The following is a 72,089-nucleotide window of genomic DNA, read 5'->3' as shown; positions in this document are numbered from 1 at the left end:
CAGACAGGTTAAAACGGATAAAAGGAAGTACTTCTTCACCCAAAGGGTGATTAACATGTGGAATTCACTGCCACAGGAGGTGGTGGCGGCCACAAGTATAGCCACCTTCAAGAGGGGTTTAGATAAAAATATGGAGCACAGGTCCATCAGTGGCTATTAGCCACAGTGTATGTGTGTATATAAATTTTTTTGCCACTGTGTGACACAGAGTGTTGGACTTGATGGGCCATTGGCCTGATCCAACATGGATTCTCTTATGTTCTTAGGGGAATTGCACTGCTGTATTTTTATTTATTTTAGGAAATGGGAAAGTCTCCTGGCTCCAACACCAAAGTCCCCAGGTATTTTCTGAGTTGGACTTGGCAAGCCTACCAGTGAAAAGCTAGAGAGCAATAGCACCAGCTTGCAATATAGCTTCCAGCACAGAAAGTACATCATAGCAATGATGCTTTATTTGTTTGTTTATTTTGTGATTTTTATCCTGTCCTACTGTCATAAAACCATAACCAATTCCATAAAAACAATAATACATTAAAACATTAATTGCAGCAGGATTAAAATTTTAAGTGAATAGACTATACCTGTAACTAATGGCAGCTTGGTGATTGTGATGTGTAATTGAGATGGTCAGCAAATTGCAAAGCTGTAAAAGGGAAGTAGACTAATTAATAGAGGAAAGGGCTATCAATAACTACTAGTCATGATGGCTACTAGCCATAATGGATATCTGCCCTCTTTAGTATCAAAGGCAGTATGCCTGTTTAGATCAGCTGGAAAGCACAGGCAGAGGATGCTGTTGCAGTTATCCTGCTCATGGGCTCCTTTGAGGCAGTTGATCAGCCACTGTGTGAACAGAATGCAGGAGTATTTATTTATTAACTACCTCTCTTCTTTTCACACCAAGAGGCAGCTTTAACATAGATAAAATATATAAAAACCAATATTTTAAAATTACAATTCAGGTCTGCTACTAAACTTTAACCAAATGCAGTCCCAAATAAAACTGTCTTCAACTGCCTCCTAAAGACTGAAAGTGAGGAGTAAGGCACATCTCCTTGGGGAGTTTATTCTATAATTATGGGGCCCTTGGTTCACACCCACCTAATGAGCTTCTTTGATTGATGGGACAGTCAGGAGAGCCTCTGCCAGTGATCTTAATTCCTGGGCAGGATCATATCAGAGAAGATGGTCCTTCAGACACCCTGTCCCAAGCCATTTTGGGCTTTAAAGGTGAATCAACACCTTGAATTTGGTTCAGGAGCGGACTGGTATTCAGTGTAATTGCTGTCATATCTGGGTGATGTACTCCCAACCACCTGCTGACCCTAACTACAGCAGTCTTGCCACAGCATTCTGCACTGACTGCAGCCTCTAATCCAGGGGTGTCCAAATCATTTGTTATGAGGGCTGGATCCAACATAAATGTGACCTTGTCAGGCCGGGCCATGAGTCTCATAAAATGTAATGCCAGGTAGCAGAGATATAAACTTTATAAAGGACATAGACAAACACAAAGATTTTAAAAACTTAAAATAAAACATGCTGAAAACATTGGTACTCATTGGTCTTAAAGGCGCTTTCTTTGTATCTCTCCCATGTAATCTAGGGAACTGGCCAAAGGAAGCTGTGGCTCTTTCCTTCCTTCCTCATGGGACCAGCGGGGGGGGGGGGGAGCCTCAGCCAATAGAAAAAAGAGAGGCTTGGTTTAGTAGCTCTGCTAAGCAACTGAGAGAACCTGGCAAAGCAAACTATCTCATCCACCCCTTGCTCCCCAAGAGCAGCCTCAGCCAATGGAGAAAATAGACTTTGCTCTGTAGCTCCTGTGCTATTGGCAAGGCAAGCTGTGATGCAGAAGAAAACAAGAAGAGAGGGAGAAGGAAGTAGAAAACAGCCAGTTGATCAGGATAGGAGCCCTCCGTGGGCTGCATGTTTGACACCCCTGCTCTAAACACTCTTCATAGGATAACCCCAAGTAGATCACATTGCTGTAGACCAGTCTAGATTTAACTAAGGCATGAATCACTGTGGCTAGATCTGACTGCACCAGAAATGGACATAGCTGACACAACAGCTGAACCTGGGCAAAGACTGTGAAAACCACCAGAACCACCAGGTAATGTTGAGTAACACTCCCAACCTGCAAAACTGGCTTTTCAATGGGATTATAACCCTATCCAAGACAGGTGAGATCTCAAGTCCCAAGTCTGCGTTTCTGCTAACCTAGAGCATCTCTGTCTTGTTAGGACTGAGTTTCAGTTTGTTCACCCTTGCCTATCCCAAACACATGTTCAGAACATCAACCTTATCCTTAGAATTAGGTAGAAAAGAAAGGCTGGCACCACAGCCCAGACTTCCTGACAACCATCTCATGAGATGGGCCTTTGGCATAATGATCCCTCATGGCTCTTCTTATATCCTTAAGTTTAATAAGGTTTTTTATGAACATGTTACCCCAAAGAGGCAGTCCCCTAATTAATTGTGGGAAGTAGCTTAAAAGAGACACAGCAAGAGGGGATAACTGGACTCTGAATATGGGGATTTTTCCCTTTAAAAAACCAGGCACATGTTCAGCCAGAAAGGTGTTTATTGAAAGAGAAATAAAAGTGCAAAACACACTTAAACACAGAAGCTAGCTAAGAGGAAATTAGGGATGAGAGGGAAGAAAGCAATTTCAGGGAAGGCTATAATTACCAATCTAGACTAAAGAGGTCCATGGAAGTAGCAGCAAAATGGCCAGCATTTCATGGAGAAAAGGAGAAGGCCCAGACACAAGTTGGGTGGTACATGGAGGATCCAAGGACACGCATACACTGCTGTGGAGCAATATATCATACTTTATAGGGCAAAACATTCCCTGGGGCAAGCTGATGTATTGGCCCCAAAAACGTGATGGTTTATCCAGAAACTTTATGGATTTACCTGAGGTGAATAATAGGCGGTGAATAGGTGGTGCTTTGATGACCCTGTAAATACTGAATGGGAAAAGCTACCAGATTTGGTGAATAGTGTTAAGTGTTGCTTAATTAAGGTAAATGGGTGAGGGAAGTGAGGCTGGGCGTTGGCAAGATCAGTCCAAGTTGAGATAGTAGGCTGTTGGGAGACTCATTGTTCTAAATTATATGTCTCTCTAGGGTGGCGAAGAGGTCATTAGCTTGCCAGTCATTCTGACTCACACTTCTGTACTACAAGTCCAGACTTATTTTCTGGGTGGCATCTATTTTGCGTCATTTAGGGCCAGACCATGTATTGCATTTATGATATTTGAGATTATATTTGAAGAAGGTTGCTTATGGTTTTGTAGCTATAAACTGTCCCTCAGCAAAAGCTCTCACAAGGCCCTGACCTGCTCAGGGACCTCATTCCACCAGTGTGGGACTACTACAGAAAAGACCCTAGCTCTGGTTGTCATGAGCCTGGCCTCTTTAGGGCCAGGGATTGAAAGCAGGTTTTTTGACCCAGACCGAAGTGCTCTCTGGGGAACATGTGGGAAAAGGCAGTCCCTAAGGTATGCAGGTCCCTGGCCATATATGGCTTAGAAGGTAAGAACCAGCACTTTGAAACGAATCCAGTATGCAATGGACAACCAGTGCAATGCTTTCAGCACAAGTTGAATGGGTTCCCGTAGGGGAAGACCCGTTAGCAACCTGGCTGCAGCATTCTGCAATAGTTGGAGCCTCCAGGTTTGAGACTGTCGGAGCGGGAGTAGCAGAGTGAGGGAGATGACTTGCCCGACACAGGGCTTCAGGAAAGAAAATCAGGCAGACACGTGCAACTAGTGCCAAAAGGTGTATTAACATATATACACAACAAGTGCTCTCTTGTGCAGTCTATACAATATCACCTCCACGGACAAAGTGCTTCGCCTAACCACCATCTCACAGGGAGAGACCTGTGTGATGCACACACAGATCATATATAGTCCAAGCAGCCAATCCTGGCCGTGCTGACTCAGCAGATTGCATCACTTGGCTTCTGCCGGCTCAAGCCGGTCTGCTGATCAGGTCACTGTGACCTAGCCTGGCAGCTAGATCACCAGCTGTCATACTGTGGCTGTCAGACTGGGTTTATGTAGATTCTTGCTCCAACACACCTCCTAATCTATTTAAACCCAGTGCACCAAAACACTTTACACAGTTTACATACATGTCCACCAGCAACATTACAGTTCATATTTACGTAGCTCGGAACCCTTTCCGGAATTCGTTCAGGAACTCATCATGATTGTAAAACACATCATCGTGTTCCTGTTCAGCCAGCTCTTTCAGACGCTTGGCTTCAGCCTCCATCTCCCTTGCCTCGCACTCTGCCACCCAGGCTTTCCATTTCTTAGCCTTTTCTTTTAACATTTCCTCTAATCCGGGTGGGTCTGGATTGACAGTCAGAGTGACATAGGGACACTTGTACCTAGCGGGACGTTGGCCTTTGGTGGACCTGGCAGACACCCGTGGCCCTGTGCTTGGACCAGCTTTGTCTTCTTCGGGTTGCTTTGTTCCCACCTCCTGGGCTGGTTGCTCTGCCCCTGTAATTGGGTGTTGAACCTCCTGACTCTCACACTTTACCTCCAGTTCCTGCATTTGAGGCTCTGCCTCCTGATTCTGCTCGTCAGGCTCTGTGCCAGCATTCGGCTCACCTTCTCCAGCCCCACTGGGTGCCACCTCCTGGGCTGGAGTTCTGGGCTGCGCTCCAACATCGTTATCGCTACTTGGCAGCAGGACAAATTGTTTCTGCAAGGAGTGCAACCTTGGCCAGCTGCTTTCTTCATTGAACTGGGCACTCTTACTAAGTGTTATCTTGCTTTTGCTATTGCAGAAACGATAACACCTGGCCCTTGGCTTGTAGCCCAGAAAAATTAGGCTCTCTGCCCGGACATCCCCCTCCCCGCTACTCGTGGAGTGGGTGCCAACCCGAGCCCGTGACCCAAAGACTTTTAAAGAACTCAAATCTGGGGTCTTGTTCAACAGTAACCTGTAAGGCACATTTTTCACAGTATTACACCAAACCCTATTTTGCAAAAAAACAGCTGCATGTATGGTTTCTGCCCAATAGGTCATTGGCAGTTGTGCATCCTCTAACATGCAATACATCACATTCTGCAATACAGCCCCATGCCCATTTTCTCGGGGCGTTGCCGGGTTCGTCAGACGGTGGGCAATGCCCTTGTTCTCCAGCCAACGTTTCATCTGGTTAGATAAGAATTCCCCCCCTCTGTCGGTTTGTACAGCTAGGAGATTAACCCCTAATTGTCTCTCCACTGCTTTGACCCACTTGGTGAATGTCTTATACACCTCAGACTTATGCACCATGGTGAAAACCCACGCGTACCTCGTGTGGTCGTCGGTGGCCACCAAGCAGTATCTCCTCCCCGACAGACTCTTTGGCCATGGGCCAATAACGTCTAAATGGACTAGTTCCAGGGCTCGTGTGCTTTCCCTTGAGCTTTCTTTAGCAACAGCACACGCCTTGCTTTTGGTCTTCTTGCAGACCTGGCAATCCAAGTAACATTTGCAAGGATTTACTTTCAAACTAGGCACAAGCTCCAGGGTTTTCTTTAACGCCCTAAATCCGCAGTGCCCGAGTCTCCTATGGAGCAAATGTATACAATTATTGTGCACAGGCTCATTCGACACCTGAGCCACCTGGGCACAATCACTCTGGACCACATACAGTTTACCTTCCCTCTTTCCTGTCACAAGCAACTTTCCCCCACCTCCCAGGATTTTGCAGCAGGTTTTCTCAAATCTCACCTGGTATCCCTGGTCAAACAGTGTGCTAACACTCAACAGGTTAGACTGCAGTGAGGGTACATACAACACATTTTGCAACATACATTTCAGTGCAGGAAATTCCACATTGCCTGAGCAAACAGAATTGGCAGTGGTCCCATCAGCCAATCTCACATACTTATGCTCAGGACTGTCAATGTTTTTCAACAACTCCTTCTCGCAGCAGAGATGGCTCGTTGCCCCGGAGTCTAAAATCCAAGCAGACCCTGTGCTCTCTACTGCAGACGTGACCAGCCGGGTTGCTTCCTCACACGGGCTGGCGGTCCTCCGCTCTCGCCGCACACGCCCCCGCCTCTTCTCCCTCTCAGGGCAAGCTCGGAGCAGGTGCTGCGACGACCCGCATCCATAGCAGCGACGGACTGCAAACGCAGTCGGCTCCACTTCCTCCACCTTCGGACGCCTGCCAGCAGCAAAAGCTGGCTCATTCTTGGCTGTCTTCCCGGACACACCGATAACAGCACGCTGCCCGGCCGACACCCCCGGACAGCTCACGGCCGCAATTCTCTCTTGGAAGTCAAGCAGGTGGGCACAGACGTATTCCATGGTCAGGGTCGCTACGTCCACCGTCTCCAGAGAAGTTATCAGGGGAGTGTACTCAGGTGGCAACGACGACAGCAAAATGTACACTCTGTCGTCTGGAGCTACAGTCTTGCCTCTTGCCTCCAGCTCAACGAAACAGTCCGTTAGCCGTTTGATGTGATCTTTCACACACCCTCCAGCCGGCATAACGGTGCGGAACATCCTCCTTGTCAAGGCCATGAGGGAACCAGCAGTGGTGCTAACATGCACCGCACTCAACGCGTCCCAGGCAGCCTTGGGAGTGTCCTTCCCTCGCACATAAACCAGCTGGTCATCTCCTATAGATAGCACTATGTTGGCCAGTGCCTTATCCGATAACACAGTCTCGGCAGGAGATAAGTCAGCAGGGGGGTTACTCACGAACAGCCATTGCCCTTCACGCTTGAGGTAGTGTTGCATTCTCAGGCTCCACACCGCGTGGTTGGCTGAGGTGAGCTTCTCAACGGCTATTCCAAGCTGTTGCTGAGCCATCGTGCCGACTCCTCCTCACGGCTGGCTGCCGACGTCCCTCTGGCTCTCAAACAGAGAACGGTGGTGCTTCTGTGTCCTTCACCGGCGTTACTCGCCTCCGGCTCTTTCCAAACTCACAGTCAGCTCAACTCTCAACTCTCTCCTCCGCGCAGCGGAACCGCCCTGGGCCCATAACCCTGTCGGAGCGGGAGTAGCAGAGTGAGGGAGATGACTTGCCCGACACAGGGCTTCAGGAAAGAAAATCAGGCAGACACGTGCAACTAGTGCCAAAAGGTGTATTAACATATATACACAACAAGTGCTCTCTTGTGCAGTCTATACAATATCACCTCCACGGACAAAGTGCTTCGCCTAACCACCATCTCACAGGGAGAGACCTGTGTGATGCGCACACAGATCATATATAGTCCAAGCAGCCAATCCTGGCCGTGCTGACTCAGCAGATTGCATCACTTGGCTTCTGCCGGCTCAAGCCGGTCTGCTGATCAGGTCACTGTGACCTAGCCTGGCAGCTAGATCACCAGCTGTCATACTGTGGCTGTCAGACTGGGTTTATGTAGATTCTTGCTCCAACAGAGACAAGGGCAGCCCCATGTAGAGGGCATTGCAGTAATCCAGTCTTGAGGTGACTGGGGACCAACTCCCTTACTAGCTGAAGATGATAAAAGGCTGAACTGGCAGTGGCTGCCACCTGGGCCTCCATAGTTAAAGAGGGATCCAGGAGTACCCCTAAGCTTTTAACCTTGGGTGCCGGTTAAATCCTAAAGCACCCCATCAAAGGTCGGTAATAGGACCTCAGATCCTGGACCGCCATGACTTAGGTACAGGACCTCCGTCTGTCGGATTCAATTTCAGTTGACTCTGCCTGAGCCACCCTGCCACAGCTTGAAGTGCCATGGACAGATCTTCCAGGGAGGAGCTGGACTGACCACCCATCAACAGATAAAGCTGGGTGTCATCTGCATACTGATAACATCCCAGCCCAAACCTCTAGGCAAGAGGGCGCATGTAGATGTTAAACAACATCGGGGAGAGAACTGCCCCTTGCGGCACACCACATACAAGTGGGTGCCATAGGGATTATCCCTCCCCTACTGCCACCCTTTGTCCCCAACCTTACAGGAAAGAGGAGAGCCACTGTAAGGCCAACCCCTGTATCCCAGCATTGGCAAGGCAGCTGGTCAGCAACTGATGATCAACCGTGTCAAATGCAGCCAATAGGTCTAGAAGCATCAGTACCGCCAAGCCCACCTCTATCCAGATGCCTCTGGAGGTCATCTATGAGGGCGACCAGAACTGCCTCCACCCCATGACCCGGACAAAAACTAGATTGAAAGGGGTTAAGCAAGGAAGCGTCATCCAGAAAGCTCTGCAACTGCACCGCAACCACACTCTCAATAATCTTGCCCTCAAAAAAGGCAAGTTTGACACCAGCTGATAATTCGCCAATATGGCCGGGGCCAAAGATGGTTTCTTAAGAAGGGGGCGGACCACTGCCTCTTTAAGAGACTGAGGGAAGGTCCCTTCTGATAGGGACCTGTTGACAGTTTCCCTCAAGAAAACCCGTAGTTCTCCCCCGTCAGCTTTTATAAGCCAGGATGGACCTGGGTCCAGACTACAAGTGGTTGAGCATACAGTACAGAGCATTCTGTCAACTTCCACCAGGCTGAGTGGAGTGAAATAATCCAAAAGCTGACTAGAAGACGTGGATGGAGCCTCGAGCTCCTTTATTGTCTCAAGTGTGGCTGGGAGGTCTCGGTGGAGTGACTTGCAAAAGCCTTGCTGTCGATATCCAGTTCGCTAGCATTTAGTTTACCCTGTGGTAGGGTAATTAGTGACCGAATTGTTCTAAACAATTGAGCTGGGTGTGAGTTCGCAGATGCAACTGTGACCGTAAGATAAGGTCTCTTAGCAACCTTGACTGCCTTCTCATAGGTTCTCATAAACGACCTATAGGATGTCCTTGTCACTTCATCGCGGGCACGCTGCTACTGCCTCTCTAGCCGTCTCAGCCCCTGTTTCATCAGCCATAGCTCTGGGGTATACCACAGGCCCGACTTTGAACAGGGGCAGAGAGGGTGCCTGGAAATGATCTCATCAATGGCCGTGGACAGCATGTTATGCCAGGTCTTCCACTATAAAATTTTGCCATGTTTGTTGAAAGAAGGGCTTGCTCATTTAGGATTTGAGACAGGCTGTCTAGGGTTGCCAATCCCCAGGTGGAAGTGGGGGATCCCCCAGTTTGGAGGCCCTCCCCCTGCTTCAGGGTCATCAGAAAGCAGGGGAGGGGATGTCTGTTGGGCACTCCATTATATCTTATGGAGACCGATTCCCACAGGGTGTAATGAAGAATTGATCTGTGGGTATCTTGGGCTCTGGAGGGGCCTGTTTTTTGAAGTTTGTTGTTGTTCAGTCGCACAGTCGAGTCCAACTCTTTGCAACCCAATAGGCAAAGATATGCCAGGCCGTCCTGTCTTCAACCATCCTCCGAAGTCTGCTCAAATCCGTGTTAGTTACATCAGTAACACTGTCCAGTCATCTCATCTTTTGCTGTCCCTTTCTTCTTTTGCCTTCTGTCTTTCCCAGCATCAGGGTCTTCTCCAGCAAATGCTCCCTTCACATTTGGTGGCCAAAGTATCTGAACTTCAGATTCAGCATCTGACCTTCCAGGGAACAGTCTGGGTTGATTTCCCTTAGGACTGACTGATTTGATCTTCTTGCAGTCTAAGGGACTCTCAAGATTCTTCTCCAACACCACATCTCAAAAGCATCTATTCTTCTGCGCTCGGCCTTCCTTATAGTCCAGCTCTCATAGCCACACACACATACAGTTTTTGAGGTCGAGGCACCATAATTGCAGCAAAGCATCCAGTGTCTCTCCTCAAAACACTCCCCAAATCTCAAAAAAATTGGATCAGGGAGTCCAATTCTGTGAGCCCCAAAAGAAGGCTCCTCTATCCATTATTTCTAAATGGAGGGAAGGCAGTTAAAAGATGTATGGCACCTTTAAATGTGATTGCCAGAACTCCCTTAGGAGTTCAATTGTTCTTGTCACACTCTTGCTCCTGGCTCTACTCCCAAAGTCTCCTGGCTCCACCCCAAAGCCCCCAGATATTTCTTGAGTCGGACTTGGCAACCATAAGGCTGTCTCTCACACCACATCGACCCTATCTAAATGTGTCTGTTTGCCTGTATGGAAATGCTACATTAGGAAGCAAACTAATGCAGCAGAGGAAAGGAAAGGAAAGGCAGAGTTTATTCTGGCTGAAGGTAGAACTACATAGTGACAAAAGTGCCTCATGCTAGCAACAGTACCAGCACTTTCACCAGCTGTCCCACTACTCAGGCTGTCCAACAATTGCCACCCTTGGCCTGACCCAACTTGGCTTGACCTAACACGCCCTGCTTTCTGCAAATCAAGCTCAACCAGGTTTTCCTGGAAGTGGAGGTGGCACTGGTAACACAAGAGGAACCAGTTGATTGAGCCATTCTGTTTCCCCAGGGCTCTCCAGGTGGGAAGGAAATTAACTCCAGCTGCACTGCCAGTAGGTACTGGTGTTCCTAAGGCTGTGCAGTGCATTGGCCAGAATTCTGCAAGAATTCTCTTCTGTACCTTAGGGACTACAGTTGGTAGTTTCCCCATGGCACGTCTTGGAGATTAAACCTAAAGTTATCAAAATCTTGATGGCCCCAAATCAGTCTCTTAATTAATCTGTTGGTATTCGGGCAATTGCAGGGGTCATTTTGTAGAAAAAGACATGTCGGAGTTCATTAACACATTTGCAGAACTGATTTCCATATGCCACATACTCCAGACATCACCCGAAAGTGTACAAAATTCTATCAGCTCAGCATCTACCTTAAAATGCTTCTTGAAGAATGTTCCCTTGAAGCTACAGAGTCTCGTGAGCAAAAATTCTACTTTGTGAGCTACTAGTATTAAAGTTGCGAGCTACTGGCCTTAAAGTTGCGAGCTACAGCATAAATTAGTTTGTTCTAGGGCCATTTTTCCTGAGCTAAGACAAAAATGTGTGAGCTGGAGGCTAAAAATCTGTGAGCTAGCTCATGTTAATTCAGCTTAGAGGGAACACTGTTCTTGAATTATAATTATCGCAATAAAACATTACTCCCATCATAATTTTTAGAGTACTTTCTCCTATATAGCCACAGTGGTATGAGGACTTCCATCTGTCTGCTTCATATGTTTTGATTATTTCCTCATTTTTGTGAGGGAAAGTATTAGAAAGTTTGTCAAACGTAGAGCTCAGCAAAATTCTCACAGGGGGTTTGAACAATGGAGCCCAGAAGCAAGTATTAGGGGTGGGGGGAGAGAATCAGCACAATAAAATTTAGATGTTCCAGAGCTCCACTCCTGTGAGCTCCCACCCAAAATGAGGCCTGGGCAAGTGTAAGGAACAGCTGAATCTCTACCTTCTTTATATTACACTGTAGTGTTATATACATATACACCAATATACACTGTAGTGTAATATAAATGTTCCACTGTAGTGTAATATAAATGCTCCACAAAATGCCTTGAAAAAAAATGAATAATATTCCTTCTGCTTGTCCCCCCCCCCCCGCCAAACAAAATAGAAAATTCATTTGTAACTGCTTGTGTTGAAACAACAAGCTAGGCACATTTATATCATGTATTTAAGATAAAGGTAAAAGGTAAAGGTAGTCCCCTGTGCAAGCACCAGTCATTTTCAACTCTGGGGTGACGTTACTTTCACAACATTTTCATGGCAGACTTTTTACGGGGTGGTTTGCCATTGCCTTCCCCAGTCATCTACACTTTCCCCCCAGCAAGCTGGGTACTCATTTTACTGACCTCGGAAGGATGGAAGGCTGAGTCAACCTGGAGCCGGCTACCTGGACCAGCTTCTGCTGGGATCAAACTCAGGTCGTGAGGAGAGGGCTCCGAACGCAGCTTTACCACTCTGCGCCATGGGGCTCTTTGTATTTAAGATTAAAAAAACTAAATTAAATTGTGCGAAGTTTTGGTGTGTGGATTCTACAAGAATAAACTTGCAAGGCATATTAACTGAAATAGAATTGTTCAGATCAAAACCCTTGGTCATGTAGAACAACAAAGCAAAGTTTTATATAGGGGTATTATAGCAATCAAAAACATGCAATGGATTGTCTCTCTGAGTTCAGTTAACCAAACCCTGCCTAGTATGACTGATGGAGAAGCTACTTGATTCTTTTCTAAAGAGAACTTTCTTCCATCTTCACATTGCCTGGAGGATGGATTCCTACCTTGACTTGACCATATGGATCCATACCACAGTAACCTTGAGACTAGAATGTTGTAATGGGTCTGCCTCTGAAGACAACTCAGAAATTCCACCAGATACAGAGATGAAATTCTGGGGGATCCCCAAATCCCATTTGGAGGCTGGCATCCCTACTGTCAGGTAAAGAAGGGCAGTCTTAGAGATTCTGTTGTCCCAGGCAAAATGCAAAGATGGGCCCCAAAAGCAAGTGGGGAGGGAGGAGGCAAGTAGAACAATATAGAAACAATAACCACCCATTAGCTGGTTGCCCTTCCCCTCCAGTTCTCTCTGAGCCTCAAGGACTCTGGAGAAATCAGTAAAGGTAGGGGCGGGTTGTATCATGGATTTTGGATTAAGGTCTCTGGGTCCAGAAAGGCTGCTCTGCAACTGAAATGACAGCCCCTGGAAGTAGCAGTACTCTGGGGGTGGAATGACAGCCACCACAGTGGAATAACAGCTCCTAGGGCAGGGGTGTCAACCTCATTTGTTATTAGGGCCAGATCTGACATAAATGAGACTTTTTTGGACTGGGCCATATGTGTCATAAAATGTAACACCAGGTATAAACTTTATAAAGGACACAAACACAATTAAAAATTCTTTAAAACATTTAAAATAAAACATGCTTAAAAGACTAGCACCTTTGCAATATTTTATTTAACAGTTTCTGATAACTGACACCTCATTCTCTGAATTATTGCATTAAACTCTGCAGACAATGTCTGTGCTGTAGCAATCCTGAGTATGCTGTTCAGGTGTTGTTCAGGTGTGTGTCAGTAAGTTGCAAACCTACTTTTGATTTATTTACATTCGTTACAGAAATCTCATGGTCAATGCTTTGAGCCTAAGACCCAGGGGAAAACATAAAATGGCTGGGTATTGAGAGCTTTTGTTCTTAAGTTGCTTCATGTGCTGGTCAGCCAATGAAAAAAATAGAGGCTTTCCTCTGTAGCTCCTGTGCAACTGAACTGTGATGCAGAAGGAAAGAAGAAGAGAGAAGAAAGCAGATGACAGTGAATTGTTTATGAGCCTGATAGTAGCCCTCCAGGGGCCTGATCCAGCCCTCAGGCTGCATGTTTGACATCCCTAGTTTAGTTCATCTTGTTCCATTACATATTTTGCCAGATCCTGTTCTGCACGTTGGCTGAATTTAGCTTCCCTAAGAGGTTATCTGGCCTAAGCTGCTCAAAGCAATAAAAAGACATTGCTTCAATCTTGCCTATCAGTGTGAACATATGCAATCACATTCTTTTCCATTTCATAACAAAACACTATCTGCCTTTGCACTGGTTTACATGGCATGCACCTTATTGGAATAGAAAAATGATTAGTGAGAACCACTTGATGACAATGTTAGAAATGGACTTCTGACCACTCTTCTAGCCAGGATTTTTTTCACACAGCAAACTTTCATCATCTCAGCGTATGTAGGATTTAATTTTCTAAGCTATCAAAACCACCATCAGATGTTGCCCAATTTCACACAATACAGTTATTCTGCATCTCATATCCTGAATTGATGTGAAGGTAGAGTACTTCTGGTTCCTCAGTTGTTTATGATGTATTTGAATGTAATTCATCTTCATAAGTACATGCCCTCTGAGGGTGGCAGTAGAACAGGGGTGGCCAATGGTAGCTCTCCAGATGTTTTTTGCCTACAACTTCCATCAGTCCCAGCCAGCATGGCTGATGGGAGTTGTAGGCAAAAAAACATCTGGAGAGCTACCGTTGGCCACTCCTGCAGTAGAAGATATTAAAACAGAAGCTGGAATCAAAGCATGTACAGTTGCTGTCACAGGAAAGAGGTAGTAACGGGGATATGGGAATAGATTGGCAGTTGTATTTTTATTGGGACTGGAAATAATTCTTTGGTTAGGATAATAAGATCATTAATTCTGTAGATGTTTCTAATAAAAGAAAAGATAGTTACAAAACAGTAGAGGTTGAATATTGTGACTATGTATAAATAGTTGTATTTGTTTCTCTAAATGTGCACCCATATCTACATTTGTGTGTTCTCTGTTATATGTCTACTATAGGTGACTGTAAATGGCTGACCAAATAGTGGCTTTAAACAGGTTACATTTGAGTTCCAAAGATAATTTCAGATTCCATAATTATTTAGGGAGAGATGTAATGGCAAATCTCTTCTGAACCCACTGAGTTCGATAAATTTGTGTGTGTGTGAGTTAAGTCTCTCAAGTTACTTCTTCTGACTTATGACAACCCAATTAATGCCCTTCAAAACATCCTGTTGTTAACAGCCTTGTTAAGGTCTTGCAAACTGAGGGTCATGACTTCCTTGATTGAGTCAATCCATTTCTTGTTGGGCCTTCCTCTTTTCCTACTGCCTTCAACTTTTCCTAGTACGATTGTCTTTTCCAGTGACTCTTGTGTTCTCATAATGTGACCAGAGTACATTAGCCTCAGTTTAGCCATTTTAGCTTCTAGAGAGTTCAGTCTTGATTTGATCTAGAACCCACTTATTTATCTTTTGGGGGGGCCTACTGTAAAACTCTCCTCCAACACCATATTTCAGATTAATCACATTTCTTCATGTTAGTTTTCTTCATTGACTAGTTTTCACATCCATACATAGCAATAGAGAATACTATGGCATGAAATAACATATTGGTTGCCAGCAACACATCCCTATGCTTTTCTAGCTCCTTCATGTGGCTGCCCTTTCCAGTCTTAATCTCTTTCTGATTTCTTGGTTGCAGTTTTGGTTGATGATGGAGCCAAGGAATAGAAAATCTTCAACAATTTCCATGTGGTCATTGTCAAAACTGTGTAATTTCCCCATAAGCTTCTTTATGTTCAGCTATAATCCTGCTTTAGCATTTTCTGCTATTATCTTCACAGTAGTGATTACAAGTATTCACTATTTTCTGCCAGAAATGTGGTATCATCTGCATATCTCAAATTGTCCATGTTCCTTTCATCAATTTTCAGTCCACCTTCATCTAAATCTATCTGATCTTTTTTTATGATATGTTTTCCATACTATCCGGGCACACCTGTACCCAAAATTGACACATACAGATAGAAGAGGTCAAATACATCCTTGTCTGACATCTTTACCAATTGGAAACCATTCTCTTTTTCCATATTCTGTCCTAACAGTAGCCACTCCTCCAGAGTACAGATTGCTCAGTCAAAACAATCAGATGCTGTGGCACAGCCTTTTTTTTTTTTAATTCTCTCACATGCTTCAGTAACCAGTGAAAACTTGCAATATGATCTCTAGTGTCTCTTCCTTTTATGAACTCTGAACCTAGCTTGAACAACTAGCATTTCTTTTTCCATATATGGTAGCAGTCTTTGTTATAAGATTTGAGCATCACTTTGCTCTCGTGAGAAATTAACGCAATAGTCCAATAGTTGCTGTAGACTTTGATGTCTCCTTTTTTTGCAATTGGAATGTAAATTTAGCATTTTCAATTTGTTGTTCACTGCTGTATACTGAAGGCACACTGGATCTGATAAACAATGTTCCCTCTAAGCTGAGTTAGTGTGAGCTAGCTCACAATTTTTTAGCCTCCAGTTTACACATTTTTGTTTCAGCTCAGGAAAAATGGCCCTAGAGCAAACTAATTCATGCAGTAGCTTACAACTTTAATGCCAGTAGCTGACAAAGTAGAATTTTTGCTCACAAGACTCCACAGCTTAGAGGGAACATTGCTGATAAGGTGTTTCACATCTAGACTTTTTGGACCAAAATTGGAAAGCACACAATAGCAAAATTATTCAACTTGTGCGCATCTTCATTTGACACAAGGCTAGATCAAGGAGACCTCATATGAAATATTTTTCTTGTGTCTTTGATTTTTTTTTTTTAACACTCCTGTTTTGGTCCTATATCTACTTGTGTATTATCTTTTTCACCTTCCATTGTTTAATCTCTGAAGAATAGGAGCCAATTGGGTCAAAGCACTTTAGATCACTGTTGTTCTCTCTCAGATATATGTTTATTTTTACTGTATTATAAGGCTTGCGTTGGGCCCTGACATGCTTTAAAATGTTTTTTATAATAAATAGATGTATTTTTATGTACCATTGGTTCATAATTCATTGTAGCTTTTTGCCCTGCTTTTGCTTCCTAACTTAGCTTTCAGCTACTTGATTTCACTGTTTTGTTTTCCATATTAGTTGGCACAATCTTGCTAATGGGGGGGGGGGTTGAGCAGGAACGCACAAGAACAAAATTCCAGCTGGCTTGCCATAAGGGGGTGTGGCTTAATATGCAAATGAGTTCCTGCTGGGATTTTTCTACAAAAAAGTCCTGTGTGAAACAATATTGATGTTGGGGGTGTGCCCTTATATGCAAATAAGTTCCTGCTTTTTAAGATTTTAATGGGCTCTGTTCTGTGGTTTGAAAAAGCTTTATTGATACCCCCATCTACTCCTGGTGATTTGTTTTTCCCAACTGCTCTCAGTGCAGCTTTCACTTCACTTTCTAAAACTCTATGTTCTTCTTCAAAAGATTCTTATTGGAAGGAATCTATCATCCTTTCATCTGTGTTGTATAGTTCTTCAGTATATTGTTCCCATATTTTCTTTATTTTATCCTGTTAAGTTACTCTGTTTCCATGCTGATCTTTCAGCATGCGTAACTGTGCTTTAAATTTCCCTTTGATTTTTTGAATCTCTTGTTCTTCCTTTTATTCTCTTCAATTTCTTTGCACTGGTTATTATAACTGTTATCTTTGTCTCTACATGCCAGTTGCTGGAATGCTGTATTTAGACTTCTGTTTCTGTCACCTTTTGCTTCTAATCTATCTTTAGTATTTTAATAATTTCATCAGTCATCCATTGAGGCTTTTCATTTCTTTTGGATACAGAAATAGTCTTTGCAAATTCTTTCCTGATAGTATCTCTGGTTTCAACCCATAATTCTTCAGGTTCATATTCACTTGAATTTAGCAATCCAAATCTATTATTTACATAGTCTTTGCAGTCCTCAATAATTTTTTTAAACTAAATTTTATTTTGAATTTTAATGGAATACAGAATGGGGAAAAATGCATAAGAAATATATTTAGCAGAAACACAACATAAAGTGCAATTTTACAGATATTAAGGAGATTCCTTAGTCAAAATATATATCGGTATAAAAAAAAGTATGTGGCATTATAGCTTTAAAAATATGTGACACGATATACATGGCATACAAATATATATTCGGAAATGATAGAAAAGATACTCTCCATGTTACAAAACAATATTAAAATATAATTACAATACTTTCCATTCACAACATAGTATTACAATGTAAATTTCAGTAACAAATTCAGTGACAAATACAATCCAAAGCACACAACTTCACTACTGTCCATAAGATGATATCAAGTTCTTTCCAAACAATACAGTCTGATGATGCAAAACCAGTCCGTTCTCATTTCGAATCCTTATGATCCTCATTTCATTGCTGAAAGATGGAGAAAGAACAGTAGCGTTCTAGTAATGAAATAAATTAGAGAAAGCCTGGAAAACAGTGTACAGTGAAGAAATAAGGCACCATCAGACTACTGCATTCAAAATTAATAAGACAGTTCCAGAGGAAGGATCATAAGGATCCAAAACGAGAACAGACCGGTTTTGCATCGTTGGACTGTATTGTTTGGAAAGAACCTGATATCATCTTATGGACAGTAGTGAAGCTGTGAGCTTTGGATAGTATTTGTTGCTGAATTTGTTACTGAAATTTACATTGTTATACTACGTTGTAAATGGAAAGTATTGTAATTATATTTTCATATTGTTTTGTACCATGGAGAGTATCTTTTCTGTCATTTCCTGATTGTTAACCTCCATGGTCCCGGCATTGTTTGACATACAAATATATATGGCATCATAGCTTAAAGATATATGTGACATAGCAGCTTAAAAATCAATGTAATTACCTACTCAATATATTCTACCATTTTCTCATATATTATCACTTTTATCCTGTTTTATTAATCTTATCTATTATATCAGAGGTCCCCAACCACCAGTCTGTGGACCAGTCCCGGTCCGCAGCCTGCTAGCAACCGGGCCGTGGAGTGAGGCACAGGCGCTGCACTGCCCCCACCTGTCCAGGACCTGGGGAGACAAAAGAGGCAACACAACCTTGCTCCAAGGCAGGGAGGCAGCCTCAGAATGAGGCAGAGCAGACCTGGCGCCCCTTCAGCTTGCCTGGGACATGGGCAGATGAAAGAGGCAGTTCAGGCCTCGCTCCTGAGAGGGGAGGCAGCCTTGGATTGAGGCCACACTGCCTCTTTCATCCACCTAGGTCCTTGGCCAGCAGAAGGGGTAGTGCTGCTGCAACCTTAGCCTACCCCTCATTTATAGACCCTCGCCATCAGCTGATCGGCAGGAGTCTTTAAATGGAAGGCAGATTGCCCTTCTGCTGCCTGGCCACCTAGGGAGGAAGACTGCTTTTTAAAGACCACCATGGGAGACAGAAATGGGGGGGCAGGCAGGGGCGCAGCCTGAAGCAGCAAAAAACCCAGCACCATACCTCCCCCCACTGGTCCATGAGAAAACTGCCTTCCACGAAACCGGTCCCTGGTTCCAAAAAGGAAAAGAGTAGCAAATATTCCTATTTTATCACTAATTAAAATTCTAATTTCTATTGTGAACAAAAATAGTGAATAGGTATGTGAGTTCCCAGAATCCCAGTTAGGAGTAAAAAGCTGAATAAGGAGACATAAGCCCTACACAGTTGCATGGTTTATATCACTGTACACTGTAGGGAGGGATGGTGGCTCAGTGGTAGAGCATCTGCTTGGTAAGCAGAAGGTCCCAGGTTCAATCCCCGGCATCTCCAACAAAAAAGGGTCCAGGCAAGTAGGTGTGAAAAACCTCATCTTGAGACCCTGGAGAGTCGCTGCCAGTCTGAGTAGACAATACTGACTTTGATGGCTCAAAGGTATCATTCAGTATAAGGCAGCTTCATATGTTCATATGTACTTTCGTGCCTTAAGCATTTTTTATTGTTACAAAAAATAAGCCCCACACCATGAAATATCACTCTAGAAAGTATGAAAAATCACTTCTGAATACATAGAATTATAGAGTTGGAAGGTACCTCCAGGGTCATCTAGTCCAACCCCCTGTACATGCAGGAAACTCACAAATACCTCCCCCTAAATTCACAGGATCCTCATTGCTGTCAGATGGCCATGTAGCCTCTGTTTAAAAACCTCCAAGGAAGCAGAGCCCACCACCTCCTGAGGAAGCCTGTTCCACTGAGGAACTGCTCTAGTGGTCAGGGAATTCTTCCTAATGTTGAGCCAGAAACTCTTTTGATTTAATTTCAACCCATTGGTTCTGGTCCTACCTTCTGTGGCCACAGGAAACAATTCCACAATAAGTCCAAGTGAGATTAATAAAAGGGAACACAGGCTGTGACAAATCAAATGCAAGACTGTGATCAGGCAGGCAAAAAGGGACTATGAGGAGCATATTGCAAAAAACATAAAGACCAACAATAAAAATTTCTTCAAATATATTAGAAGCAGGAAACCAGCCAGGGAGGCAGTGGGGCCCTTGGATGACCAAGGGGTCAAAGGATTACTGAAGGAGGATAGGGAAATGGCTGAGAAGCTGAATACATTTTTTGTCTCCATCTTCACTGTGGAAGACGAGAAGTGTTGGCTCGCTCCAGAACCACTAATTTTGGAAGGGGTGTTGAAAGACCTGAGTCAGATTGAGGTGACAAGAGAGGAGGTCCTACAACTGATAGACAAATAAAAAACTAATAAGTCACCAGGTCCAGATGGCATACATCCAAGAGTTCTGAAAGAACTCAAATTTGAACTTGTGGATCTTCGGACAAAAATATGTAAACTTTCATTGAAATCTGCCTCCGTTCCTGAGGACTGGAAGGTAGCAAATGTCACCCCCATCTTTAAAAAGGGTTCCAGAGGAGATCCAGGAAATTACAGGCCAGTCAGTCTGATTTCAATACCGGGAAAGTTGGTAGAAACCATTATCAAGGACAGAATGAGTAGGCACATTGATGAACACAGGTTATTGAGGAAGACTCAGCTTTGGTTCTGTAAGGGAAGATCTTGCCTCACTAGCCTGTTACAGTTCTTTGAGGGGGTGAACAAACATGTGGACAAAGGAGACCCAATAGATGTTGTTTACCTTGATTTTCAGAAAGTTTTTGATAAAGTTCCTCATCAAAGGCTCCTTAGAAAGCTCGAGAGTCATGGAGTCATGGAATAAAAGGACAGGTCCTCTTGTGGATCAAAAACTGGCTAATTAATAGGAAGCAGAGAGTGAGTATAAATGGGCAGTCTTCGCAGTGAAGGACAGGAAGCAGTGGTGTGCCGCAGGGCTCGGTACTGGGTCCCATGCTCTTTAACTTGTTCATAAATGATTTGGAGTTGGGAGTGAGCAGTGAAGTGGCCAAATTTGCAGATGACACTAAATTGTTCAGGGTGGTGAGAACCAGAGAGGATTGTGAGGAACTCCAAAGGGATCTGTTGAGGCTGGGTGAGTGGGTGTCAATGTGGCAGATGAGGTTCAATGTGGCCAAGTGTAAAGTATTGCACGTTGGGGCCAAGAATCCCAGCTACAAATACAAGTTGATGGGTTGTGAACTGGCAGAGACTGATCAAGAGAGAGATCTTGGAGTCATGGTAGATAACTCACTGAAAATGTCGAGACAGTGTGCGATTGCAATAAAAAAGGCCAACGCTATGCTGGGAATTATTAGGAAGAAAATTGAAAACAAATCAGCCACTATCATAATGCCCCTGTATAAATCGATGGTGCGGTCTCATTTGGAATACTGTGTGCAATTCTGGTCACCACACCTCAAAAAAGGATATTTTAGCATTGGAAAAAGTCCAGAAAAGGGAAACTAGAATGATTAAATGGTTGGAACACTTTCCCTATGAAGAAAGGTTAAAACGCTTGGGGCTCTTTAGCTTGGAGAAACATCAACTGCGGGGTGACATGATAGATGTTTACAAGATAATGCATGGAATGGAGAAAGTAGAGAAAGAAGTACTTTTCTCCCTTTCTCACAATACAAGAACTCGTGGGCATTCAATGAAATTGCTGAGCAGTCAGGTTAAAACAGATAAAAGGAAGTACTTCTTCACCCAAAGGGTGATTAACATGTGGAATTCACTGCCACAAGATGTGGTGGCGGCTACAAGCATAGACAGCTTCAAGAGGGGGTTAGATAAAAATATGGAGAAGAGGTCCATCAGTTGCTATTAGCGACAGTGTGTGTGTGTGTGTGTGTATATATATATATACACACACATATATATATATATATATGATGTGTATATATATGTGTGTGTGTATAATGCAAATATTTCAGTTACATTTCTACCTCCAAATAAAATACCCAATTATCTTATGTTCTTACCATCCTCTATATGACAGTCCCTCAAATACTTGAAGATGGTGATCATATCACTTCTCATACATAATTAATTCCATTTAATATCTAATAGATATCTACACCATTCTAACTATATTTATTAATATTGACATAAAATAACTTTTTCACCTCATTAAGAACAATGTTTGCAAGTATACAAAATCTTATAAATACTTCATATATATCATTTAAGGTTTCACATTCAGCCATGAGGCTATATATGACCCAGTGTCCAATAAATTCACTATATAAGCCAATTTTTCAATATGATCCAACGGATAGCCGGTTTTTGTCTTGTCTGTTTTGGATAATATCCTTTCTCAAGGATCTTTGATAATTCCCACCGCTGGTCAACATGACTTCAAGGCATTCATTAGCTCTTTTCCCAGTCTGGAATGCTCCTATTGTTAATAAAATGTTATCATCACCATCTGCTTAGTAATTTCAAAATTTTGTAAAATTGTAACACCAATGTTAATGTTGATGTCGTATGGCAAAAGTTTAGCATGTTAAAAATTGTTTAAGCATTTCTTCCAAGCTTTAGCATCTTTGATAAATTCTATATCTGTAGGCCCCATGCAGTAGGCAAAAGGCCACAAACTCCCTTTACCATTCAGGAAATTTTTGTGTCTGTGGACTACTCCCCTTTCCCCCCCCCCCATAGGTCAGAAAGGAGCAGCGAGAGAAAGTTTGTTTCCCTGACAGAAAAGTTCTTTTCCAACTGACAGTTGCCTAGTTAATGCTGTACCAAGGGAAAAGTCTATTAATGGTGTATTCTCTTTTTTTTCAGGACAAAAGTGACGTGACTTTATGAACAAAATTGCACTTCATTCATACGATTTACCCCAAAGATGATGGAAATCACAAACTGTACTTTTCTGCAGGAATTTACAACTTTCCTGATTGATACTTTGAAAGGTTGTCAGAACTGCGGGACATATGCCTTGGTGGTATTAGTGACTATGTTCATATTATATCACTCCTATTTGTTTGGATTGTTTCTATTTTATATACATTTCATTTTCTTAGTCATTTATAAAAAAATATATAATCTGCCAGAAGATACTTCTAGAAAAGAATGGAAGAGGCCAAGATATTTGGCTGCGTCTGCTGTTACTTTGCTAGCAAAAGTGCTTCATGGTAAGCATGGCTTTCTTTATCCTGGAATCTTATCTAGTTTAACCGTTAAAGATCTTTATTAAAAGATCTGAGCATGTTTTTAATTCTCAAAATATTAACTGCCTGGTTTGCCAACTCCTGCTTGAGGAATTTGCACATACTTTGTGTTGGAACCTGAGGAGGGCAGGGCTTGAGGAGGGGAAGGATCTCATCGAGGCATAATGCCATACACATCCAAAACAGCCATTTTCTCTGAGGAAGCTGATTTCAATTGGAAATCAGTTATCTCCAGGCCCCACCTGAAGGCTGGCAATTAAGAGTCAGTTTGATGTAGTGGTTAAGAGCACAGACTCTAATCTGGGAGAACTGCGTTTGATTCTCTACTCCTCCACATGTAACTGCTGGTGTGACCTTGGTTCAGTCACAAATGCTCTCAGAGATGTTCTCTCAAGAGCAGTTCTCGAAAGAGCTCTCTCAGCCCCACCTACTTCATAGGCAGTGTTCCCTCTAAACTGAGTTAGTGTGAGCTAGCTCACAGTTTTTTAGCCTCTAGCTCACACATTTTTGTCTTGGTTTGGGAAAAATGGCCCAGAGCAAACTAATTTATGCAGTAGCTCATAACTTTAATGCCAGTAGCTCACAAAGTAGAATCTTTGCTCACAAAACTCCACAGCTTAGAGGGAGTATTGCTTGCAGCGTGTCTGTTGTGGAGAGGGGAAGGGAAAGGAGATTGTAAGTCACTCTGAGACCCTGAGTGAAGGGTGGGGTGTAAATCCAATCTCTTTTTTTTTTGTCTGAGCTAAGCCTAAAGTCCCTGTGCTATTGCCACAAGGAACCCTACTACTGGCAGATTGAGTTGGGGCTGAGACATGGAGGGAAAGGATGCTTTACCATGTGTATATTCTGTTTCCCACATTGCGGTACACATTGGAATTGGATCTAGACAAAATTTTCCATTAATGGAAGTCATTAGGAAATTTCCACCAATTCCTTCTTCCTGAAGCACCATTTGGGGGAGACTGGTTGCAGCAGGGCGGGGGTGGGTGGGGTGGTGATGCAGGAAGAATGTTATTTTCCTCTGACAAAAGTGCATTGTGTGAGCAGAAAATTTAGTCTGGACCCAGTCCATCATCTTCAGAAAAACACTTAAGGTTTGAAAAACAGGAAAGAGAAAAAGAATTAAACCTCCTTCCTTTTCTACTGATCTTACTCTCTTATCCTGTTAATCCCCCACTCCTATTACAGACTGATCACCATCTCAACTGGTTTGACCTTCAAGTATTCTGAAATAGCTTATGTGGTACAATACCACTTCTCTTTAGAAAGAGATTGAGACATTACTAGGGATGAGCATGAATCAGCTCATGAAGTAAAGTTCATCACAAATTTTGGCTGGTTTGTGGTTTGCAAAGTGAAATTCATTGAAAGGCACCTGGCATGAACATTCCACAAACTTTGGTGCTGTTTGTGACAGTTTGTGAATGGAAAAATTTCCAGACAGTCTCTGCTCAATTAAACAGTTTATAAAACTCCAAGACATCGGGAAGGGGGAATTCTACAGCCTTGGAAACACTAATAGGAGCACTCCAAAGCTTAAGTGGCACTGCTGGCTACGAGTAACAGAGCTTCCATTCTGATTTATGGGATTAGAAAGTGAAGTATGGGGATAGAACTGAGCCAGATAATGGTAGATGCATGATCCAAGGACTCCATGCCTAGACACTGGAAAAGATTCTAAAATACAAGTCTAGTAGCTTCAGGCAAAGGAAAATTTGGCCGTAATAGAAACCAGATGTCCTGAGGAATTTAAACATCTAGAGTAAACAGCTCTTTCTTCAAGTAATTAACGATATAACATAACAGAGCAAATAAATCCTCTATAGCAAAGGCGAGCCGATAATATGGCTACTGAACTCACAGAAAAAGAAAACATGGAGAATGAGACTACAAGTTATCTTAAAAGCAGGGCTTTTTTTTTTTAGCAGGAATGCACAGGAACACATTTCCGGCTGGTTTGGTGTGAGGGGTGTGGCCTAATATGCAAATGAGTTCCTGATGGAGCTTTTCTTAAAAAAAGTCCTGTGTGAAAAAATGGTGATGACAAGGGGTGTGGCCTAATATGAAAATGATTCCTGCTGGGGTTTTTTTTACAACAAAAGCCCTGCTATGGAAAGCCATTTACTGCAATTAAAACATAATATGAAGCAAGAACTATTGGATGGAGAGAGAGAATTGTTAAAACCAATAAACAACCAATTAAAGGAACTAATGTAAAAAATGGAGCAGAGACTGCTGAAGAAGCATATGATATAAACAAACTGCATCATGAGAAAATGATAAAACTGGAGAACCAAAACAGAACTATGAGATTAAAAATAGCAGATCTGGATAACAGAGATCACCATACAAACATTCACGTTTGTGAGGTGGAGGAGCATGCGAAGAGAGAGGATAAGGTGGGATTTCTTATTGACTGGTTTAATTCCCTGATCCAAGACACCACCTAAACAGAACAGATTTTGAAAGTTTGTAGACTTGTGACTTCAAGAGTAACAGATTCTTCAAAACACAGAAATACTGTTTTATGTTTCACATGATGTGCAGTAAAGGACCACTTCCTTAAGAAAATCCAGAAACTTCCATCCTTAAGCTATAAAGAAAACAAAGTGATGTTTGTGCATTTCAGACCTAAGCTCTGAAATGCTTAGTAGACATGCTCTATTGGTCCATTTCCTCTCTGGAGCAGAAGAATTCAAAGTGGCTTGTCTCAGCCCTTGAACGGGTGGCTGAGAGTTTGGGCACTGGATTTGCTTTCCTTACTTGTCTGGGATGCCCACCAAACTGTTGTCATGGGGTAACTTTGGGGAGCTGCTGTCTGTCAGAAGTCACTTGTCATGTCTGCCTTTCTGTCATTGCATCACTAATCACTTTAAATGGGAAATTCTTATTTCCACTGGTCTGGTGGGGCTGGGGTGCACACCAAGCTGTTGTGGAGTAAATTTGGGGAGCCCCTATCAAAACTCTGGGGATGTCTACCTTTCTGACCTTTAAAACCTGTCTTTAGAGACTTTGCGGGGGGGGGCATAGTGGGGATGCTTTGCTTTGCTTCCAGTGTTTGGCTGGTGGAGTTTGCCCAGCTGAAGTTTACCTGTGAGTTTGGTGTCACCAGTTTTTCCTTAGCCAGTCCATAAACTCCTGGCTGTAACTGCCGCTGTCTTTTCCAGAGACAGCACTGGGGAGACCTTTGGGAGGGAGCCCATATCTGGGACCCCAGAAATGTAATCCACCCCCATCTTGGAGAGATTGTAAAGAAGAGGGTGGCAGGCGGGGTGACCTGAGGGCAAATGATGCCTTAGGCAAACTTCTGGTCCTCCCTCCACAGTGCCCCCCCTCTATGGGGCCACTGTGCCCCGCCTCCCCCTGGCTTTCCCCCCCTGCGGCCACGCCTCCTCCTCCCTCCCTTCCCTTCCTGGTCAATTTCAGTGCTGGGGAACTGGCGCTCAAGCATCACACTCTCCGGTGGGACATCTAAAGCCTCCCCCCTGCTGTTGAACACCTGATAAAGACTCACTCAAAGTCAGTGCTGTAGGGCCGGCCGCCTGGTTGGCTGCAGCAGGAAGGAAAGGGCGCGTGCCGCCGCCTCCCACTTCCTGGATGGAAAGGAAGTGGGAGGAGGGAGCAGCAACGCACGCTCTTTCCTTCCCGCTGCAGCCAGCCAGCCAGCTGCCCCCACAGCACTGACTTTGAGTAAGTCTTTGAGTCTTTATCAGGTGTTCGGCGGGTGGGGGGGGCGGCTTTAGATGACCTGCCAGGGAGTGCAGCGCTTGAGCACCAGTTCCCTGGCACTGAAATTGACAAGGGAGGGAGGAGGCAAACTAGGTGTTTGCCGAGGGAAGGAGGGGGAGCCCAATTCAACACATCCTATCTCCTGGTGCTTTAGGCAACTGCCTAGTTTGCCTAGTGACAGGGCCAGCCCTGGTGGCAGAGTGAAGTTCCCTCTGTGTTTGGTGTGTGTAGCTTGTAGGGGTTTCTTTCTATACACTTTTGAACCTGTGCCTAACATTTTCCACAAAAACACTTTCCTGACTTGACCTTAGTCCTGTTGGGTTTGCACTGCCACAGTGGCACTAGATCTGTTGGGCAAATTGCCACAGTGGCACTAGATCTGTTGGTGCTCAAGCGCTGCACTCCCTGGCAGGTTACTCGGTCTTCCACCAGTCGCGGATTAGCGGGCGGGGGGGCGGGGGGGCGATTTTCATACGGGAGGCTTACTCCTTCCGGGCCCTCCCGGCCCCAAAGATTGACGGTATTGAGTGTGTCGGCCTTGCGTGGGAAGTCGGGGAGAGGTTGGCGATCTGGCTGGTGTACCATCCGCCTAACGCACCGGCCAGCGCCTTACCATCCCTGATGGAGGCGGTGTCCGGCTGGGCGTTGGAGTACCCGGGGCTCGTAGTCCTGGGCGACTTCAATGTCCATGCCGATGACGCGGCTTCCATTCGGGCGATGGACCTAGTGTCTTCCATGGCGACACTGGGACTCTCCCAATTTGTCACGACTCCCACGCACCAGGCTGGGCACACATTAGATCTGATCTTTGCGGCCGGGATTAAAGTGAACGAAATCGCAACGGAGGCGATACCATGGTCGGATCACTTGGCCCTCAAGGCCCGTATGGAGACGCTACCTCAACCCTGTAAGGGCGGAGAGCCTATTTTGGCTCGCCCGCGGAGCCTGATGGACCCGGAACGGTTCCAAATGGCTCTTCGGGATCCTTGGCCCCATTGCGATTCCCTTGATGCCCTGGTTGATGCCTGGCAAGACCGGCTATCTGGGGCAATCAACGAGATCGCACCCCGACGTCCTCTGCGCCCTCGTTCAAGGCTGGCTCCCTGGTATACCTCGGAGCTACGCCGGTTGAAACAAGGACTCCGACGACTAGAGAGGCAGTGGCGGCGCACTCGTGGCGAAGCGGCGAGAACATCCTACAGAACGTTTATGAGGTCGTATGAGATGGCAGTCAAGGCCGCGAAGAAGAAGTACTTCGCGGCCAAGATTGCGTCTGCAAACTCGCGCCCGGCGCAATTGTTTAAAATAATTGGACATTTAACTACGCTGCCCCAGGGCAGACCAAACGCTAGTGAATCAGAAATAGGCTGTGAGGCTTTTGCGAGATTTTTTGCAGACAAAATCACGTCACTCCGCCAAGACCTGCCCATCACCTTAGACACAGTACATGAGCCCGAGGCCCCACGCCTGTCTTCTGATTTAACTCTGGATCATTTCGACCCGCTCAGCCTGGAGGAAGTTGACGGAATCCTCTCCTCTGCGCGCCCTACAACTTGTGATCTGGACCCATGCCCCTCCTGGCTAATTAAATCCTGCCTGAGGGAGCTAGATTGTCCTCTACGGGACATCATAAATAGATCCCTCTCAGAGGGGCGTTTTCCATCATCTCTGAAAGAGGCTTTGGTCCGACCCCTCTTGAAAAAAAGTACAGCAGACCCGGCCGAATTGGCAAACTACCGACCGGTCTCCAATTTACCATTTTTAGGTAAAATAATAGAGAGGGCAGTGGCGTTGCAGTTGCAGAGCTTTCTGGATGACGCTTCCATCCTAGACCCTTGCCAGTCCGGCTTTCGCCCGGGCTATGGGACGGAGACAGTACTGGTCGCCCTGGTAGATGATCTCCAACGGCATCTGGATCGGGGTGGTGTGGCGGTGCTGATGCTGCTAGATCTGTCGGCCGCGTTCGACACGGTCGACCATCGGCTACTGACCTGCCGCCTCGCCGACATAGGGGTGAGGGGGTCTGCCTTACAGTGGCTCTCCTCCTTCCTCGAGGATCGGGGACAAAGGGTGGCTATTGGGGGCGAGCGGTCCCGGAGGCACACACTGGACTGTGGAGTGCCCCAGGGGGCAGTTCTCTCACCAATGTTATTCAATATCTACATGCGCCCTCTTGCCCAGATTGCCAGGGGATACGGACTTGGGTGCCATCAATACGCAGATGACACCCAACTCTATCTGCTGATGGACGGCCGGCCTGACTGCGTCCCTGAGAATTTAGACCGGGCCTTGCAGGATATGGCAACTTGGTTGAGGAGGAGCGGGCTGAAATTGAATCCAGCAAAGACAGAAGTCCTTTGTCTGGGTCGGGGCGCTCGGGAAGGGGAAATACCTCTTCCGGTCTTCGACGGGGTGCCGCTGAAAGCGGCGCACCGGGTTAGGAGTCTGGGAGTTTTACTGGAGCCTTCATTATCAATGGAGGCCCAGATTGCAGCCACCGCCAAGTCAGCCTTTTTCCATCTAAGGCGGGCAAGGCAGTTGGCTCCCTTCCTAGAGCGCCAAGATCTGGCAACGGTACTTCATGCAACGGTCACCTCGAGACTGGATTACTGTAATGCCCTCTACATGGGGCTGCCTCTGTACCGAACCCGGAAGCTGCAGCTGGTGCAGAATGCGGCGGCTAGACTGTTGCTGGGGCTTCCTAAATGGGAGCACATACAGCCTGGACTGCGCGAGCTGCACTGGCTGCCAGTTACATACCGGGTTCGTTACAAAGTGCTGGTCATTACCTTTAAAGCCCTATATGGTCGAGGACCTGTCTACCTTAGGGACCGTCTCTCCCCATATGAACCCCAGAGAGCACTGAGGTCAGCCGGAAAAAACTTGTTGACTACTCCCGGACCGAGAGAGGTGAAGCTGCAATGTACCCGTAACCGGGCCTTCTCCTCTGTAGCCCCGAGCCTATGGAACCAACTTCCAGAGGAAATGCGGGCCCTGCGGGACCTTGAACAATTCCGCAGGGCCTGCAAGACCTTCCTCTTCCGACTAGCTTTCGCTGACGAAGGAAGAAATTGTTAATGATAACCGCCATCCTAAAGAACAGTATTAGCACTTTTATTAACTTAATTAACTAATTTTAAACCTAATCAGAATTTTAATGCTTAAATGTAATTTTGTGTTTTTTGCTTTTTGTATAATTGAAATTTGTATGATGTTGTTAGCCGCCCTGAGCCTGCCTCGGCGGGGAGGGCGGGATACAAATAAAATTATCTATCTATCTATCTATCTATCTATCTATCTATCTATCTATCTATCTATCTATCTATCTATCTATCTATCTATCTATCTATCAAATTGTACTGGTTCTGCTGGACTTGCAAAAATGCCCCCCCTTTAGTTTCTACTGCAGAGATTCTCAGGGACTTTGATTCTGTTCTGTGGGACTTCTATTGCTCTTGCCTTTTTTGCTGCTTTTTTCCTCCATTGGAAACAATGAAGGATGGGGGCACCTTCTTTGGGGGCCATAACTTGAAACCTGTAAATCCAATTGCCACCTGGAGAGCAGGTAGAGGAGAGTCAGCCAGAGATCCATGGCAAGTTTGGTATCTCTAGCATGCCGGGGGGGGGGGCATTCTACCACATCATGAACTTTCATACCTTGAGCCAATCTACCACACTTTAATCAAAGGGGGAAACTTTAAGGCCCATAGAGAGGTTTGGCAAAAGTTAATTGTAGCACTGAAACTGAATGACTCAGTTTCATTTTGAAGATCTAGCTTGCTGTAGTGGTTAAGAGAGTGGACTCTGATCTAGGAGAACCAGGTTTGATCCCTCACTGCTCCACATACAGCTGCTGGTATGACCTTGGGTTCTCTCAGAATTGTTCTCTCAAGAACAGTTCTTGAAAAAGCTCTCTCAACCCAACCTGGAGGAGAAATGGAAAGGATATTGTAAGCTAATTTGAGACTTCAAGTCTCAAAGCAGGGTATAAAACCAGTTCTTCTTCTTCTTTGGTGTAACCAGTAATTTGCATTAAATTCTTTTATATCTATGAACTCATAGAGAGAATATTTTTGAGATATCTTTACTATAGGCCAGGAGTACCCACAGGCTACTGTGGACAGGCAAGATGGGGGTACCTACATAGCCATCGATATCCATATCAGAAATTACTAATCTGATCCAATGTTTGATATTAGGTCAAGCCCCTGGTGTTGATTTTCAAGGAACTGAGACTTTTGCTTAGTTCCTTATTCTTTTAATCATTGGTTCAGGCTTGGTTCTGACTCTAGGCCACAACCTGAGTAGAAAAGTTTAAGTTGGAAAATAACTGTTGCTGGGAAGATTCAGCAAAGCTGATCTCATGACTAGATAACAGCCAGGTGCAGGGATGAAAGCTTCTATCTCTAACTTCCTTCCAAGGACGAAACCATGACCTCATGGTAACCAATTAACCATATTCCGTTAAATTAGACATCATGATTTGCACCTGTGTTAAATTGTTGTACTAGCCTGCAGATAGGTCCCCCCTCCCCCCATTTTATTCTTAGGTCACACACTTACTAACAGGTCATACTAGCACTGACATCATGAGCCAAGGTTCTGATTGGCTTATGGACCCAACCCCCATTGGATCAGGGTCATACTTATGATGAAGCCCCTGAATCCTGGCCCCCCAACTTTCTGCCGAGGCCCCTAATATCTCATCAGGGGGAGGGAGACTGAGTGAGTGCATGTGAAAGGCTCACAGGCAGATGATGGTAGCTGAGGGGCAGCAGAATAACCAGGAGACAACAGGGCTGCCTGCACCAGCCTGCCAGCCATGGCCCCAAGCTCTCTCCCCCACCTTCTTCTCCACTGTGCAGGAGTATGCTCTCAAGACACAGCAACACCAATCAGCCTAAAACATGCAATTAAAACTTTTATAGCTTATTGCAAGAACGAACTCTTAGAAATAAATCAAGATAAGTAAAAAATGCTGGTGTTCAATAAAACAACAAATAGATCATGGAAGGAATGGAAAATAGGTTTGTACACCTTTCAACAAGTAAATGAATTCAAATATTTGGGAATAGTATTCCAATCAAATCTGAAATAGACAGCGCATATAAACCATTAAACAAAAAATTAATCTAGCTTTGTTAGCTCTTAAAAAGTTTTTCTATGTGAAAGGAGCTCAATACATTCCAATCCTGCTGACAGTATATCAAACCATGATTCTTCCATGTATCCTCTACTAGGAGAATATCCAATGGATTGTGATTTCTCTGAAAGAGACCTTTCCATTTCTATGGTGAACAAATTTAGTAGTTTAATTGCCTTGGGTAATTCCAAAGCTAAATCTTAAATACAGAAGGATTTAGGTCATTATTGAGGGTCATTAGTAAATTATATGGAACTTCAACACCATTTAAGTTCTGCTGCAAATTATCATCATTTCAGGAACAAGAAACATGTTGTCAAACTTTCTAACTAGTTAACTGATTTATTGATTGAAGAGTTCCGGCCTGATTTTATCTACTTATTTGTCTTTTTGGTGGACCATGGTATCTCTTAAACTCTCCTCCAACACCACATTTCAAATTAATTTACTTTCTTCCTGTCAGCTTTCTTTGTTGTCCAACTTTCACACCCATACATAGTAATGAGTGGACAAAGAGTTGATGAATAGGTAAACAAATTACTGATAGACAAATAGTCACAAAATTTCCTGACAGTACCTCATTAGCTTTCAAATGGTCCCCCCTCCCGGAAAATAAACTGGAAAGTTCTTCCCATCAGACCCACTGGGGTTTTTTGTTTGCTTTTATGCCATCATCTTCTCTTAAGCAATATAGATAATGATGAGCTCTGTTTCTATACTGAAGCTATTTATGTGTTCCACTGACAGGTTACGAGGTCTATGGACTTGAAAATTTACCAGAAGGCCCAGGGCTTATTATCTACTATCATGGATGCTTGCCTACTGATTATACCTTTTTTGTAAACAAAGTCTACATCACCACGGGAAGATTCTGCCTCAGTGTGATAGATAATTTCCTTCATAATTTACCAGGTAGAAAACAATTTGTATCTCTTGTCAGACATATTTTCAAATGAAAATTCCAAACTGGTTTACTGATTTTTACTTTCAGTGAAAATGTTCTGTTCTGTAATTTCAGAAGGATAAGCATGTTTGTTTATTGTAGCAAAATTAATCAGGAGTCTGGTAGCACCTTTAAGAGTAACAAAATTTATTCCTGCATAAGTTTTCATTAGTTAGAGTTCACTACTGTAAATGCTTTTTTGTATCCATCCAAAGCAGGTGAATTTATACGCAGAGTTCAAGCAACAGAAAGGAGGAAAATGAGAAGAAAAGTCAGTGTAAAGCAATGTAATCAATACATTCAGAGGAACTAAGAATTAGGGTTGCCAAGTCCACTTCAAGAAATATATGGGCACTTTGGGGGTGGAGCCAGGAGCAAGGTTGTGACAAACATAATTTAACTTCAAAGGGAGTTCTGGCCATCACATTTAAAGGGACCACACACCTTTTAAGTGCCTTTCCTCCTTTGGAAATAATGAAGGATAGGGGCACCTTCTTTTGGGCTCATATAATTGGACCTCCTGGCCCAATATTTTTGAAATTTGGAGGGTATTTTGAGGAGAGCCATCGGCTGCTGTGCAGAAAATCTGGTGCCTCTATCTCAAGTAACAACCTCCCTAGAGCCCCAGATACCCACAGATCAATTCTCCATTATACCTTATGGGAATCAGCCTCCAAAGGGAATAATGGAGTGGCCAGCAGACATTTCCGCCCTCCCTGTTTTCTGATGACCCTGAAGTGGGGGCAGAGCCTCCAAACCAGGGAATCCCCTGCCCCACCTGGGGATTCACAGCCCTCCTAAAAATTACTCCTAACTATTCATAGGCTGGATTCAAATGGGCAGCTCCATGTGGCAGCCTCTCAGCTTTCCAGGAAAAAGGTATAGTTTGAGATACCCTGGGGCATTTATTTATTTATTTAATCAAATTTATATCCTCCCCTTCCCGAATGGGCTCAGGGCGGCTAACAACAGTTAAAAACCACATAAAATATTAGAAAACAGAATATACAATAAAATCAATTCCATACATTTTTCAGCCATAAAAATCCAAGATGCACATTGATGTTTCTGATTATCTGTATTTGTCCAATGAGATTGTCAGTGCTGTGGGGCATTAGCTACCTTCCCTTACCTGTTGAAGGCAAGTTTAAATTGTTCAGTCTTATAGGCCCAGTGGAACTGTGGCAGGTCCTGTAGGGCCCTGATGTTTTTGGGGAGGGCATTCCACAGAGCGGGGGCTATTGTCAAAAACGCTCTGGCTCTAGTTGTGGACAATCAAACTTCTTTCAGTCTGGGGATCCTAAGAAGATTTTGGGACCCTGAATGTAGTGATCTCTGGGGCATATATGGGGAAAGGAAGCCCCAAAAGTAAACAGGTCCCAGGTCATATAGATGGTGCATACCCAGCTACTGAGACAAGCATGGGCTGTGCACACCCCAGAGAAGAGGTCACACCACTCAAGCTTCCCTTGTGTGCCCCAGCCATTCAGATGGCTGGGAAAGGCACCAGGGAAGTGCTTCAGTTATTTGCCACTAGGAAGTAACCAATGGCTTTTTGAAGCAGACTGGAGGCGTCAGAAGACAAGGTAAGGGTGAGTGCGCAGCAGGGCCCTTATGTGCCATTTAATCTGGCGGTGGAGGTGACTGTGTCAGCCCAAATTTCCATCTGAATGCAGCCATAGATAGACAGGGCAGCATAAACCTAATTATTAATGTGGCCCTGTCCGGCTTCCTCTGTGGATATCAGCTACCCCATGAAAGCCAGTGGAAGTTCACTGAATGACCTTAGGCCAGTCATACACTACCAGCATAATCTTACAGGGTTTCTTTGAGGATAAAATGGAGAAGAGAAGAACAACATAAACAGCTTTGGGTCCCCATAGGGGAGATAGGTGGGCAGATAAAAGGTCGGTTGGCTGTTGTGTGGGAAGGAGAGAAGGGATCAGGAAAAGGAGAGATAATATAGGAGCTGTCAAAAGATGGGAAATAGGAAACCGTGGGGGATGGGTACAGGGGGAAATGAGATGCTACCAACAAGTTGTAGGTCTCTTACTTGTTGATATATCTAATGCTCCATCTGTGACTACTTAAATCTGGTGATTGGATCCATGAACAGACAAGACAGATCTTTCTACAAATCCCAAGTTTGAAGGAAAATCTGAAATTTAAAACAAACAAAATATACATTGGGGGTTAAAAACATACAAAAGCAGTACCTGAACTTTTAAAAGGATGCCCCCTTCAGTGACCATTGTAGGGATTGCTAGGCAACTGCAACAATATTGCTGGCCTTCAAGTCTTTCTGTCAAGAAAGGGTAGCGGGATAGTGCAGAGCCATTTCCAGGCCTGTTTTGGCTTTTAAGAAGGGACTCTTCAGGTCCAGGCTGGCAGCATCCTCAGCTGCTTTTTATTATTCAGCCCTTGGAGAGTCACATAGACAATAAGTAGAAAATTAAGCCCTAAGGCTCTGTGTAAGAAACAATGTTTAAATCTGTTATTCCACAATCTATCGTCACTCTTTATAATAAACTTTGCAAGAAATGTAAACAAAGTATTTTCCAATTCTTTCAAGTGGCAAGTACTACCACAGATACATCAGGCATTGGACCACATACTCTTTACATTGGACCTAATCCACAAGTATCATAGGTCCCTGTGCAGCAGATATACAATTTAAATTTTTTTGTTATAATACACAGCAACAAGAAAACTGGTTTATAGGTCCTGGTTTGCTTTCCACTTTTTCCAAGCTGTTATAATTTCAGCTGGGACATAGTCCTCTGAAGTGGATCACACTGAGAAGCTTTTGAAAGAATTGGAAAACACTTTGTTTACATTTTTGTGAACTTTATTATAAAGACTATTGATTATGGAATAACAGACTTGAGGTGTTTCTTACACGGAGCCTTAGGACTTAATTTTCTATTTCTATTATTCAACAGCAATCACCACACAAAAGCCAATGTAATATAGTGGTTAGTGTTTCAGACTAGGATCTGGGAGATCCAGGTCTGAAACCATGCTCTGCCACAGTTTTCAATGGGTGATCTAGGGTTGTCAACCCCCAGTTGGGGGCAGGAGAGACCCCAGTCCAATTCTATGAGCCCCCAAAGAAGGTGCCCCTATCCTTCATTATTTCCAAATGGAGGGAAGGCATTTAAAAGACATGTGGTCTTTTGACACAGATAAAAAGGCAAGTGAAAGAGGCAGGGGGGCGATGTGTGCACGGCTGGGAGGCTGCCTTCCATTTGGAAGGCAGCCTCCCAGTGGTGCAAAGACTCCTCATTGCCCCTTTCACCTGCCTGGGATTTAGGCAAGAGTAAGGGGCGATGGGGAGTCTCTGTGCTGCTGGGAGGCTGCCTTTCAAATGGAAGGCAAGCCTCCCAGCAGCACATACAACCCGGCCCCTTTCACCTACCTGAATGCCAGGAAGAAGAAAGGGTTGACGGGGAGTCTTGCGGCTTGTGGGGTATAAATTGAAAAATCAAATTAATTATGTTAAAGGCAGCCTCCAAGCAGCATGCACATCCCCCCCCCCCCCGCTGCCTCTTTCGCCTGCTTGGGTTGTAGGCAGGAGAAAGGGGTGGCAGGGAGTCTGTGCACCACTGGGAGGCTGCCCTCTTAAGGGACAGCAGCCTCCAAGCAGCACAAAGAACCCAGAAGGGGCTGAGCAGGGGCATGTTTTCTTGGCTCCAAAGTGTTCGGAGCAGGTCAAAATGTTCGGAGCCGAGAAAACGGGCCACGCCGTGCATCCCGCTCAGCTCCTTCCAGATCTGGAAGGGGCTGGACAGGGTGAGTTGCATGTTTGCTCGACTCCGAGGCATTCGAAACTGCTGAGCCGGCTGGCACGAGCAGGGACGGGAAGGGGGCACCCACCCCTGCAGCCAGGTGGTGCCTGAGGCAGCCGCCTACCTGGCTTTCTCCTGTGCGCTGGCCATGGCAATACTTCAATCAGTATAGAAACAGTATAGAAAGCCTTTTCACAGAGAGAAGCCACTGAATAACATGGAATGGAATGTTATTTATTTTATTTATTGTTTGTTTTATTTGATTTTTAGCCCACCCTTCCCATAGGACAGGCTCAGCGCAGGTTACATCATAAAAACAATCAACAATAAAAATAATAAAGGACCAATTTAAAATATATAAAATCTCAGTTGGATGAAGAACAAAGATATCTAGGGGGAAAGCTGACAGGAGATGAAATGTCTCTGGTTCGGGAAGACTCATCTCAAAGAGATGAAGGGTTAGCTGATACTTTTCTACCGGGTACTGGAACAGTGTTGTCCACTGAGACGGTGACAATGAGAATGGACTGCTGGCCAGAGTCTCAAGGTGGCAGGAGGAAGGTGGAGGGCCTAGCTTGCCTAGGAAATTATAGATGTTTGTACGCAAATGCTAGAAGTCTTCAAAGTAAAATTGGTGAGTTGGAATGCTTAGTGTTGAGAGAAAACATAGACAGTGTGGGAATTTCAGAAACTTGGTGGAATGAGGAGAATCAGTGGGACACACTGATTCCTGGATATAAGTTATACCAGAAGGATAGGGAGGGAAGGGTTGGAGGTGGGGTGGCTCTGTATGTCAGAGAGGGCATATGGTCCAGTAAGACTGAGGTAAGAGAATTAGACTCCCTTATAGAAATGCTTTGGGTTGAAATAGAGGGCCCAAAAGGCAATTTAACTATGGGAGTTTGTTATCACCCACCAAATCAAAAGACAGAGGACGACTATAATATGATGGGAGGCTTAAAGATGGTGGCTAGACGAAAAAACTGTGTTGTCATAGGTGATTTTAACTACCCGCAGATTAATTGGGTCAATATGTGTTCTGGTCGAGAGAAAGAGACTGAGTTTCTAGATGCTCTCAATGACTGTGCTATGGAGCAGATGCTCACAGAACCTACCAGGGGTGGGGCGATCCTGGATTTGGTCCTAAGTAATGCCCAAGACCTGGTGAGAGATGTAAAAGTGATCGCACCGCTTGGGAGCAGTGACCATAACGTCATTGATTTCACTATTTGTATAAATAGGGAGTTGCCCCAAAAGACCAGCACAACCCCGTTTAACTTTAAAAGGGGTAAATTCTCTGAGATGTGGAGGCATGTGAAGAGGAAATTGAAAGGAAAGATAAATACAGTCAAAACCCTTGGGGAAGCTTGGAGGCTATTTAAAACTACAATCCTAGAAGCACTGATAAAATATATAACTCAAGTTAGGAAAGGTACAAACAGGTATAAGAGAAGGCCTGCATGGTTAACAAACAAAGTAATGGAAGCTGTAAAAGGTAAGAAGGCCTCCTTTAAGCGGTGGAAAACTAGTCCAAGTGAAATTAATAAAAGGGAACACAGGCAATGGCAAATCAAATGCAAGACTGTGATCAGGCAGGCAAAAAGGGACTATGAGGAGCATATTGCAAAAAACATAAAGACCAACAATAAAAATTTCTTCAAATATATTAGAAGCAGGAAACCAGCCAGGGAGGCAGTGGGGCCCTTGGATGACCAAGGGGTCAAAGGATTACTGAAGGATGATAGGGAAATGGCTGAGAAGCTAAATGAATTTTTTGCCTCCGTCTTCACTGTGGAAGATGAGAAGTGTTTCCTGCTCCGGAACCACTTCTATTGGAAGGGGTGTTGAAAGACCTGAGTCAGATTGAGGTTACAAGAGAGGAGGTCCTACAACTGATGGACGAATTAAAAACTAAGTCACCAGGTCCAGATGGCATACATCCAAGAGTTCTGAAAGAACTCAAATTTGAACTTGTGGATCTTCTGACAAAAATATGTAATCTTTCATTGACATCTGCCTCCGTTCCTGAGGACTGGAAGGTAGCAAATGTCACCCCCATCTTTAAAAAGGGTTCCAGAGGAGATCCAGGTAACTACAGGCCAGTCAGTCTGACTTCAATACCGGGAAAGCTGGTTGAAACCATTATCAAGGACAGAATGAGTAGGCACATTGATGAACACGAGTTATTGAGGAAGACTCAGCATGGGTTCTGTAAAGGAAGATCTTGCCTCACTAACCTGTTACATTTCTTTGAGGGGGTGAACAAACATGTGGACAAAGGAGACCCGATAGATATTGTTTACCTTGACTTCCAGAAAGCTTTTGATAAAGTTCCTCATCAAAGGCTCTTTAGTAAGCTCAAGAGTCATGGAGTTAAAGGACAGGTCCTCTTGTGGATCAAAAACTGGCTAATTAATAGGAAGCAGAGAGTGAGTATAAATGGGCAGTCTTTGCACTGGAGGACGGTAAGCAGTGGAGTGCCGCAGGGCTCAGTACTGGGTCCCATGCTCTTTAACTTATTCATAAATGATTTGGAGTTGAGAATAAGCAGTGAAGTGGCCATGTTTGCGGATGACACTAAATTGTTCAGGGTGGTAAGAACCAGAGAGGATTGTGAGGAACTCCAAAGGGATCTGTTGAGGCTGGGTGAGTGGGCGTCAACATGGCAGATGAGGTTCAATGTGGCGAAGTGCAAAGTAATGCACATTGGGGCCAAGAATTCCAGCTGCAAATACAAGTTTATGGGGTGTGAACTGGCAGAGACTGACCAAGAGAGAGATCTTGGGGTCGTGGTAGATAACTCACTGAAAATGTCAAGACAGTGTGCGATTGCAATAAAAAAGGCCAACACCATGCTGGGAATTATTAGGAAGGGTATTGAAAACAAATCAGCCAGTATCATAATGCCCCTGTATAAATCGATGGTGCGGTCTCATTTGGAATGCTGTGTGCAATTCTGGTCACCGCACCTCAAAAAGGATATTATAGCACTGGGAAAAGTGCAGAAAAAGGCAACTAGAATGATTACAGGTTTGGAACACTTTCCCTATGAAGAAAGGTTAAAACGCTTGGGGCTCTTTAGCTTGGAGAAACGTTGACTGCGGGGTGACATGATAGAGGTTTACAAGATTATGCATGGGATGGAGAAGGTAGAGAAAGAAGTACTTTTCTCCCTTTCTCACAATACAAGAACTCGTGGGCATTCAGTGAAATTGCTGAGCAGTCGGGTTAGAACGGATAAAAGGAGGTACTTCTTCACCCAAAGGGTGATTAACATGTGGAATTCACTGCCACAGGAGGTGGCGGCGGCTACAAGCATAGCCAGCTTCAAGAGGGGGTTAGATAAAAATATGGAGCAGAGGTCCATCAGTGGCTATTAGCCACAGTGTGTGTGTGTGTGTGTGTGTGTGATACTGTGTGATACAGAATGTTGGACTGGATGGGCCATTGGCCTGATCCAACATGGCTTTTCTTATGTTCTTATATAATGCTTTGCATTAAATTGTCCCTAAAAATTAGGACTCTTTCTTCTATTTGTCTGAAATTTGTAACTAAAGGATCCTGTAAGATAACATCCCTGAAAATTTCAACCCAATTGGTTAGAAAAAGAAAGAAGTTGCAGTTGCCTGCTATATCTCTTTCACTCTGAAAATTATTACCCATTGAAACCACTAGGAAATCAACAATGATTTGTATACCAAGTGAAACAAAAATGAATATATTTTTAAAACTCCTGAATGTAAAACACTGAACAACCCTATACATTACACTATTTGAAGGGTAAGGAGATTTGAATAGGTCAAACATTGAATGGGAGGTGGTTTCTTAAACCAAACCCTTGGTGACAGTCCCCTATCCAAGATAGTTATTCCCCAACTAGAGTACTTTACTTTCTGGAACTCAATACTAGGAGTGAGAGAAGAGGAAAACCTGTCAGAGAAATGAGGAACTAACTGAGAGGAAAATGGGATAATGCACATGCTGACACTTTCCCGCTAAGACCTCACAAATTCATTAAAACTAAACGGGAAGAAGTGTGCATAACATGCATTCACTTATTCCATAGATCTTTCTTTAAAAGTAAAGGTATAATATGTTAAATTCACTAGTATAGTAAGCTAGTAATCTTTATCACATTTAGCAAAGCGCACTGAAAGGCTACATGCAGCAGTACTTTCTTTGTTCTGTATGTGTTAGCAAAGTTATACACAGTGCAACTTACCAGTTTCAAAACAAAGAATTTTTTTATTTAGTGAACTCCATTCTAGATAGGATAGATGAGAGCAGTGTTCCTTCTAAGTTGAGTTAATGTGAGTTAGCTCACAGTTTTCTAGCCCCAGCTCACACGATTTTTGTCTCAGCTCAGGAAAAATGGCCCCAGAGCAAACTAATTTATGCAGTAGCTCACAAATTTAATGCCTGAAGTTCCCAAAAGTAGAACTTCTGCTCACAAGACTCCACAGCTTAGAGGGAGTATTGGATGAGAGATAGGAATAGAATTTATTCTAACTACCTGGATGGATGCAAACGGACATTGTATCCATGGTGCCAAAGATGGAGAGCAAAATGTGCTCCTTCTTTGTGTGTGCAGAGAGAGTGAGGGTGGAAGGAAGCAATCACCTGAGACTATCAGTCTACACATTAAAGGGACAGAGGCAAAAGAGTAAACAGGAAAAATTTCAGTTTGCCTGTCTATCTGACTCTCTTGTGACTCCCGCCCTTTCTGGAAGATGAGGTTAAGAGACAGCATCTGGTCCTTCTCTTCGAATGCAATAAACAGACAATAATCATTTGTCATTTTTCTATTGCTCCCATGTTTGCAGGTTCATCTGTGTTTCAAAAGATCTTTGGCGTTTATAGGACAAGGGAAGAATGTGTTGAAATGCTAAAGAAAGGCTATTTGATAGGTGTTGCACCAGGTGGACTTCGAGAACAAAACTATGGAGATAACACTTACAAACTTATCTGGGGAAAGCGTAAAGGATTTGCTCAAGTAGCCATAGATGCAAAAGTGGTGAGTAATTATTCCGTGACTGTCACTTTGTCCCTCCTTATATTGAAAACTGGCTATATCCTACCACATGGAATTTATTTCATCTAGTAGGACTAGATTTGGTCCAGTTTATCTGATAAGAAGCAATCTAATTCATATTTATACTTTAATCATGAAAATTTAATGCAAATTAATCCTAAATTCCAACTAATCATTATATAGCCAGTAAAGATATTTTTACGGTATCTTGATATCCATATCAAACATAAGTATATGGAAGAGTAAAAAACTGCTTTCTGTTAAATGTGTCAGTCTCAAACTACGTATCCATGAACAGGATCAGAAGAGTATTGCCATTTTCAAACCCTGACCCTGCACTGCTTCAGTTTATCCCTTGATTTCAGCACATATATTTATGCCTTTAGTTTTTGCTTCTTCTTTTTTTTGTTTAATTTTTTCTCTGGGGTTTTTCCAGTTCTTTTGAGACTGGAAACCATACCAAACTTTTGCCTCCATCTTTTTCTAGAGGCCAATTGATACCACCAATTATGATAGCACGCACCTTTGTTTGTTTGTTTGTTTTTCCACTTAAAATATACTTTTATTGTGTAACACATATATACAAACAAAAAGAAAATATAAACAATCGTTACAATCAAGATCTTTTACCCGTCCCCCTGAGCTGGAGGGGTAAATTTACAACTCCACTTCAGATTACTCATGTCAATTCCCAAACTATTAATCCATGAATACAGTGGATCCCAGATCTTTTGACGATCCTGAAGGTTTCCCCCCCTTAATCTCATGGTTAACATATCTAACTCTGCAGCTTCTAAAACCTTAAGTGGAAATTCATTTTTGTCAGGTATTCTGGGGACCTTCCAATATTGAGCATATAATAATCTAGCTGCTGTGATTATATGTAACAACAATTGCTTGGATGTCTTAGACATTTTCCCTTTAACAATGCTCAGTAGATATAATTCGGGGGTATGAGGGAGGCTAGATTTGAAAATTTTCTGACACCAATCATATATTTGGGCCCAATTTTTTTTTGCGTAGCTACACTGCCACCATATGTGGTAAAGGGTGCCTTTAATTCTGCCACATTTCCAGCATTTGTTGGAGTATTTCGTATAGATCTTGGCCAATCGGGCTGGGGTTAGGTACCATCGGTACGCCATCTTGTAGAGGTTTTCTTTATATATAGTTGATTTAGTTAGTCATATATTCTGTCGCCAAATTTCGTCCCATTCCTTCAATTCAATATTATAGCCAAAATCTTGAAGCCATTTTATCCAACTCTCTTTGATTGATTCGTCTTGCATTTTTTCCTGTAGCATCCAATTATATATTTTTGAAATAAGCTGAAGGGCGGCTTTGCCTTACCCGACTGGAAGCTTTATTATCGGGCTTGTTGCCTGGTCTGGGCGAGAGAATGGTTTCTGTTAGAAAATAAGAGACTGTTATTGCTGGAAGGTGCCGGTCTAACCCGTGGTTGGCACTCATATATTTGGTAAAAAATCCCTTTGGGGAAAAACGTTTTTTGCAGACATATAATTCGGAAGTCTATTCTTAAGACATGGATTGAAATAAAGAAAACATTTTATGCAAAAGTACCCTATTGGGTATCACCAGTTGAAGCCTCTTTACACCCCAATACATATAACTGGGACTATAACTACAATTATAATACTTTATTAGACAACGCTCACAATTTAAGACTAACGGAAGACAACATCCAGGTAGATTGGTGGACTAAGATGCAAATTAACTCTAAATTCCAAGTCGATAAAGTAACGGGGTTTTATAGTAAATTAAATAAATTGGACATGATAATGCAAGACGAGCAGATAGCACGCACCTTTGAATATCCTCGCTACTGAAGACATATGTGTGTGGGGGGGGGGTAGAGCTACAGGGAACATACTTTATGCTTCAGAAAGATCTGATTTTCATCATTGATGATGTGTCATGGAGGTGACACAAAAAGTATATAACCAAAAGATAACTTTATTGTAACTCTAAAGGTCCCATGGCGCAGAGTGGTAAAGTTGCAGTACTGTAGTCCTAAGCTCTGCTCATGACCTGAGTTCAATCCCAGCGAAAGCTGGGTTCAGGTAGCCAGCTCAAGGTTGACTCAGCCTTCCATCCTTCTGAGGTCAGTAAAATGAGTGCCCAGGTTGCTGGAGGGAAAGTGTAGATGATTGGGGAAGGCAATGGCAAACTATACCATTAAAAAGTCTGCTGTGAAAATGTCATAATGCAACGTCACCCTAGAGTCGGAAACGACTGGTGCTTGCACATGGGACTACCTTTTTTTAAAGATACATTACCAGGTAGGAATGAGCATAAAGTGGGAAAACCTGGTTTGGGTTCAAAACATGTGAAGATAGGATTTGGGGAGCCCAAGTCATGGACCCTGAAACAAAGTGCCCTAGGAAAGTGCTCTTGGAGGTAGGGCTGCCAACCCCCCGGTCCGAGTGGGGAATCTCCCACCAGCCCATATTGAGCTGGCGGGGGGAACCTCCCCCCATGTCGCTGGTGCAATGACATCACCCAGAAGTGACATCATTAAAATGGTGGGCCCCGTGTGGGGCCGCTCTAGGCATTTCCGGGAAAACTATATGGTTTTCCCAGATGCTCTAGCTATTTGGGAGGTAAAACTCTATGGTACAATAGGCACCATAGAGTTTTAACCTCCCAAATGACTAGAGCATCCGGAAAAATCAGAGTTTTCCTGGAAATGCCTAGAGCGGCCGCCATTTTGATGATGTCACTTCTGGGTGACGTCATTTCATCGCACAGTGCATGCACAACTGTCCCCCACTGGGGGATGAAGAGGACTTGGCAACCCTACTTGCAGTAGATGTCAGCTGCAGGTTCTAGAGTGTACAGAAGGGATCCTGTATAAGCTAGGGGCATCAAACTAATGGCATGCCTCCCTGGAATGCCCCCTTATATGCCCTACAAATTAAATGCAGATTGGACTTTCCAAGTTACAAACACGCAAACAAGGTGCTTCTAGGACAGTGCTTTTGGAAGAGATGTCAAGTGTGGGTTCTGGAGTGTAAAGAATGGACCCTGTGAGAGCTAGAGGTATCAAACCTCCTGCCCCCCGGAATGCTGCACCCAGTATTCCACAAATTATGTGCAGACTGGACTTGGGGGGTCTGAGTTACAGAGCCCCAAACAAGGAAAGTGCTTTTCAGGGAGATGTCAGGGCCAGCTGAATCTAGACCCCTGGCTGGAACTGAAGAAAATCTCCTAGATTTCCCTGTATGCCATGCATTATGCCCCATACCCAGGCCCCAGTTTGCAGGTGCAGTGAAAGGGAGACAATCACTGAAGAACACAGCAACTCCATGGAAGGATTGCCCAGAGGGAAAGGTTGGCCAACCAGCATTCAATAACCTTGACAGTGTCGTGATCGAAGGCTAACAGAACCCCCCATTACAACAACAAACCAACATCTTAGCCTGCTCCAAAAAGAAAGCCCTTGCTCCTGCCTGGTTTGGAAAGCATCACCTTCATGGCAGATTGAGAGACATCTGTGGCCACTGTGACAGTGGGGAGCATGAATGGAGTTGGTCAGGGACCAGAGAATAAAGGGAAGGCTTTCTTGGATGAGAAAGGGCACCACTGAGTGCCAAAGCAAGCACCATGCATCAGCATGCTTTTAAAACTTCAAGCCACTGCAGGTGAAGAAGATGACCGATTTTTCCACTCTTTGCAGCAAACAAACAAAAACTGAATCACAACACAGAGGAATGGAGGGCAAAATAAAGCCCCCTGGCCCCTGACTAAGCTAGCTAAGCAATTCCTCCACCATGTCCAGCAGCAAAGCTCTTTCACAATCATGAGTACACCCTCTGTGTCCAAAGCCATAACTCCAACAAAGAGAACACACACTCACCCTACTCTTATATATATATTGTCCCCTCCCATTGCAACATATAGGGAAATAAGTCTGTTATTGGCAGGCTTTGGAGGGTCCCTATTTGTGTTTCCAAGGCTGGAAAACATCACCCCAACCACTGTCTGGCATTTTAACACCAGAATTCCTAGGTAGGTTTCATTTTCTTTTCTCCCCCCCCCACCCCACCCCTCAATAGTTTTATTGAAATATAAATAAATAGTTACAGAATTAAGACACATGGAGCAGTGTACAGAAAAAACCAATAAGCGATCAAGTATTGACAATTAATGAAACATCAATAATGATAATATAGTACTATCTAAATGTACCTCACACTTAGACACAAACTCCTTGCCCAACACATAATTCAAGAAGGACAACCATTTACCTAATAACGAATGCGATTCAGATTTTTTAACAGTTACAATATTATCAGCCAATTTATCCAAAACAAATTTAACATTTATCCAAAACAAATTTAGTATGCCAAGTTGATAGGTATGCAGTAGTCAGTACAATGCTGAATATGAATTATGGTGACACATTGCCCTTTCAGGCATTGAATTTTTATTGCCTACAGCAAGACTGAGCATCGCTTCCTGTTTGTCTACACTATGTTGCAATTATTTCAATAAAATATGTATCTGAAGATTTTTTAAAAAAATACTATCCACAGCTGACTGTGGAGCAATTTGGAATTAGATGTTCCCTGCTTATTTCAAGTCCTAGGTATCCTGGTTTCAAGCTGGAATAGTTTTGAGTAGGCATGAACTGAACCACAAAGTGTTGTTCAAGCATGAACCAGGTTGGTTCATGGTTCCTGAACCAGGGTTTGGGAGAATGTGCCTCCCATGAACCCTCCCAAAATTCCAAATCTCATTTAAATGCCTTCATAGCTTACTTCCAGGTTGGGCTTCCTGACTTTAAGTTAGCTTCAAAGACATTTAAATGCTTTTGGAGGTCACTGGGGATGGGACAAACTATGAAATGGTTCATCCAGTGAACCGAAAAATCGGAGGAGTTTGTTGGAGGTTCAGGGTTTCAGACTTTATGAAAACCCCAAACCTTGAACCTCCAATGAACCTTCATTTTCCCAGTTTGTGCCCATTCCTAGGTTTGAGACAAGGTAAAGATTTTCACATTTAAGTAGCTTTGCAGCCCCAGAAGTTAAACCAGTTTCAAAATACTGCAGAAATTAGGAGTTCAGGATTATAATAGGTTCAGTGATCGATCAGGGTCAGGTATCAGCAACAGAAACACCTGGCATAAATGTGCACTTCAGAAAAGTATCATCTGATTCTTAGTTGCCAAGGCCAAAGGCAAATGAGAAGATTCCATATTGCATATTCAGCAATGAGCCTAGTTCCCTATCCGTAATTACCTTTCTCACTATTTTCTTCTCAGTTGTTCAGCAAACAGTTTGTTAATAAGTTTCTAGAGCATTTTCCATTAAGGGCTTCCTGTCAAACATGCCAACATTGCACTGCACTAATCTGTACAACCTAAAATACCATTGAGTCTTCATCATTTCATTTATTTTATTTTTTTTAGCCAATCATCCCTATGTTTACACAAAACATCCAGGAAGGATACAGGACATATGGAAATATTTGTAAGTTATATGCCATATCCTATATATATAATTCCAAGCATATTGACATTTTCTGGCTCCCCCATTGGCCATGGTGTGCACTCCATTAGCCATTGGTCCATTAGTGGCCACTCAACTTCCATTGCATTCCATTGGCTGAGTCCACTCCTCTCTCCCACCTGCTGTTGCCTGCCCACACTCTGTGGCATTCAGAAGGTGAAGTCAGCAGCAGTGATGAGGAGACAGTGAAAAGATAGGGAACAAAGGTGGCAATGTGACTAGGCAGCAAGACCTGGCCCCACTGGGAGCATTTCCTCAGAGACCATGATGGCAGTCTCTTTCCTGTCACTCCCTCTTTCCTTCCTCCCCTCAGCCTTGTTCCAGGACAAATGAGGACTGGGTCACTGGGAAAGTTGCTCTGCAGTGGCTGTTGCTAGGCAACCAACCTTGATTCTGCCAGTAAAGGGAGAGGCCTCTGGTGAATATAATACCATAGAGGCTGCCTTCCAAAGCAGTTTTTTTCCTCCAGAGGGAGATAGATCTGTTGTCTGGAGTTGTGATACTAGGAGATATTCAGGCTCCACTGGAGGTTGGTTCCCCTATGCCTGACTGCTTGCTACTGTTCAGCAGCAGCCCCCCGTGACAGCCAGTGTGGTATAGTGCTTCAGAGCAGGATCTGCCAGACCCAGGTTCTTGCTGTGGAAGCTGACTGGTTCCTGCTGTAGAAGCTGATTTTGGACCAATCACAGACTTTCAGACTAACTTACCCCACAGGGTTGATGTGCATATCAAAAGGGGGAGAGGAGAATGATGTAAACTACTTTGATCCTCCCTACTGCAAAGAAAAACTGTCCTTTTCCTAGGTAGAGGTTGCAAGGAGGGGGGAGGAGATGGAAAGCTGAAGTCAGAAGGGCAGATAAAGGTAGGCTGATGGTTGGTTGAAAGAGATAGGGTTGCCAACTCCATGTTGGGAAATTCTTGAAGATTTGAGGGGAGGCACCTGGAGATTGTGGGGTTTGAGGAGGGGTGTGACCTCAGATAGGTACAATGCCATAGACTCTGCCCTCCAAACTACCCATTTCCTCCTGGGGAGCCATTGTTGCCAATCTCCAGGTGAGGGTGGAGATCACTCAGAATTACAACTGTTCTCCAGATGGGAGAGATCAGCTCCCCTGGAGAAAATGGCTGCTTTGTAGGATGGATGCTGTATCACTGTACCCTGCTGAGGCCATTTCTCTTCTGCTTTTGTCCCCACTGTGGAGAAAGACTGTATTTTTTTTTAGGTAGAGGCTGCAGGGAGGGGGAGGAGATGGAAAGCTGAAGTCAGATGAATTCCCTTACAGAAAACAGCCACCTTGAGTCACATACTTTATGATATACCATAACACAAGCAGGCCAGGCAAAAAAAAACCCAGATCACACCACAAGCTCATGCTGATGCTAAATGCTATAAGGCTGAATATGACAGGAAAAGGCAACAACAATGCACTGCAAACAAAAGGAATGCTGAGAGCTTCAGAGTCTGTGTGACTGTCATCATGCCCCACCCCCTCACCTCCTTCCATAATTATTCTTCCTTATCTCCATTCTGGGTCTCTTTCAGGACTTTGAGCCACCACAGACACAGGGAGACACACACACATTTGGGGGGTGGGCAGGATCTGTTTCAGCTGTGGGGTGGGTGGGAAGACAGCAAAGGTAGAGGGTGAGTGAATGTCAAGGGTTGGAAGTGGGTGGGAAGACAACAAGGGGGTGAGTGAATATCATGGGTGGGGAAGCAGTGGAGCTCCAAGGGTGCAGGGTAGTTAGAGGAAGGTGTAGTTGGGGGGTGAGTGATAGTTGGAAAGGGGGAGGGGTAGAAAGTTGGGGGGATGGATGGGAAAACAGCAAGGATGGAGGGGCACTCACCCAGAGACTCTTTCTAGAGACCATTGTATCTTCACTCACAATGGGCCTTATTCCTACTATATGTAATAATGTGCTATTTCTTGTAAACCTGGAGATGTGTCTCCTTTTTCAATACCAGGAACGTACAGGAATGTAGTTCCATCTGGCTTGGCATCCGGGTGTGTGGCCTAATATGCAAATGAGTTCTTGCTGGGCTTTTCTACAAAAACCCCATGTGAAACAATATCAGGGGGTTTGGCCTAATATGTAAATGAGTTCCTGCTGAGCTTTTTCTGCAAAAAAAAAAGCCCTGTTCATAACTCATTTGGATCGTTATTATATGGAAAATTCTAAACTATTATTTGCCAAGACATTTTATCCACTGATATAGTGGAATAATTATGCTTTGAGCTTCAGAAATAAGCCTGTAAAGAATGACTGGCTGGGCATGGTTCAATATGACATCTGCATCCTACAGCTTTTAGATTACAGTCTAGATACACATGTATTTACATATTTAAATATTTATACCCTACTTTTCTCCTGGGGGGGGACTCAAAGTAGCTTTGAACATTGCTCTCCCCTTCTTCATTTTGTCCTCATAAATTACCTTGTAATTTGGCTAGATGGAAAGAGGCTGACCCTAGACCACCATCTTCTATTGGGAAGACTGGGAATTCAAATCTGGCTTTCCTAGAACCTAGTCTGACATTTTAACAAAGATATTATGCCGAGGTAACACATATTAACCCACTCAAGGTGCTTATAACTTTTCAAATGTCAGATATGCATTTGGCAGTTTGCTCCTCTTCTGTCTCCTTTTTTAAATGTTCATTATTCAGCTGGAGGTGAAAGAAGCAAGCTCTCTGCTGGCTCCAAGCAAATATTTCATTCCAAGGCCTCAGACAATTTTTCACAAAATGAATGTGTCTTAATATATAATTGTTACCCCAGTCTTATCTTGTTTTCATACTACAGGGCCAATGAGATGGCTTTACGAACGAACACGATGTCTATTCTTTCCAGCATATGGGTTCATTCCAGTCAAGCTTCGGACCTATATTGGAGAACCCATTCCTTATGATCCAAATATTACTGCTGAAGAACTGGCTGTAAAAGTAAGTATTTCAATGCTAAATATTAATGCTACCATCAAATTCCCTATAAATCCCCCTCAGTTTCTTAAAATTTAGATTGCTTAGTAATTTTGGACCAAAATTAATGTCATAATCATACCCAAGCAATTACGTTTGAGAGGTTAAAAGGAACCAGCTGTCAGTCCACTGGGGCTAGAGGCAAGTAGAATGAGCAAGGGCTGGCATAGTTTCTGCAACCAGAAGTCAGAAGGGCAAGGGCAGGTAACCAGATGGGTGGCTGGCGAGTATCCAAAAGGCAAGATGATCTTTGCCACAGAGTTTGTTCAGATTGTTGAGCAGGCTCTGAGGCTGGGACCATATAATGATTAATATACATGTATTAGTCCTTGGGGTCAGTTAAATGAGTACTTAATAAGTTGACTGGGCTGGTAGAGAAGACAAGGTGGTGTCCTTAAAGATCAGAGCTCATTCTGCAAGGGTGATGCTATGTTTAGCTCTAAAAATAAATTATTTTTAAAATTTAATTACCATTAACAGCTCTGACCTGGATAGCCCAGGCTAGCTTGGTTTTATCAGATCTTGGAAGCTAAGCAGGGTGGATCCTTGTTAATATTTTGATGTGACATCACCAAGGACTACCAGTGTCATGATGCAGAGGCAGGCAATGGCAAGCCACCACTGAACATCTCTTACCCTACAGACTCACCACAGGTCAGCTGCAACTTGACAGCAACAGCAAAACAGAAAGAAATAAAAATATAACTCAACATAATAACAATGATGGCAAGTTGATGGATAACCATCTATAAAAGATTTCCAAGTATCTTAAAATGTGCCCATGTGCAGTTGTCATCTTGGTCCCATACAATCAAATGTTGATAAGGATATTACCTCCTCAACCCACTGGATTACTGGAGGAGGCCATTTATCTTCCTGGTGTTGTAATATATGTCTTTTAGCAATAGTAAGGGCATGGGGTGGAGTCCATTTTTGTTGACTGTCAATTAGTCTCCAGGAGATAAGCAATAATTCATAAGTACATCAACAACCTCAAAGATTAATGAATTTTCTAATATAAAATTGATACGAGATATTGGTTATTCCCTAAAAGACCAAAGCATATGTTTGAGACACATCTTGTAAGTTACAGCTCCAAACAGCTTAGTAAAAAGATGCTATGGGGTCCAGTATGTCTAAAAATAATTGGCTATGTTTAGATGACTTTTTGATTAGTATTGTGATTTATATTTTGTATTTTAATATTTATATTAATCTATAATATATAAAAGCCTTGTGTGCTGGCACTTTCTGGCTCTCCCATTGGTTGTGGTTCATACTACATCAGCCATTGCCCCATGAACTGCCAGTCTAGAGAACTTGCATGCCATTGGCTGAGTTCTTCCCCACCCACTGCTGGCTCCAAACGAGGATTGGGCCACTGGGCAAACTGCTAGGCCAGGGGTGGCCAACAGTAGCTCTCCAGATGTTTTTTGCCTACAACTCCCATCAGCCCCAGCCAGCATGGCTGATGGCTGGGGCTGATGGGAGTTGTAGGCAAAAAAGATCTGGAGAGCTACCATTGGCCACCCCTGTGCTAGGCAGTAGCTGTTGCTAGGCAACCAAGTTTGCTTCTGTCAGTAAAAGGCATCCAACCTTGGTTCTGTCAGAAAAAGGTGGGGGAGGAGGCCCTTTCCAAGCCTCTTTTGGCATTTGAGGGAGAACCCATTGGGCCCAATATAAAACCTCCCAATACACATATTTACCATCTTGACTGGGCAGAAAGAAATGTGTTTTGCATGTACATACAGTTTTGGTATACTCAAACATACATTTTGGTTCACACATACTGAAGCTATATATACATGCAAAATAGGACAACATGGTGAGCATGCATATGAGGAACGTCATGGCTAGCACATACTACCAGTATGTGCATTGCTGATAGGGTTGCCAGCTCTAGTTTGGGAAATACCTGGTGATTTTGAGGGTGGAACCTAAGGAAAAATCAATGGGGTATAATACCATAGAGTCCACCTTCTAAAGCAGCCATTTTCTCCAGGTAAACTTATTTCTGTCACCTGGAGAGCACTTGTAATAGCAGGAGATCTCCAGTCACTTCCTGGAGGTTGGCAACTCTTGTTGCTGGACACCCATTATACTTTTATGTAGTGTGTCAAAAGGGCTGGTATCTCACCTTCTGAGGTAGAATGTGAAAGCAACTTTTGACTTTGGTGTTAGGGGAAGAGAAGAGTGCACTAGGTAAATAGCACATGAACAATTCATCTGGGGAGAGGTAGAGGTCCTGTGTTATTGTGAGTAGCCTAGGTTTTAGGATCTCACAATGCTAGAGTAAGGTTGGGTTTGCCTGATTTCCTCTCCTTACATTATTGTAGGCCCACGTGACATTTTGCCCCTGAGGCTTTTCTAATCTCTTCTTCTCTATAGAAAACCTGATCTAATTAATTATGTTTTCCCCCACTTGGGGAACTTAGAGAAGTGTGGATTTTTATGCACATGTTGTAAGAATTTAAATGTTACAAGTTAATGCTGCCATCAAATTCTCTGTTAGTCACTTCCAATATAGAGAAGTTGGGGTTTCCCAAAGACTCCTAAGAGAAGAGAAGGATCTCGATTAATGGGGTTTTGAGTCCTAAACCTCAACAAAATGGAGCTATAGTGCCATTGCCTTATGGGGTTAAGTTCTAGGATTTGGACTATGTGAGTAGTAAATTACTCGTACACAACTCGTGCCCTTAGGGCTGCCAATCCCCAGGTCCGGGCAGGGGTTCTCCCACCCGGGAGGTTCCCAACCTGCTGGCCTACATTGTGCCAGCAGGGGGAACCTCCTCCAAAGTCGCTGGCATAATGACGTCACCCAGAAGTGACATCATAAAAATGGTGGCGCACATGCGGGGCCACTCTAAGCGTTTCCAGGAAAACTCTATGGTTTTCCCAGACCCTCTAGCTATTTGGGAAGTAAAAACTCTATGGTGCATAGGTACCATAGAGTTTTAACCTCCCAAATGGCTACAGCGTCCAGGAAAACCATAGAGTTTTCCCAGAAACACCTAGAGCAGCTCTGCATGGGTGCCACCATTTTGATGATGTCACTTCAAAGTGATGTCATTGCGGCGCACACGTGTGCCGCACGTGAGAGAAAGTCCCCCGCTGCGGGAAGCTGGGGACTTGGCAACCCTACATGCCCTCCAGGATACTATTATAAGTGCCCAATTGTTCTAAAAGTTCTGTGCCTCCTGAAGGGCAGTGAGCACACTCAATCTTTATCCAGTAATTTTGTGTGTGTGGGGGAGGGTGATATTTCTCTCAGGAATTATTTGGAATTAACAGTATATATTATAGAAATATAGAGTAGTAAATACAATGCTCTGATATGCATTAATTTGTTTCTTTTACCTCTTTTTTTGTACAATTTGTTTTTTGTATATCATTAAAAAATCATTGATTACAGCACATGAGCAGCTTAGCTAGCCAATATTCCATCTAGTCAATATTCTATCATAAAATTGTCTTGGCCCAAAAGACACAGCTGGAAAAGGACCATATTCCAGGAGGTCAAAGCCAACTTCCTTGATCTAACAAGGGTTCTGAGACTTTGAAAGCTGCATTGATTGATCACAGAAGCACAGATAGAATTGCACCTATCACTGCATGCATGTGCAAGGGAAAAATACAGTCCATTTATGGCTAGGCCCTGATTGATTCCATCTACATGTCTGTAAACTGAAACATATTTTCTCCCCTTTTTCAACAGACAAAAATGGCAGTAGAAGCTTTACGGGACAGATATCAGAAAATACCAGGAAACATAGCAAGAGCTCTTTGGGAGCGCTTTGAGAAGCATCACAAAGATAAATAGTGCAAATATGAGCTACACAGAAATGATATTTGATAAGTGATCATATGGGAACTTAAAATACACATGAAATAGTTGTCTTTCCTGTCCTAAACAAAGTCTAACCTCATAATTCCCATTCTTTCTCTCCGATCTTAATAGTTTAATAGAGCCTTTGTTATCTGGTCTAAATTGAACCATTTTGCTTGGTATTTCAACTTAATCCACTCATCTATTTCATCTTTCCTTGCCTGTTCTTATATTAGACTGGGATGTGGAACTCATCTGTTATATGGGATGGATCTGACATAAATGGAATTGTAGGGCTGGGCCATACATGTCATAAAATGTAATGCCAGGTAGTGGAGATACAAACTTTATAAAGGATACAGACAAACACAATTAAATTTTTTTTATTAAGAAGAAGATGATGATATACTCTGAATCTCTATACTCTGAATCTCAGAGTCTCAGAGCGGTCACAATCTCCTTTACCTTCCCCCCCCCCCCCACAACAGACACCCTGTGAGGTAGTTGGGGATGAAAGAGCTCTTACAGCAGCTGCTCTTTCAAGGACAACTCCTATGAGAGCTATGGCTGACCCATTCCAGCAGCTGCAAGTGGAGGAGTGGGGAATCAAATCCGGTTCTCCCAGATAAAAGCCTGCACACTTAACCCTATACCAAACTGACTCACTACACCAAACTGGCTCAAAATACAAACATGCTTAAAACTTAAAAGTTTTCTTTAAGATCAAAAGCTGAGGGAATAGTGGGATTTGGCAATGCAATTTTTAAAATAAAATATCAAGAAGAAGCAGAAGGATCATAGCAGGAACAAAAAATATAAAATGTTATGAGCCTAGGAAAACATGAAATGACTGGACATTGCAACCTTCTCCCATCCAATCTACTCAGATTGGCAATTGTTCTCCAGTATAATATACCCCTTTGGCTGTGGGTTCCCAGGTTAGGTGCCAGGTCCATTCAGCAGAGACAAGCTGATTCAGAGCATCAACCTTTTATTTGCAAGGTCATACAACTCCAGCAAGGAACAGTTTCTAACTGGCCACACAAAAACTGGAAAGCGAAATGAGCTCCACTCCATTGAAATACATTGCAGCAGAGACAAGGTTGCAAGGAAAATAGGAAATGGGTTTTCCATTAAAGTCTCTGGGCCCAGATACTCTACTCCCAAAGTAGTCTGTCTGGGTGCAGAGATCTTAATGGAAAAAACATTCCACATTTTCATTGCATCTTTGCAAGCCCAGAAGAGCTTCCTGCTGAAGCCAGAAGGAACTGGGAACTTTGGCAGCCTCGGAGCTTCAAAGGGGGAGAACAGAAGGAGGGAGGAAAGAGCTGTGGGCCTGATTAAAGTCCTGGGTGGCCCATGAGCCACACTTTTGACACCCCTGTATTAGACAGTAGAATGACCCTGTGGACTCATATATTCTTTATGAAAATTATCATGCCAGAAGGAACAATAAGCAATAATAGTATATGACTTCAAAAGCTAATCTGCTTTTGAAGTCATATGCTGCCAAATAAAAGAATTTGCCTTTTCTGGTTTACTCACCTGCAACTTTCAGGACAGGATCAACAGGAATTCAGCAGACTGAACACAGGAATGACACTTCCGCATCAAGTATATAAAGGACTATAACTTTATATGCAGGATGATTATGCAGTGAAAGATTTAAAGCTGGCTGCCATTTCCTCCTTTGTTCATGGTTTTTCTAAACTGAGAAATCCCAGAATCTTGAGACTTTCTTCATTGGAAAGGTGTTTCAACCATGCAATAACCTTGATATACTCTTAATTACTTTTGTTTCCCAGCTCTGTCATTTTGTTTTGTTTTGTTAAAAGATACTGGTTGAGGGAAATCCCACCTCCTCTCCACCTGGCCCCTACCTTTTAGTCACAGTTCCCACCTATGCATTAATGATTCTTCAGATGTCCTTCTGGCTTCTAATAAATCAGAAGAGATTAACAGTGGGAAGAAGCAGTGGCCAAGCCCTTAAGGGGGAGGGAGAAGCAGTTAGGAGTTGGAATGTTTTTAAAGGACAGCAGAGCCTGCAGCTGTAAAGGCTGGGATGAGAATGATTCTTCTCTCCCACTTGCAAGGGTTTGCAGTTGCAGACTCAGGTGTCCTTTTACAACTCTCCCCTGATACTTAGACATTCATACTGTAGAAAAACAGCATTGGAGATGAGTGAGTAAGTGGCAGCAAGGAATCCTCCCCAATCCCTGGTCCAGTTCTGCTTTTGCTTCCTCCCCTATTCCCCCACCAATTATCTCTCTCTCTCTCACTGTCAGCCAACCAGTCTTTCTCAAACTAGTGGAGGGGGAAGAAGCAATTAGAATCCTCCCCCCACTCCCCGAAAGTTTTAGGAGGGCAGTGGAGCCTGCAGCAAATGGGTGAGAATGGGTGAGAATCTCAGATGTCCTTTTAAAATATCCCCCTAATACTTAGCCATTCATATGGCATTCTTCAGTTCTGCTTTTGCTTTCTCCCCTCTTCTCCCATTCATTCATTCTCTCTCTCAGCCAGTCTGTGTCTCACTGATATCAAATTGCCCCCCCATTCGGAATAAAGAGACTGACAACAATGTGGGATAAAGGGCCACTTTATTTAAAATAACGGCAATGGGAATAAACATGGGGCCAGGTTGAGCCAGGGGTCAAAACGCAGACCACCTCCCCAACCTGAAACTGGGCGAGCCACAGGCCCCGGGAGTGAGCCGACCCAACGGCTCAAACCCAGCCGGCCAGGCACTAGATCCAGCTCACTGAGGTCCACCCTCCCCCGTGCCATGCAGCCTGGGCTGTGGACCACTCCCTAGAGACTGGATCACCAGGCTCCCTGGAGCCAACCTTGTGCCGTGCAGCTTAGGTCCCCCAGGGGCGCCTTGCACCCCCAAAGGTACATTGCCATGTGAGCTCACCAAATGCCCCCAAAAGAACATGTTCCCAACGGTAAAACTGCCAGTGACCAACTAAAAGCAGCACCGCCTGGTGCGCCGCCCAAAAGATGATACTGTGGCCGCAAATAAGGATCCTCCTTCTATGCGAGCCAGCCACAGCACCTAAGAAAGAAATAAATTCAGAACAGTTAACACCGCGAACATAACCACAGCACGAAATAACAGGCCCTGATCCGTCCCACGTACTTCCAAATAACGTGCCAAAGCCAGGACAGGGCACAACTCCTCCTCAGGACACAGGCCCAGCGTAATCACACAACCTTTTTGTGCTTGATCGGTCTTAGACCGCCGGACACGAATGAGCGCCTGCCCCCTTTCCAGAGTAACATCATCCACCCTCAGGGCCCTATCAGAGCTGTCAGTCCGCGAACCTGCCACCAGCTCAGACACCCGCAATGCCCCGAAAAAAGCCGTCAACGCCGCGGCATGAAATAATAACCTCTCGTAACTGGATGCACATACCGACACCCAGGTGGAGTGAAGTCCCCGTAAAATGGATGGCGAAATTGGAAGCCTGCCATCAACTTGGCGACCTACCTCCCGAGACCACCCTTCCAGCATTTTGTTAATCCGAAAATCCTTGGTGCCATCCATACACCCACGGGACTTGCTGATAAAAGCCAACCCCGCGAGCTGGCCCCTAATGGACCTCACGGAGAGACCGTGATCCTTCTGCCAGACGCAGAACTGCAGTAAATGCGCAACCGGGACCGGCCATGTTTCATCCAGGCTGGCACCTACTCTAAACCACGCAAACTGCTTTGCCGCTCGATCATACGGCCTCCTCGTACTGGGTGCAATTGCAAGATGGATGGCCCGGCTCACTTCCTCCTTCCAATTCGCCACAGCTCTGCCGGCATGGGCACTGGACAGCTGTCGGCCTCCGGGGCGAGCTGACAAAAGCGCTCCATCTGTTGGCGAGACAGAGCGTCCGCCACCCCGTTACTAGAGCCCGGTACGTGCCTGGCAGCAAACAAAACATTCAATTTCAGGCAACGTAATGTAAAACGCCTAACCAAACACATAACTGGAGGGGACCTAGAAGTGAGATTACTGACAACATGGACCACCGCCATGTTGTCGCACCAGAAATGCACTGTGTGATTGGCCAAAGAGCTCCCCCAAATAAAAACTGCAACCACAATAGGGAAGAACTCTAAAAATGCCAAGTTGCGAATCAAATCAGAGTTCCGCCACTCGGCTGGCCAAGGCTCAGCGCACCAGTGTCCCCGAAAATACACACCAAAGCCAGTGGTGCCCGCAGCGTCAGAGACAATCTGCAATTCGGCCTCCAAAAGCATAGCCTCCCTCCAAAAGGAAGTCCCATTGAAGTGCTGAAGGAAATTCTCCCAAACTTCAAGGTCATCCCGCATGCTCCTGGTCACCCGAGTAACGTGGTGAGGCAAACGCAGCGCCGTCATACCGTCACAAAATTGCCTTAAAAACGCCCTGCTGGGCGCCACCACCTTACATGCAAAATTCAGGTGGCCAACTAGCTGCTGAAGCTCCAGAAGCGAAACCTTCTTCCTTGCTTTCGTTGCTGCCACCTTTTCCCGCAAGCTACGCAACTTATCCTCCGGCAACCTGGAAGACTGCTGTAAGGTATCAAGCTCGATACCTAAAAAAGTCAACAAGGTCGCGGGGCCCTCAGTCTTTTCAGCTGCCAACGGCACACCGAGCTCAGCGGCCAGACTCTCAAAAGACCTGAGTAGATAAGCGCATTGACCAGAACCCGCGGGGCCAGCAAACAGGAAGTCATCAAGGTAATGCGCCGTATCGCGGATACCTGTCCTGTACTGCAATGCCCACTTCAAAAAAGAACTAAACCGCTCAAAGGCCGAACAAGACACAGAGCACCCCATAGGGAGGGCCCGGTCCATATAAAAACTGCCTTCGAAACAAAAACCCAACAACTCGAAGTCCTCCGGGTGCACGGGCAGCAATCTAAAGGCTGACTTGATGTCGCATTTAGCGAGCTCCGCACCTACCCCGCAATGGCGAACTATGCGCACCGCCCGGTCAAAAGAGGTGTACCTAACTGAGCACAACTCGTCAGGAATGGCATCATTAACTGACCGGCCCCTAGGGTACGACAAATGATGAATTAGGCGGTACTCCCCCCTGGCCTTTTTAGGTACCACCCCCAGCGGGGAGACTCTCAAATTAGGCACAGGAGGTTCCACAAAGGGGCCCATAACACGGCCTTCCGTGCACTCCTTCTTAATTTTCTCGTGCACGACGTGCTCTAGCCCCCTCACGGACTTCAAGTTGGAACACAAAAAGGGGGCTTGTGGACCCTGATAAGGGATCCGGAACTCAAACATAAAACCTTGCAACAGATAATGCCTATCATCCCAATGAGGATAACTTAACAACAACCTACTGAGGACCGCTATTCTGATGGGGCTTGGGCCCTTTTCCAGGTGGCAGATTGGGACCTCCAGGCCTCCTGAAGCCCCTATTTGGCTTCGACTGACTACATGCTGTGAAGGCATGCGGTCCCCCACACACAGGACATTCGTGCCTGTACCGACAGTCCTTCCTGGCACAAGCCCCTTGGGAGGTGAACTCCCAACAAAGCAACCGGGGATGAACCGGCTGCCCCGCGGGGGCGCGGGGAACGGCAGGCTGATTGGTCCTCTGGACAATGTGACCACTGTCCGATCTGTCGCCCGTATTAGGCTTCGCGGGAGCCATCAGCTGTAACCATAGCTGTTGGCTGATTTGATCCCACGGCAACCCGGGATTAACCGCCGCCCTCATGCGGAACGCCTCATCATATTGAAGCCACGCTCCACCCACAAAGTCACTATATGCGCGATAAATAATATCGCAGTATTGAAAGAGTGAGGCTGCCCTCCAGGGTTGAGCCCTGGCAATTACCCCCGCATAAATTAAAAACCCTGGCAGCCAGTTCGACCAGGACCTGTCCACCTTCCTTAAGCTTTTCCTTATCCTTCTCATCCATCTCCTCTTTTGGCTTTTTCTCAAGCTCACGATATAATAAGCTGAATACGTCAACGTATTCACCCTTTAAAATCTTTTCTCTAGTTGCGACCGTAAGGTGGTCGCCTAGAGGCATAGCCGAATCGCCAAAGGGTATAGCGTGGAAAGGAATCGACACGTAGGAAAAGGAAGGTTGTGTTGGAAACCCAAGTCCACCCCACTGCTGCGTGGACCAAGGCAAAGAGGACGGAATGGCTACCTGACCACCCCAAGGAAGAACGCCCCCAGCCACTTGGTTTGACAAACCACCAACTCCGCCTGAAGGGCCCGCTGTAAGCGGCAAAGATGACCAAGCAGACCCAATACCTGCTTGCCCTGTCGGGGGAGATGGAAAAGGAGACCACCCCAGAGGAGGCTGTTGGCTCGCGGAGGGTCCTCCGGCCAAAAATGGAAAGCCCTGCCCTTGTGAAGGCACCGATGTACCAGCCCCAGGCCCGAGGACTGGGCCCCAAGGCCCCCAAGGCCAACCAGACCCACGAGACTGAGCCAGCAACCTACCTTCCTGTTCCAGCGGGACCACTGCCACGTCTGCTGGCTCCTGCCCCTGGTCCTCATCTGGAGCGACCGGATCCGGCGAACCACCATCATTGCCACCCTGCAAGGCAGATAAGCGAGAGAGAACCTCCCTCTGAAATGCGATGGTTGCCGCCCTGCCGCTTCCCGTGAGCCCTGAGACGCGCCGAGAAGGGCCGGCCATGCCTCTCTCCCCCTCCAAAGCAGCCAAACTGTCGAGGATCGCTAGGCGAGTGGCACCATCATCCCAGTCCTCTGCCGGAGGCACCACTGGGCAGGGTCGCTTCGATGGTTTCTTGGCAGGCTGCTTGCCCTTAGAAGGGCCCTGACCCTTTTTCGGACCCATAGCAACCACTCTAAACCAAGCCCACAAACCAACCACACCGACCTTCTGTCCAGAGGGAAAAAAGGGGGCGCTCCAAGAAAAGCAGCCCGTAGCCTCACTCCCAACTGGATCCAGGTGCTAGCTATATCCGTGATCTATGTGCAAGTGACCTATGGGCAAGGCCCTAATGCACAAATGAGCCTACTCAACCAAAGCTCACAATAAACACACTCCAACTCAGAAGTGTGTGGGAGGGGGGAGGGTGACCAAAAGCTCAAACAGCCCCTCACTAATGCAGCCCTGGTGAAGCCTGGCCAATCAAGCCGATAAGATGGGGCAGGGAAGCTAATAAAGGCTCCTAAAAAACCCCAAAAAATTCCCACCCAACTGCCCACAGCACACCCAACTGAGGCAGCAGAAAAGAAAGGAGAAGGAGCCAAAACACTACGTCCCCAAGGCAATAAGCTCTAGCCACCCAACAACGCTCGCCTCGTGAAGACTTCAATGCCCTCGGGAAAACTTCAATGCCCTAGCAACAGTCACCGCTCTGCCCCCTGTCGCTAAGCCAAAGTACCAGCACAGGAAAGAGGGAATCAAAATGAGCGGGAAAAAACCGCCACAGCAGCGGCCGCTTCAAAGCGGGCCGTGGGAGATCGGGGCTGTAAAAACCGCCCACTCACCCACACGAAGCGATCGCCGTCCCCTCGTCTAGCCAACAATGGGGGGGGGTGGAGAGGAAGCCGAAGCCGCCGCAGACGCAGCAGCGCAAACCAGCGCTCCCGGACCCGCTGAAGGCGCACTCCCTCCCGACGAAGCCCCCACCAACAGGAAAAAAGAGGCCGAGGTACGGCCGAATACTCCCTGAAGAGGCCCGCTCCTACTGCTCCTCCTTCAGATGTCCAGCGGAAGCCACAGCCGCCGGTAAGCGAAAGCCGCCGCACAGGGCCCAGCACAGCCACGCCTGATCGTGGCAACGCTGGAGTCCTTCCCGACAAGTCCTTCCCGACAAGCCCTGACAAAGACTGCACAGGGAGGAGACAGGCCAGCCTACTTAAGGCTGCCACACCCCCCAAGCAGTCAGGGCAAACCAAGTCTCCCTCTCCTTCAGGGGAGGCAAAGAACGGCACCCATCCTAAGGCGGCCGATTGGCCGCCCGGCTGGGTGGTGCCGAAATATATTGGTGGGGATTCAACCCTCCCTGTTTTTGTTTTTGTTTTTTAAAAAAACTTTGGGGTTTTTTCCCTGCAGACTCATGTTCCCAGTTTCTGTAGGAAAACCTCCTGGAGAAGAGTGTACCCTCTGTCTGAGGAAATAAGTATCTGCAGGCAGAGGGGACTGTTGAGAGTTAGATATATAGATTTTGATAGAGGCAGTATGGATTGTACTTTTCTCATCTTTGATTAAAGGAATTGGTTCTTATTCTTTTGCTAGTTCTTATTCTTATGCTAAACTTTTATTTGCGCTTTTACCACATTTCCAATATGACTGAAGTAAACAATTTAAAGTATGTTCTGCTTTCACTGATAGTATATTATTTAGTCCTGTCCTAACTTGGATTTTTAAAAATGTTTCCTTTTGGGATTTCCCCCCCCCCCTTCCTGCTTGTAACTCCAAGATTTCCTTCCTTTGGTGCTCTGGAAAAACCTGGGTGGTCTTAGTCAATAGGAACAGCTGTTCCAGGCCTCCTGCTCAGGGGGATTCAGACACCTATGATCTTGCCCCCAACAGAGTTGGGCAGCCGGCTCCACAGCAGCTTGTTTCTCACACCATCCTGTCATGAACTCAGGTTGCTAGGACTTCTGGTTAAGATGCCAGAGTAATCAGAAGCAACTCCGCACTGCTATTCTCTCTTCTGCATATGATGCTTTGGTTTGGACCTTTTTGTTTGATTTTTTCTTTGTTGTCATTTATTCTGATAACTGGATTTATAATTTCAAAACTATGAGCTATAAAGGAAAAGAAATGAAGACAACTGCCAAACCCTCTGCCACTGATGGTCAAGAAGAGGTGATTCATTGGCTGAAAACAATATGGCTGCCCAGTTGGAAAAACTATCTGAATAACTAGTTCTAGTATGAAGTACTAAAACAACTTCCTGATAATGTTAAGATAACTGGCAATTCAATTCAACAGCTTTGAGGATCAATTTATTGGTACATGAGTTCAATAAATGGAATCCAAAATAGCTACCTTGGAAGGCTGAAACATGGCTCATGAAACAACAGTCTCAGCTTTGCATAATGTCTTGTCCTGCTGGATTTCCCAGCTCAGCAGTTTTACTTGTCAATTTAATGTGTCTTTCAAAAGAGCCTAATAAGGTGGGCCAGCAAAAGTGGGTGGAATTTATGGAATAGTTTTTTCATTCATTTTTATAGCTTCCATCTGATTTGCACTTGCAAACTGAATGAGCTTATTGGATCCTTTGTTTATCTAGCAATACAAATAAGCCATCTCCAGTGATGTGCTGTTCTTGAGAACATGTGTAAGAGATTACCTCCTCCCCCTTGCAATATGGAACAAAATCTTTGTTGGAGTCCTAATAAAAATCAGATCATGCTTTATCCAGATTACACCAACAAAGTATCAGCGCAGTGAAACAAACTTACAAAGCATGAAGTCTTGAAAGATATATGAATCTGCAATATTATTAAATATTCTGCCATTTTCTGTATGCACTATTAAGGCAAGATCAAAAAGCTTGATACCAATGGCTGCAGAATTATTTCTTAGTGGGCTGCAAGATCTGTTGCTTGCTGATCCAAACCCTTAAGACTTTCCTGCAAAGAATAAACAGTCTGTTGAGGTCTTTTGAAGAAAGCTGCTAACTGTGATCATTTAAAGAACACTAGAATGACTGCATGTATATTAATCTACTCAGTTTAGAGTATAGCTGGTTTTCTGATTTTTTTTTTCTACATCTCCAGTACTAACTGTCTGGGCTTAGTGCCAGTTTATAGATAACAGTCTCAAGCTTGTTGCAGTAAGGTTCTGCCAGTTACTGACTCAAAGCATCCATGCACATAAGAATATGGTTAGGATTTATTGAGAGTTCAATACAAGAGTTGACCCTCTGCTAAAAAGCCATTGCCAAGAATGACCCAATAGGCAGTGATTGCAATTATAAACGTAAAAAACACAGGCAAAATCCATCTCTACCCCCCCTGGTCCATTTGTTCTCATGAAAGCTTCTTTGGCCTCTCACCTTAAAGGTCAGACAGGCCTGTTGCTATGACTACTAGGCCCTGTTCAGATGCACAGTATAATCAGATGTCGTTGCTGTTTCCTTCTGGATTTAAAGTGGCTGATCAGATAGCAATATCTGCCTCCCGGTATTCTCATGGTAGCCCCCCCCCCCCCCCCAATCCTGCTTGGAACCGGATTGTTTTGCTACCTGCTCCTTTGCGGAGTTTTTTGAGTTCTCCGGTTTCACCTCATAGTTTTCTCTATCTGGATAGTTCTCCTGCAATATTAACCAACTTCCGGATGTCTGAAGGCTGTCCCAGGGCAAAAAGAGCCTAAGACATCCGGTTTACGGTTGCCATTTTTTTTTTTACTACTTAGCGATATGTGCATAACCACATAACCACATTTTAACCTATGTGCATGCATGCATATGCACACAATGTGTGAATGCACATAATGTTTACATGTGTATAATCGTGCAGAAAAAAGAACTGCATGGTGCTGTCATGTGGATGGCAGAAGACAGTTTCACTGCAGAGTGATTCGAATTGCAGCATGGCAGTCTGATCAATAATATTCAGAACAAAAATATTCAGAACAGAACCGGGTCAGTTTAACACGAATTCAACACGCTGTGTGAACAGGGCCCTAGATAAGCAAGCTCACTGGACCAATGATACTTATAACGAGGTATCTGTCCACCATCCTGCACAAACGTGAAACATCAACAAGGTTACATGGAAGCATGCAAAAAATCAAAACTTAACAGAGTGCATATGAAAAGGAACAAACATGGCAGGCCCAACTTGACAGTTGCCATATTTTTCTTCTTTCCTTTTTCTCCAGCTCTCTCCTTTCATTTACTTTCAGGTTTTAAATAGAAATGTCTGTGACACACACACACCCCAAAAAATATTCATTTAAATCTGTCACTATTAGAATTAGTGACATATGGGAATGGCATCCTAACTGGATGCAAAAAAAAAAAGTTTGCTTTTTTTGCTTTTTTTGTTTTTGTTTAGGATGGGAATAGTTTAGCTACATAGTTGGTGGTTAGTTTATCTAAGCTATTTCCCCTCTTTTGTGCTACTCTGAGGTAACTTTTACATCATATGGATTTTTAAACTTTTTGGGCAAATATTCAATAAATAGGAAGGTTTTCTATATGATACTTTGTAACTTTTTCTATGAGTGTGGAATCGGACATTGTGGATTGGATATATTACTTTCAAGTGTTATGTTCAACACATTATCATGGAATGTTGAGGGCCTCATGGATTCCAGTAAGTGTAAAAATAAAACCATCCAAAAATTGCCAAAGAAATACACATTTAGCCTTTTACTAACTAAACAGTTACTAAACTGTTAACTATTTTGCCCTTTCTTCTCTTATTTTTGCTGTCTGTGTTTTATGTGTTGTTATGCAATTTGTCTATAATTGTTCTATTTGTTAAATAAAAAAAAAAGTATGCGGGGGAAGGTTATTTCCAAGTTGAAAGATCTTAAAGCTGATGTGGCTTTTTTACAAGAAACTCATATGATGGCAAAGAATAAGAATTTCTTGTGTCAGGATAGGGTTAATGAGGTCTATGTTACTGATACATCTGATTGATTTAAAGATGTTGCTATATTGATATACAAGCATGTTTCTTTTCAGATTCAGCAAGTGATTATGGATCCAAATGGTTGCTTCACTATTTTGGTAGTGAAAAGTTCTGTTTCTTTCATTATTATAATTAATGTATATGGTTGAAGCTCCGCTCACAATCAAACTCTCTGTCATGTAGAAGAATACAGCAAACTGTGATGCAACCAAGCACACAAGTATAATAAGAAACAGAAAATAAAAATATCCAATCATTAATCTCTTAGAATTCATTTTTCCCCATTGTCTTATGTTAGTGCCAGGCCCCGGCACAGCAGGGTTCCCATTGCTAAATATGAAAATCCCCATGGGGAGCCAAGCCAACCCGGAGAATCCTCTGGAACCTGGCCAAAGCCATACGGAGTTGCCATGACCCACCTGCTGGGGCAATTCTGCCAGAGCTGGGGAAAAGAGCATCAGCTGTAGAGACATGGCATAGCTGACCCAGGAGTGGTGGTAGCATTCTGGCTGGAAGGCTTCAGTGATGTCATTAGCCAGTGTAACAAGTGCAGCTGTGGCCAAGAAAAGGACCCCTGAAGGCTTGCTGTTCTTCATACTGCTTGACTCAAAAGTAGGATCCAACCTTTGCCCTTCCCACTCAATCAGTACCAACTCAAGCAGTTGGTTCAGATGGGGACAGGGCTTGTGGAGGATGGGGGTGGAGTAGAGGGCCAGGCATGCCATAGCGAGGGATGCAAGGGACCAATAGGGCGATTGGCAGAGGCTGTGACACCTCAGCCTGGCTCAGCAGAGACAACTGGGCTTCTCTTTCTGGATGATGGAAGAGGGAAAGGCCTTCAGGAATAGATTGGCAATCATGGAGAGGGTTAAAAGGGAGGTTCCAAAACAGGCCAGGGGGGAAGTTGTTGGCTAACACAAAGAAACCACTAAAGTTTGAGTCCAGCATGAAGGAAGAAGAAGAAGAATATATTGGATTTATAACCTGCCCTCCACTCCGAATCTCAGCGTCTCAGAGCGGCTCATAATTTCCTTTATCTTCCTCCCCCACAACAGACACCCTCAGTCAGTCAGTCAGTCAGTCACATTTTATTTGTATCCCGCCCTCCCCGACCAAGCGGCTCAGGGCGACTAACAGCAAAAAACTCAATACATACATTGTACAATAAATAACATTTAACTACAATTAATTAAAATCCATTAAAATTCTAAAAACATTAGTGCATTTAGTGCTATAATCGCTGGAAAGTTTACTTGGTAGTTTAGTAGTTTCAGCTGGTGAAGGCTATTTGGAACAAGATGGTCTTGCAGGCCCTGCGGAACTGTTCAAAGTCCCGCAGGGCCCGCATTTCTTCTGGAAGCTGATTCCACAGCTGTGGGGCCATAACAGAGAAAGCGCGAGTACGGGTACTCTGGAGTCTTACCTCCTTTGGCCCGGGGATAGTCAGCAGGTTCTTCCCTGCTGACCTCAGTGCTCTCTGGGGTTCATACGGGGAGAGACGGTCCCTAAGATAGGCAGGTCCTCGGCCATATAGGGCTTTAAAGGTAATAACCAGCACTTTGTAATGAATCCAGTATATAACTGGCAGCCAGTGCAGTTCACGTAGCCCCAGCTGTATGTGCTCCCGCTTTGGGAGCCCCAGCAACAGTCTGGCAGCCGCGTTCTGCACTAGCTGCAGCTTCTGGGTTCGGCACAAAGGCAGCCCCATGTAGAGGGCATTACAGTAATCCAGTCTCGAGGTGACCATTGCGTGAATCACTGTTGCCAGGTCCCAACGCTCTAGGAAGGAGGCCAACTGCCCGCCTCAGATGAAAAAAGGCTGACTTGGCAGCGGCAGCTATCTGGGCCTCCACTGATAATGAAGGCTCCAGTAGGACTCCCAGGCTTCTAACCCGGCGCGCCGCTTTCAGTGGCGCCCCGTCAAAGACCAGGAGAGGTATTTCCCCTCCCAGAGCGCCCTGAACTAGGCAAAGGACCTCTGTCTTTGCCGGATTTAGTTTCAGCCCGCTCAGCCTTAACCAAGTTGCCACGGCCTGCAGTGCCAGGTCCAAGTTCTCTGGGGCGCAGGCAGGTCAGCCATCCATTAGCAGATAGAGCTGAGTGTGATCTGCATACTGGCGACACCCAAGCCCTTACCTCCTGGCAATCTGGGCAAGGGGGTGCATATAGATATTAAATAGCATCGGCGAGAGAACTGCTCCCTGAGGCACCCCACAATGTAGTGTACGTCTCTGGGAGAACTCACCTCCGATTGCCACCTTTTGTCCCCGATCCTCAAGGAAGGAGGAAAGCCATTGTAAGGCCGACCCCCTAACCCCAACATCGGCGAGGCAGTGAGTCAGCAGCCGATGGTCGACCGTGTCGAATGCGGCCGACAGGTCTAACAACATCAGCACTGCCACACCGGCTCGATCCAGATGCCGCTGGAGGTCATCCACCAAGGCGACCAGCACTGTCTCCGTCCCATGACCCGGGCAAAAGCCAGACTGGAAAGGGTCTAGGACGGAAGCGTCATCCAGAAAACCCTGTAACTGCAATGCCACTGCCCTCTCTATAATTTTACCTAAAAATGGTAAATTCGAGACCGGCCGGTAGTTTGCCAATTCGGCCGGATCTGCTGTACTTTTTTTCAAGGGGGGACGGACCAAGGCCTCTTTTAAGGGCGTTGGAAAACGCCCCTCCAGGAGGGATCTATTTATGATGTCCCGTAGAGGACATCTAAGCTCCCTCAGGCAAGATTTAATTAGCCAAGAGGGGCATGGGTCTAAATCGCAAGTTGTTGGGCGTGCAGAGAAGAGAATTCCGTCGACTTCCTCCAGGCTGAGCGGGTCGAAATGATCCAGAACTAAACCTGAAGACAGGCACGGAGCCTCCAGTTCGTGTACTGTATCCAATGTGATGGGCAGGTCCTGGCGGAGCGACGTGATTTTGTCTGCAAAAAATTTCATAAAAGCCTCACAGCCTATTTCCAATTCTTTAACATTTGGCCTGCCCTGGGGTAGTGTAGTTAAATCTCCAATTATTTTGAACAATTGTACCGGGCACGAATTTGCAGACGCAATCTTGGCTGCGAAGTAATCTTTCTTTGCAGCCTTGAGTGCCATCTCATATGACCTCATAAGCGTTCTATAAGATGTTCTCGCCGCTTCACCACGAGTGCACCGCCACTGCCTCTCTAGTCGTCTGAGTCCTTGTTTCAGCTGGCGTAACTCCGAGGTGTACCATGGAGCCAGCTTCAAACGAGGACATCGAGGTGCGATCTCATTGATTGCCCCAGTTAGCCGATCTTGCCAGGCATCAACTAGGGCGTCAAGGGAATCGCCAGGGAGCCAGGGGTCCCAAAGAGCCATCTGGAACTGTTCCGGGTCCATCAGGCTCCACGGGCAAGCCAAAATAGGCTCTCCGCCCTTACAGAGTTGGAGTGGCGTCTCCATACGGGCCTTGAGGGCTAGGTGGTTCGACCATGGTACCGCCTCCATTGCGATATCGCTCACCCAAATCCCGGACGCAAAGATCAGGTCTAATGTGTGTCCTGCCTGATGCATAGGAGTTATGATAAATTGAGAGAGTTCCAGTGTCGCCATGGAAGACACTAGGTCCATTGCCCGACTGGAGGCCGCGTCATCGGCATGGACATTGAAGTCACCCAGGACCACAAGCCTCAGGTGCTCCAATGCCCAGCCCGACACTGCCTCCATCAGGGATGGTAAGGCGCTGGCTGGTGCGTTAGGCGGACGGTACACCAGCCAGATCGCCAACCCCTCTCCGACATCCCACGCCAGGCCGGCACATTCAACGCCATTGATCGTTGGGGCCGGGAGAACCCGGAAGGAGTAATCCTCCCGTATGAATAGCATCACCCCTCCCCCCGCCCACTAACTCGCGATTGATGAAAGACCGAGTAACCTGGGGGGGTCATCTGAGAGAGAGCCACTGTCTCCCCCTCTTGCACTCAGGTCTCGGTCACGCAAGCCAGGTCTGCGTCCTGCCGAAGCAAGAAGTCTCTAAGAGTCTCGGTCTTATTATTTATAGACCTGGCGTTGCAAACACCAATGACGGGCGTGGGCAAATCCTCCTGGCTCCACTACCTGTCACCGTTGGTATGGGAAGTAGACTGGAAGGGGGCCGAGGCCTGTTTTGTCTCGGACCCCTTCCCCCACTCCTCTTTCCCCTCCCCCTGCCATATCTTCCCCTGTGAGGTGGGTGGGGCTGAGAGGACTCTCACAGCAGCTGCCCTTTCAAGGACAACCTCTGCCAAGCTATGGCTGACCCAAGGCCATTCCAGCAGCTGCTAGTAGGGAATCAAACCCAGTTCTCCCAGACAAGAGTCCGCACACTTAACCACTACACCAAACTGAAGAAACAAGGTAAAGCAACCCCCTCCTGTCACATTCTGAGGCCTGAGGAAGCTTTTCTAGAGCACAGTCTACAAATGACATCAGTGGAGCCTCACATTCTTGACACACTAGAAACTAAGGTCAAATTCTCTTCCAGTCCACTAAGGCAGTGATTCCCAAACTTTTTGGCACTGGGGACCGGTTTAATGGAAGACAGTTTTTCCATCGACTGGTGGGGAGGGTGGACTTGGGGTTTTGCCACCCCAGGCTATCCCCCTCACTGCACCCCATCCCTGCCCCCATGGGTATCTTTAAATGGGGGGGGGGGAGACTGGAGATGTTTCTGCAACCTCCTTGCTAGGTAGCCAGGATTCAGAAGGCCAATCTGCCTCCCCCTCCCATTTAAAGACCCCTGCCAGTCAGTTGATCAGGTCCCCGGCAGATGGAAGGGGCTGTGAGGCTGCTCTGCCTCGCTTTGAAACTGCCTCCCTGCCTCGGAGCAAGGCCACTCTGCCTCTTTTTATCCACCTGGGTCCTGAGCAGGTGGGGGTGTTGCAGCACCTCTGCCTCATTCCGTGGCCCAGTTGCTAGCAGGCCACAGACAGGGACCAGTCCACAGTCTGGTAGTTGGGGACCCCTGCACTAAGGTGCTGTATATTTCCAGTTCACTCTTTGGGTTAAGGGAATTTTGTGCCAACTGACTGAACAGCATCAGCACTAGATATAGCTTTCAGCTACCAATAATAATAATACCAATTATACTATAACTATTTCCCCTTCTTTCCTGATTGTCAGGCTCCATCTTTTACAGGTCAGACTCTGGGGTGGGCCCACCTTTCAGCACTCCTTTTTGCTGAAAATCCCAGATAGTGCCTAAGATTAGCACCTACACCAGTTCTTCACCCATCCTACTGTGAGGGCATTGTCTGGCCCTTTCTCCCAGGTTCTCATTGGGCTAGCCTAATTAGGGTCACCAACCTCCAGTTTTACAACTGATCTCTCAACTACAAGTATCAGTTCCCCAGAGAAAAATGGTAGCTTTTGAGTGTGGAGTTGATGAAGACAGACACTAAAATAATTTCCAAATTATTGTATGAACGCAGGAGACAGCAAAAGTAGAAGCCAGGGGGAATTACGTACCTTTCTGAAGTACATTTATAAGATAAGCATGCACAACTAGACCTTAAACTTGGAATTTTTCAGTGAAACTGACATCTTTTCTCTGTAGCTGGTCATGGTCACTTATTTTTATAGTCACAGCACATTCCACCTAGCCCACATGACTTTATCACTCTGGTTCATTTTTACTTCCACGGTCCTCCTTCATTCATTTTTATTCACACTTTGTTTTATACTTTTACAACTCCTACGTTTTACAATTCATCCTCCTGTATCAGGAAGCCACACCTATTGGCTGTTCACCTGCAACTTTATGAAAAATGTTCACTGAATTTTTTAACAGATGATATTTTACTAGAATGTAAACTTTTCATTGGGTAGCCAACAAATACTCTAAAGACAGGGTTTTGTACTGTGACAAGGATTGTCAGCTCTGAGTTTGGAAATACCTAGAGATGTTGGGAAAGGGAGGGACTTCATTACGTCTGCACCAGCCAGCAAGTTGGCTCTCAGAGAGCTGACTCACTTGGACACAGATGCAATGAAGCATGGTTACAAGCCATTGGAGAATGGCCCACCCTGACACTCACTGTGCCTGTTTGGAGAGCCGAGGAGACAGTCAAGGGGCAGGGCAGCAAGCACCTCTCACTGCCTTGCTGCCTGGCTGTTTTCTCTTTGGCTCCCCAAGACCTCCTGGAGAGCCAACTCGCACTTGAAGAGTCACCTGTGGTGATGTCACTATTGATGCCACCGTGTTGAGGGGAGCCAATACAAAAAACCAACACAATACAATTACTAGCGTAATAACACATATAAAGAGCAATTTATAAATTAATAAATCCAGTTCATTAGATATGAGTCTCATACATTCCAAACATGCAAAACTGCACTCTTACGTAAACAATTGACTCATCAGAAAGCCGCTAAAGGCAGAAGCTAAAGTCTGTTCTTGAATACTTAAAGTCCACTGTACTCTTGAAGATTCCAAATGGGGGGGAAATTCCTTCTCTTTGTACCAGTGGAAAAGAAGGTAAGAACCCTGCCAATTCAGAACCCAATAACAAAGCCACAGGCTGGAACTGGTCATTTCACTGTGGAGCTTTGTTGGACATTTAAATTGGGGTATTATTCAGTGCTGTGCTGAATATAAAATACACATATAAAAATCACTTTCTTACAAGATAAAAATCTATTGAAATCATGCTCACCATTTTACAATTCTTCTCTAAACCTGACGAGTCAAAATTCCTGGAGGCCTCATATTCTAAAGTGCTAATTGCATGCAGCTGTGATGCACCATACTCACAGCGACAGGGTTGCCACTTTCTGGAAAGTCAGGGAAATGGAAATTGGTCAGGGAAAGTGAAATTGTGATTAAAATATATTCAAGC

General features: G+C 44.8%; 1 protein-coding gene across 1 annotated transcript; it reads left to right on the top strand.

Moving 5' to 3' along the window:
• The first annotated feature begins 22,303 nt into the window (after nucleotides 1-22,303).
• LOC132575208 (monoacylglycerol/Diacylglycerol O-acyltransferase-like) lies at nucleotides 22,304-53,748 on the top strand. The gene is made up of 6 exons (XM_060243779.1): nucleotides 22,304-22,649; nucleotides 32,305-32,469; nucleotides 41,112-41,302; nucleotides 46,752-46,812; nucleotides 49,657-49,796; nucleotides 53,548-53,748. Exons 1-6 carry the CDS (start codon nucleotides 22,361-22,363, stop codon nucleotides 53,650-53,652), a joined length of 951 nt encoding a protein of 316 aa, XP_060099762.1. The 5' UTR covers nucleotides 22,304-22,360; the 3' UTR covers nucleotides 53,653-53,748.
• Nucleotides 53,749-72,089: the final 18,341 nt, after the last annotated feature.

Source organism: Heteronotia binoei, chromosome 7 (genome assembly GCF_032191835.1).
Source record: "Heteronotia binoei isolate CCM8104 ecotype False Entrance Well chromosome 7, APGP_CSIRO_Hbin_v1, whole genome shotgun sequence".
NCBI lineage: Eukaryota > Metazoa > Chordata > Lepidosauria > Squamata > Gekkonidae > Heteronotia > Heteronotia binoei.
Note: the sequence above shows the minus strand (reverse complement) of the source record. Positions and strands in the feature narration are given on the sequence as shown.

Bases quoted from the DNA above. Each gene is read 5' to 3' on its own strand.
- LOC132575208 (XM_060243779.1), top strand. From the start codon at position 22,361: ATGATGGAAATCACAAACTGTACTTTTCTGCAGGAATTTACAACTTTC. The intron at 41,303-46,751 runs GTGAGTAATTAT...TATTTTTTTTAG, and splicing joins TAGCCATAGATGCAAAAGTG to CCAATCATCCCTATGTTTAC. The intron at 46,813-49,656 runs GTAAGTTATATG...TTCATACTACAG, and splicing joins CAGGACATATGGAAATATTT to GGCCAATGAGATGGCTTTAC.